This window comes from Pinus tabuliformis, chromosome X (genome assembly GCF_031772625.1).
Source record: "Pinus tabuliformis cultivar Carrire ecotype Pingquan chromosome X, CPIR1, whole genome shotgun sequence".
Classification (NCBI taxonomy): domain Eukaryota; kingdom Viridiplantae; phylum Streptophyta; class Pinopsida; order Pinales; family Pinaceae; genus Pinus; species Pinus tabuliformis.
The window spans coordinates 1,220,454,000-1,220,526,088 of NC_142308.1; the positions used below are offsets into that span (position 1 = coordinate 1,220,454,000).

General features: G+C 39.3%; 1 pseudogene; it reads left to right on the plus strand.

The window, feature by feature from the left end:
- The first annotated feature begins 19,343 nt into the window (after nt 1–19,343).
- On the plus strand, nt 19,344–48,564 carry LOC149144356 (GDSL esterase/lipase ACHE pseudogene; annotated as a pseudogene).
- Nucleotides 48,565–72,089: the final 23,525 nt, after the last annotated feature.

The following is a 72,089-nucleotide window of genomic DNA, read 5'->3' on the forward strand; positions in this document are numbered from 1 at the left end:
CAATTGGTGCACAATTGTGGCACTGCGATGACGTCCCGTGTTGAATCACCTGGCTCCCTTCCCCGTGCATTCTTGCAAATGCTTCGAGGTTGATCCATCAGGAAAACCTGGCAGGTGGGTCCTTCTTGCAATAATCTTATTACCTCCGAGGTTACATGGAGGCTAACCTGTCCTGACCTCATGTCATCTCGTGCTCCTCTACAATTCCCCTTTTTAAAACTTACGGGCTCTTTGGCCTATGTGATGAGCTGTATGGTGGGCTTTGCTTCGACCAATGGTAATTCTCCTCACCTCTGAGTTGTAGCCCAGCTAGCCCAGTGGCCATTCATCCCTGCCGATCCCCTTGTGACGTAAAATAAACTTACGGGATAGAAGCTCCGGGCCATGTCACCTTGCCTTCGTCCAATAGTGATGAGGGAAATTCGAACGTGCCAATTAGGAGCTTCCATAACTAGGATTTCCTCAGATTCAAGGATAAAGGTTTATTCGTTTAAGCTATATGTTTAAGGCTCTGCCCACCCTCATTGCAACACTACTCACATTTGATCTTTGCCATGGATCGATTAGGGAGAACTTATCAGACCTTGAGCGACCCGTATGATCTTGATCCGAGTGGTTATCACCAAAGATCATTCCATTCCTGTGCCTATCACCTTTCATTGGTCACTTCGACCATGGATCGACCACAATGGTTTTACAAGCATCAAGATCTATGCCAACACTCATTTATGGACATTATGGCTCATTAGAGCACCTACCAGCGCTACCCCTCCTGAGCTTAGGACAAAACAACTCCTCCCAAGTTTGCAGGAGTTGTAAAATACCAAAAAGGCCACATGGAGATTTGTACTTCACAAATATCTGCATACCAGGGTGCACCCTCATGCTTGTAGTGTCTTGACCAACAACACTGTGGTGCTTGTTGAAGACCTCCAAGACTGCTGAAAATGCAAGGCTGAGAAGCCTCTAATGTAGAGTCACAACATATTGTAGTTAAAAAAGGAAGCAATTCCCCAGTGATAGTGCAATGCCACAAAAACTGATTATATATATATATATATATATATATATATATATATATATATATATATATATATATATAGGCCCTGCCAAATAGGCAGTCTCCAATGCAATCATTCTACATTAATACAAGAGATCTTTGTGTCAAGTGTTGCCATGTTTTAGTTTAGACCCTCATGTATCCTTTAAATGTTTTTATATCTTACACATTATGTGATTTATTGTTTATCATTAATATCATAGTCAAGCAATTCAGACAATTCAACATTTTAGTCTAGAAACGCAACATAATACTTGTTATCAGGTAAGGGCATTGCACAATATACCATTCATTCTCATAATTTCTGAATGTAGTCATAAATCTTGCTCTAAATCACCATTTCAATTTTAGAAATGTCACATACATGAATTATCAGTTTAGCAAATGAAAAAAGAGCACTTATCTTGTAATTTTCAGGGAAAATGAGTATGGGACAAGGACTCTCCACTTAACCATAGATAGTTGTAGCCAACCTCACTTGCAGTTGTCACCCTCGATCCAGATTCCAGAAACTGAGGGGCTTTCTCAAAGGATTGAAACACCAACTTCCAGTTGAACCAGGGACTCTAGAGAACCTCCTTCCTTCACCCACTAGCTACTCAACAGTCAAATAATATTCAGGGAATCCAGAAGCCAACTTCCTCCACCCTCGAGCTACCCAATGTTAACTAATCAATACACACAATGTATTAAAGGCTTACTGTCTCCACCCAAAACACACAGGGAATCGAGAGGCCAATTACATCCACCTATGAGTGTCAAGAGATTCTATAAAAGCAAGTCTCCACCCTAAACATAGTCGTTCCACCTACTCTAGGGAATCCAAAGCCCAATGCAAAATCACAGCAATAAAGAATTCATTGGTCCTCCCTCAAAGAATCCAAGGACATAATCCTGCATCCACACCATCAAGGGAATCTAGAGAAAACCATCCCCACTCTCTGGATTTAAAGGGACTTGAGAGGAATTGTTCCTCACTAAGGAGAGACCATCTTCATTCCAGTCATGCCAATCGAATTGTTGTCACTGTCTTCCCTTCTCCTCTTCTGTGTTTCTCTTTGTTGAATCATTCTCGAACAGACGATCTACCTTGAATGAATGAGTGAGTGAATAATTCTCTCCTTGAGGTCGAACCCCCTCTTTTCATCTGCTGCTTTCTCCTTTCTGCTATCATTTACTTTCCTGTCCTTGCTGCCTTGCAATGTCTTCCAAGACAACATGGTCCTCGTCCTTCTTCTTCAATCCCATTAAATTCATAATAAATCCATTTAAAACATATACCAACTGACCTTTAGTAGTTCTTAAAAATAATTCATATTTCTTGCACAAGGAAACCTCATAAACCCCAAGCAAGAAACCTCCTTAGCTTTGGAATCGATGTCCCTATTGACTCAACCATTTTTAATATACTTTGTAAAATATTTACATTGCATTTTCATGAGGAAACCCGGGTTGGGGATATCACAAACCTATCCGTCTTGAGGGAACACCGCCCTCGGTGTTCTTCTGCTCATATGAAATACAGGAACAAAATTAGACACATACTGTTTCATGGAGCTTTATATGTAAACCTCTATATAGTATTTACAACAGTACATACATTCACTTCAACCAACAAACAAAAAAGGATATGTCGCTCTCATGAAGATAACCATTTCCCAAGTGGATTCCTCTGGCCCAAAGTAACTTCACTACACTTTGAATTGCTCCATGGCTCGCTCCTAGAGCATTGGATCCAGTCTATAATGCACAATGGCTCTGACTCGAACTCTCTCTCTGGTTCCACCTGTAACAAAGATTAACCAATCACATGATTATAATCCTGCACATATCTTTTAAGTAAAGAGACATGGAAAACATCATGAACTTTAATTGATGGAGGTAAAGCCAACCTATATGCCACTGGTACAATCCTCTCAAGGATCTCAAAAGGCCCACAATACCGTGGTGCCAACTTGTCACATGACCCAATCTTTAACGAACTATTCTTGGGTTTTATTCTCAAATAAACATGTTCCCCAACTTGGAACTCTTTATGCACTCTATGTTGGTTTGCATAGCCTTTTTGCCTATATTGTGCCGCTTTGAAATTTTACTTGATGATCTAAATTTGCTGCTCCATTTCCTTGAGCATATCAGGCCCAATGAAGACCCTATTCACTGGATCATTCTAGCTGTTAGGAGTATTACGACTCCTCTCATACAATGCCTCAAATGGAATCATTTTTATGGATTCTTGATATCAATTGTTGTATGAAAACTCTACAAGTGGCAGGTACTCCTCCCACTTATTAGGATGATGCATCACATACATCCTCAACATGTCCTCTAAGATCCTATTTTTCCTCTTTGTTTTCCCATATGTTTGTGGATGATATGCCGTACTAAATGCCAACTCAGTCCACAAACCTACAAACACTTCCTTCCAAACCCTTTAAGTGAACTTAGCATCTCGATCTGAAATTATTTCCTTGGGGATAACATGTAGTCTCACAATCTCCTTTTTGAAGATTTATGCCACCTCACTAGAAAAATTCGCAGATTTGACTACCACAAAATGAACCACTTTGCTCAACTTGTTAATTACCACCATGATTGCATCATGTTGCCTAGATGTTCTAGGAAAACCTGTAATGAAATCCATAGAAATTACCTCCCACTTCCATTCTGGAATGGTAATGGGCTATAATAGCCTTACTGGATGCTTGCATTCAACCTGCACTTGCTGGAATTCTATGCATTTAGCCATGAAATCAACCACCTCTTTCTTCAAAATTGACCAATAATAAAACTTTCTAATGGCCATGAGGGTCTTCTGGTACCTTGGATGGCCTAAATATGACTTGACATGGAACTCTTTCATTATGAGCTTCTTTAATTCATGACTGTTTGGAACATAAATTCTGTTTTTGAACCTAATTAGGCCGTCATCAGTGAGATGATATTCCTCATCCTCACCACTTTGTAGCAACTCTTCTTTCATTTGTTGATATTTTTAATCATGTTGTTCTGCATTCTTGAGCCTGTCTGCTAGGTCCATTTTGCAAGAGTTTGTAGCTACCAAGTGATTCACTTGAATCCTCCTACTAAGTGCATCGACAACCCTATTTTCCTTTCCTTCGATGTACTTGATTTCAAATTCAAAATCGCTGAGTATGGCCAACCATCTAGCCCATCTTGCATTTATCTTGGGTTGCTCAAACAAATACTTGAGCCCACTATGATTTGCCATTAGGGTAAATTTTATACCAAGGAGGTAATGCCACCACATCTTCAAAGCATGAATTATGACATCCAACTCTAAATCATAAGTCAAATAATTTATCTCATGCTCATTTAATTTCCTCAACTCATAGCACACTACTTGCCCTTCTTGCATCAAGGCTCCATCGAGTCCTTCTTTGCAAGCATCTGTGCACACCACAAAATCCTTGTCAGGATTTGCAATCCTCAACACTGGTGCATTTGTGAGCAATTGTTTCAATTGGTCAAAGATTGCTGCACACTAAGTTGTCCACTCAAATCTCTTTCCTTTCTTTGCAAGGGTGTGATAGGGTGGCCTATTTTGGAGAAATTTTTGATAAATATACTATAATAACCCGCCAATCCCATGAATGATCTGACCTCATTCAGATTATTTGGCCTTCGCCACTCCATTATGGCTTTGATCTTTTTAAGATCAACATATATCCCTTCTTTAGAGATAATATGCTCGAAATAATGTATTTGTGATTGGAAAAAGTCACACTTACTGAGCTTTTCATAGAGCTTGTGCTCCCTCAACAATTGTAGTATTGCAACCAAATGTGTTTCATCCTCTTCCTTAGTGCTTGAGTACACTAATATATTATCAACAAAAATAATGAAAAACTTTTCAAATAAGGACGCAACACACTATCATTAAGCACATGAACATGGCATGGACATTAGTAAGCCCAAAAGGAACCACTAAAAATTCATTGTGTCCATACCTTGTCCTAAAAGTAGTTTTATGAATGTACTCCTCCTTGATCCTTGCTTAATGATATCCTTACCTCGCGTCTATCTTGGAGAACATTGTTGCTTTTCTCAACTGATGAAAGAGATAATCAATTCTTGGAAATGGGTATCTGTTATTTATGGTCACCTTGTTTAATTTCCGGTAGTCAATGCATAATTTGAGGGTTTCATCTTTCTTCTTTACAAACAATGCAAGTGCTCCCCATGGAGACACACTCGGCCTTATGTATCCCCTGTCCAACATTTCCTTTAGCTGCGATTTTAGCTCAACCAACTCAGGGGTACTCATCTTCTATGGTGCCTTGGATGCTGGTGTTGCTCCAGGTACCAACTAAATAGAGAAATCTACCTCTTTGTGTGGAGGTAATCCAGGAACCTCCACAAGAAACACATTTGCATACTACTGCAAGACCAGGTACCTTTTCAGTAGTTCACTTTCTTCTTTCTCAGCATCACTGCCAGCTCTCTCATCACTGGAGATTTGTACTGCAAACAACATGCATCCCTTTTGTTATCGCGCTTGGCCTGAATGGCCATGATCAACTTCACTTAAGTAGGATTTTTCCTGCCCTACAAAACTCTTATTTTTCCTTGCTCATCTAAGCATTCAATCTCCTTTTGAAAACATTCCACTTTGCTCCTATGTAAATACAACCAATTCATTCTCAATAATACGTTGTATGCACCCAATGGAAATATATTAGGATTGGATCTAGTAGGCATGCCACTAAGATCAAACGTACATGATCTCACCTAATGATTAACTTTTCTTTGGTTTACAGTTTCCAATTGAACCAACCATGGTTCTTCATGAAACTCCTTGACCAATTTTCATTTTTCAACAAGATCTCAGCTAATATAACTATAATTAGAACCTGGATCAATTAGAATAGAAGAAATTTGATTATTCAACTTACCTTCCATCTCAATGATGGATTATTGGTTTTCTACCTGGCGGTTGTCTACGACTTCTTAAATTTGGGTAAATCTTGAGCTACCTCACCCATAATGCGAGCTTATTGGGAACTGTGAATATTTGGTCCAACATTTTGATGATGTGGACAATCTCTTTTCCTATGGTTTTCACCGCATGTCCAATACTTTAGTGTCTCTCGATCTTCAAGCTTAAACTGCGCTACTGCTGGTTGCTACAAATTTCTTTTAACAATAATATTGGCCTTCTGATGAAATTGCTTTACAAGGGTTGGATGCTTACCTTCCCTATTTTCTAACCTTTTCTTTGGCCAATTATTCTTAGTTTCAATACTATTCTTTTCCTGCCAATTACCCTTAATTTTTGGCCTTCGTTTTTCTTTCCCATAACACTACTTCAACTTCTTAATAACATCCTTGGTTCCAACAACTCAATTTTATCTCTAAATTCCATAGGTAGCCCATTAATAAATGTTTGAATCTTGGCTTTATCATCTTTGAGATAGGGGACATACCTCAATAATTCCAAGAACTTGGTAACATATTCATCATCTATCATTGGTCCCATCTTGAGTTCATAGAACTCCTTTTCCTTCCAATCATAGTAGCACTCAAAATAAATATTTCTCTTTGAAAGGTTTTTCAAATTCATCCCAGGCCAGTTCCTTATCAGCAATGCCTCTGACATTTTTCAAGTATTCCCACCATATGTATACTTTTCCCTTCAAGTTATAGGTGGAAATCCTAGCTTTCATATTTTCAGAATAATCATGAATTCTGAAAAATTTCATCATGCCCAAAAAACAAGCTTCTTCCTCTTCTAATTTATTCATATCCCCATCAAATGTGGGTGGCTTGGATTTCTTGAATTCCTCAAGCATGAAATCCTTTTCCATTCCTTCTAGATGATGGTGGTGGTGATCATGAGAGTGATGGTGGTGCCTCCTGCTAGCAGAATTAGATGGTCTTCTAGAGTGATGCACATGTGTATTGGTTCCTCCTCTTGGGATGCTCAATGGTACATTTATTGGCACAATGTCTTCACTTTCATGCCTATGCTTCTTTCTAGACCTACTATCATCTGCCCCATTGGTATTCTCCTCTGACTCCAAAGGGCTCCTCTTGTCTCTATGACTAGCCGTCATCTCAGGTTACCTCTATCTTTGTAAACATGAAGGACTTTGCAGAATCACTGCATTTATCTCAACTTTCCTTTCTTGAGCTCTTACTAACCTCATTATCTTCCTTGAAGCTTGTAAATCTAGCCCTTAGGCTTCTCAAGGTATCCATCAAATATGGAGAGTGATTTCCTCCCCCCTGATCTTTTCTTCTTCATTGGTCCTGACCTCATCACTTCCATGTTGTGTTTAATCATAGTTGTACTGCACCATGCCAGTCCTCATTGATGAGTTATATCTATTTCAGGATGCTTGTGATGTGTTGTGAATCACATATACTATTATATATTTCATGTGATAAATAAATGATTATGAGCCTTGCATTAATGGAGCTACCATTACTATCTTTACTATGAATACATACGGTTGTGTCAACACTGATTCACTAATATTATAGCCATTGGAAAAGTTCATAAGTTGGATAAGATAAATCTGTTGTGTCATCACTGATTCATCACAGATTCCGTCTTTTTCTTTCCATAAATGTTGTTACTTTCATAAAACCTGGCGTATGCTCAAATATGTATTAATTTTATTAAAATACATATGGTCAAACATATGATAGGTTGAGTTATTTTCGATGTTTATTAATAAAAAATATTATAATTCTTTGACTACCGAAAGCGCACTAAACACTTTTACAATAGTCCCGTAAAGTATGGACTTTTCTATTTATATATAATTTCAAAGGGATTACTTTTTATTTTTCAAAAACAAATAAAATTGACGATCAAATGTCCGTTCAAGATTTTATGTGAGAGAAAAGGATACACGGCTATCATGATAATGATGATAAGGCAAAGTGATGCAAAATGATTAACGCACAGGGTGGAAAAGGGAGACAAAGGGTGATAAAGAAATAGGTTAATTCGATGAAGTATTCAATTGAAATTGAGATGGGAAGACATTGTAAAAATGATGGTTAAGGCATAATGTGATTGGGGATATCAAAACTAGTGTTGTAATTGATACCACATTTTACTAAATTTTTATTTTGTATCTTCAAGGTTGTTTTTTTTGTTTTTTGTTTTTGTTTTGTCTTATAAGTTTTTATGGTCATTTTAGTTGTATTTTTTAGACAAATCCTTGAAAATGTAGTAATTATTGTTAAGTGCACCACGAGGTTTTGTTTACCCAGTTATGAGCATTATCATTTAACGCTTCGTCTTGTACACAACTCATGGTTGCGATTATTAGATGCATTGATACAACCCACCAATCTAATCCTCAATAAATCATTGTCATGCTAGGAATAGTCCATTTTCACTTTCAAACTTACCCATGTTCTTGCAAGTCTAAGTTTTGTTGAGGTTGCAATCAATTTCAAAGCAAACGCTCCCTACCATACTAACTTGATTGGCTTAGGTTTTCGTTTTCGATTTGAATGAAATATCTCACATTTCTTATTACAGATCCATAGAATGGATGTCGATGGTTGTGCTATGGGAAACATTGGGTCTTCCCTACAATCATCAAATGTGCAGGATGATGAAGTTTTGAGTAGCATTTGCGAGTTGTTCTTGGTCTTACGCTTGGCGATTCATCTATGAAAGTCCTAGTTGCAATCATGTATAATTTGCTTAGTGAATGAAGATGAGGGAATGGTGAAGGAATTAGCACAGTTGTCGGATCTACATAAACTCTAAGAAAAGATTGTTGAGAATAGTGCTGATGTTGATGCAAATGATCCTTCCCCAAGACGAGGAACAACAATCGATTGATGGCTTACAATGACCTTGAGATCATCATGATTGGGAAATATATTTATGAGAGAAAATTCATTCTTGAATTGATTATGCAAGCTTGCAATTTTTTTATTTTTTTTTTTGATTTTTAATTTTTAATTTTAATTTATTTATTTTTATTATTTATTTATTTATATTTATATTTGTATTTTTTATTTATATTTTTTTATATTTTTATATTTTTATTTATTTATTTTTATTTTTATTTTTATTTTTTTCTTTTCAGAATGTAATATTTCGTAACTTACATTCTATTCTGTTGGTTTTGGGGTTTTACTTCTTAATGTCCCATTTGGAAACATTGTTCATGTTTTTATAGCAAATGATTGTGAGTTCCTAACAATATTCAACTTCATTGATTCAAATTCGAACATTGGTGGGCTCTCTGCAACTTTTGGCCTAACTTCTGCTCCTAATGGAGAGTCTTTCTTTCACAAGATGACAAGTTGATATTGTGTTGGCAGAATGGTCGTAGACATCATTGCTAAGAGATCGGGTTTGCCATTTTAAGCCCCTATTTTCACTCTATAGCTTCAAACTTAAGCCACAAAGCAAACTTTGTAACTGTTGGATCCACCATTTGCCTAACAGAGCACTTCTGTAACGAACTGCCCCACCTACCCTAGTGGGATGGCTTCTACTTGATAATCCAATTCCTCTTGTCATCTGTTAGAAGAATGGGATAATTTGTTTTTGTTATACATTCCTCCTTATCTATTCTCCCTTGGGGACTTTAATTCATTAACTTAGGAATTATGGCATTTCCCCACCTTTCTTACACAGCACATGGCTCGAATCCCTAATTTACTTCAACTTATTTAGTTATGCATAAGTTTGTCGCTTATATATATATATATATATATATATATATATATATATATATATATATATATATAATCAGCCAATCCCATGCTTTGCTGCCCATATGCTATGGACCCCATGCCTTTATGCCCTGGCGTAAATAACAATTCGCCACACCAATTTATTTGATGGTCGTCGCCAATGTCACATAATAAATGTGTAGATCTCGGGCGGATCCTCGCACATTTAAACATTGGGGCCATTGCACACTTATTCTGATAGGGTAACAGGCGTCAGGTTTATGAGAGAGGGGTCAACACTCAGATTGGGTGGTAAAGGAATACCACCGATTGCAGGATTGACGACCCACAATAATTATGACAGGGTTAAGACTATTCCCAAATCCACCGTAGGCACCCCCTTGAAGTGAGTTTGGGTTCCGGTGAAACCTTTAGTAGGTGCATAATGATAAAATGGGGCCCATTCTTTCGACCTCCTATATCGGGCCAATATTAACCAATGATGACTCCTGCACTTGGGGTTCCACTAGTGCCCATCCACCATGTCACCCTGATCCCATTGTCCTGATGTTCTCTCAATTGCTCTTCTGCACAACTTCAAGATGGAACCTCTGGGCCACGTGGAGACTGTGGCCATTCCCCCACATATTATTACTTCTGATTAGCCCAAGTGGTTATGGTACCACATCATCCTGACGCTTATTGTATTGATGCCTTCCTTCATTCTTTCCTTTATACCTCCGAGATAAGGCCTCCAAGGCACATCATCCTGAACCTGGCCTCCCAATGACTACTTGTGGCTGCTTCCTTTTATTCAATCAGGGTGGGTCCCTTTGGGACACGTCCTCCTGATGATATCACCCTGACACTTCGCAACAACCTCCTTTTCGAACTTACAGGGTAATGGATTTTGGGATGAGTTGTCACGTGGCGTGGGCTCCATTCCCAACCAATGGGAATGCCATCCGCTTCCGAGCTGTAGGCTTGGCTAGCCTGATGCCCTGTTGACCTTACTGCCACATGGCTAGTGGGCCATACCTCCACATGGCTCATTCTCCAAATTGGTGCACAATCGTGGCACTGCGATGACGTCCTGTGTTGAATCACCTGGCTCCCTTCCTCGTGCGTTCTTGCGAATGCTTCGAGGTTGATCCATCGGGAAAATTTGGCAGGTGGGTCCTTCTTGCAATAATCTTATTACCTCCGAGATTACATGGAGGTTGACCTGTCCCGACCTCATGTCATCTCGTGCTCCTCTACAATTCCCCTTTTTAAAACTTACGGGCTCTTTGGCCTATGGGATGAGCTTTATGGTGGGCTCCACTCCGACCAATGGGAATTCTCCTCACCTCTGAGTTGTAGCCCAGCTATCCCAGTGGCCATTCATCCTTGCCGATCCCCTTGTGATGTAAAATAAAATTACGGGATAGAAGCTCCGAGCCATGTCACCTTTTCTTCATCTAATAGTGATGAGGGAAATTCGAACGTGCCAATTAGGAGCTTCCATGACTAGGATTTCCTCAGATTGAAGGATAAAGGTTTATTCGTTTAAGCTATATGTTTAAGGCTCTGCCCACCCTCATTGCAACACTGCGCACATTTGATCTTTGCCATGGATTAATCAGGGGGAACTTATCAGACCTTGAGTGACCCGTATGATCTTGGTCTGAGTGGTTATCACCAAAGATCATTCCATTCTTGTGCCTATCACCTTTCATTGGTCACTTCGACCATAGATCGGCCACAATGGTTCTAAAAGCATCAAGATCTATGCCAACGCTCATTTATGGACATTATGGCTCATTAGAGCACCTACTAGCGCTACCCCTCCTGAACTTAGGACAAAACAACTCCTCCCAAGTTCGCAGGAGTTGTAAAATACCAAAAAAGCCACATGGAGATTTGTAATGCGCAAATATCTGCATACTAGGGTGCACCCTCATGCTTGTAGTGTCTTGACCGACAACACTATGGTGCTTGTTGAAGACCTCCAAGACTGCTGAAAATGCAAGGCTGAGAAGCCTCTAATGTAGAGTCACAACATATTGTAGTTAAAAAAGGAAGCAATTCCCCAGTGATAGTGCAATGCCACAAAAACTGATTATATATATATATATATATATATAGGCCCTGCCAAATAGGCAGTCTCCAATGTAATCATTCTACATTAATACAAGAGATCTTTGTGTCAAGTGTTGCCATGTTTTAGTTTAGACCCTCATGTATCCTTTAAATGTTTTTATATCTTACACATTATGTTATTTATTATTTACCATTAACATCATAGTAAAGCAATTCAGACAATTCAACATTTTAGTCCAGAAACACAACATAATACTTGTTATCAGGTAAGGGCATTGCACAATATACCATTCATTCTCATAATTTCTGAATGTAGTCATAAATCTTGCTCTAAATCACCATTTCAATTTTAGAAATGTCACATACATGCATTATCAGTTTAGCAAATGAAAAAAGAGCACTTATCTTGTAATTTTTAGGGAAAATGAGTCTGGGACAAGGACTCTCCAGCTAACCATAGATAGTTGTAGGCAAGCTCACTTGCAGTTGTCACCCTCGATCCAGATTCCAGAAACTGAGGGGATTTCTCAAAGGATTGAAACACCAACTTCCAGTTGAAACAAGGACTCTAGAGGACCTCCTTCCTTCACCCACTAGCTACTCAACAGGCAAATAATATTTAGGGAATCCAGAAGCCAACTTCCTCCACCCTCGAGCTACCCAATGTTAACTAATCAATACACACAATGTATCAAAGGCTTACTTCCTCCACCCAAAACACACAGGGAATCAGAGGCCAATTACATCCACCTAAGAGTGTCAAGAGATTCTATAAAAGCAAGTCTCCACCCTAAACATAGTCGTTCCACCTACTCTAGAGAATCCAAAGCCCAATGCAAAATCACAGCAATAAAGGCTTCATAGGTCCTCCCTCAAAGAATCCAAGGACATAATCCTGCATCCACACCATCAAGGGAATCTAGAGAAAACCATCTCCACCCTCTGGATTTAAAGGGACTTGAGAGGAATTGTTCCTCACTAAGGAGAGACCATCTTCATTCCAGTCATGCCAATAGAATTGTTGTCACTGTCTTCTCTTCTCTTCTCTTTTGTGTTTCTCTTCGTTGAATCCTTCTCGAATAGAAGATCTACCTTGAATGAATGAGTGAGTGAATAATTATCTCCTTGAGGTTGAACCCCCTCTTTTCATCTGCTGCTTTCTCCTTTCTGCTATCATTTAATTTCTTGTCCTTGCTGCCTTGCAATTTCTTCCAAGACAACATGGTACTCGTCCTTCTTCTTCAGTCCCATTAAATTTAGAATAAATCCATTTAAAACATATACCAACTAACCTTTAGTAGTTCTTAAAAAAAATTCATATTTCTTGCACAAGGAAACCTCATAAATCCCAAGCGAGAAACCTCCTTAGCTTTGGAATCGATGTCCCTTTTGACTCAGCCATTTTTAATATACTTTGTAAAATATTTACATTGCATTTTCATGAGGAAACCCGGGTTGGGATATCACAAACCTATCTTCCTTGAGGGAACACTGCCCTCGATGTTCTTCTGATCATATGAAATATAGGAACAAAATAAGACACATACTGTTTCATGGAGCTTCAGATGTAAACCTCTATATAATATTTACAACAGTACATACATTCACTTCAACCAACAAACAAGAAAGGATATGCTGCTCTCATGAAGTTAACCATTTCCCAAGTTGATTCCTCTGGCCCAAAGTAACTTCACTACACTTTGACTTGCTCTATGGCTCGCTCCTAGAGCATTGGACTCCTCCAGTCTATATTTCAGAATGGCTCTGACTCGAACTCTCTCTCTGGTTCCACCAGTAACAAAGATTAATCAATCACAAGATTATAATCCTGCACATATATTTTAAGTAAAGAGACATGGAAAAAATCATGAACTTTAACTGATGGAGGTAAAGCCAACCTATAGGCCACTGGTACAATCCTCTCAAGGATCTCAAAAGGCCCACAATACCGTGGTGCCAACTTGGCACATGACCCAATCTTTAAAGAACTATTCTTGGGTTTTATTCTCAAATAAACATGTTCCCCAACTTGGAACTCTTTATGCACTCTATGTTGGTTTGCATAGCTTTTTTGCCTATATTGTGCCACTTTGAAATTTTACATGATGATCTAAATTTGCTGCTCCATTTCCTTGAGCATATCAGGCCCAATGAGGACCCTATTCACTGGATCATTCTAGCTGTTAGGAGTATTATGACTCCTCTCATACAATGCCTCAAATGGAATCATTTTTATGGATTCTTGATATCCATCGTTGTATGAAAACTCTACAAGTGGCAGGTACTCCTCCCACTTATTAGGATGATGCATCACATACATCCTCAACATGTCCTCTAAGATCCTATTTTTCCTCTTTGTTTTCCCATATGTTTGTGGATGATATGTCGTACTAAATGCCAACTCAGTCCACAAACTACAAACACTTCCTTCCAAACCCTTTAAGTGAACTTAGCATCTCGTTCTGAAATGATTTCCTTGGGGATAACATGTAGTCTCACAATCCCCTTTCTGAAGATTTATGCCACGTCACTAGAAAAATTAGCAGATTTGACTGCCACAAAATGAACCACTTTGCTCAACCTGTCAATTACCACCATGATTGCATCATGTTGCCTAGAGGTTCTAGGAAAACCTATAATGAAATCCATAGAAATTACCTCCCACTTCCATTCTGGAATGGTAATGGGCTGTAATAGCCTTACTGGATGCTTGCATTCAACCTTCACTTGCTGGAATTCTATGCATTTAGCCATGAAATCAACCACCTCTTTCTTCAAAATTGACCAATAATAAAACTTTTTAATGGCCATGAGGGTCTTCTGGTACCTTGGATGGCCTAAATATGACTTGACATGGAACTCTTTCATTATGAGATTTTTTAATTCATGACAGTTTGGAACATAAATTCTGTTTTTGAACCTAATTAAGTTGTCATCAGTGAGATGATATTCCTCATCCTCACCACTTTGTAGCAAATCTTCTTTCATTTGTTGATATTTTTAATCATGTTGTTCTGCATTCTTGACCCTCTCTACCAGGTCCATTTTGCAAGAGTTTGTAGCTACCAAGTGATTCACCTGAATCCTCCTACTAAGTGCATCGACAACCCTATTTTCCTTTCCTTCGATGTACTTGATTTCAAATTCAAAATCTTTGAGTATGGCCAACCATCTAGCCTATCTTGCATTTATCTTGGGTTGCTCAAACAAATACTTGAGCCCACTATGATTTGCCATTTGGGTAAATTTTCTACCAAGGAGGTAATGCCTCCACGTCTTCAAATCATGAATTATGACATCCAACTCTAAATCATAAGTCAAATAATTTATCTCATGCTCATTTAATTTCCTCAACTCATAGCACACTACTTGCCCTTCTTGCATCAAGGCTCCTTCGAGTCCTTCCTTGCAGGCATCTGTGCACACCACAAAATCCTTGTCAGGATTTGAAATCCTCAACACTGGTGCATTTGTGAGCAATTGTTTCAATTGGTCAAAGATTGCTGCACATTAAGCTGTCCACTCAAATCTCTTTCCTTTCTTTGCAAGGGTGTGATAGGGTGGCCTATCTTGGAGAAATTTTTGATAAATATACTATAATAACCCGCCAATCCCATGAATGATCTGACTTCATTCATATTCTTTGGCCTTGGCCACTCCATTATGGCTTTGATCTTTTCAAGATCAACATCTATCCCTTCTTTAGAGATAATATGCCCGAAATAATGTATTTGTGATTGGAAAAAGTCACACTTACTGAGCTTTTCATAGAGCTTGTGCTCCCTTAACATTTGTAGTATTGCAACCAAATGTGTTTCATGCTCTTCCTCAATCCTTGAGTACACTAATATATTATCAACAATAACAATGAAAAACTTTTCAAATAAGGACACAACACACTATCATTAAGCACATGAACATGGCATGGACATTAGTAAGCCCAAAAGGAACCACTAAAAATTCGTTGTGTCCATACCTTGTCCTAAAAGTAGTCTTATGAATGTACTCCTCCTTGATCCTTGCTTAATGATATCCTTACCTCGAGTCTATCTTGGAGAACATTGTTGCTTTTCTCAAATGATGAAAGAGATAATCAATTCTGGAAATGGGTATTTGTTATTTATGGTCACCTTGTTTAATTTCTGGTAGTCAATGCATAATTTGAGGGTTTCATCTTTCTTCTTTACAAACAATACAAGTGCTCCCCATGGAGACACACTTGGCCTTATGTATCCATTGTCCAACATTTCCTTTAGCTGCAATTTTAGCTCAACCAACTCAAGGGTACTCATCTTGTATGGTGCCTTGGATGTTGGTGCTGCTCCAGGTACCAACTAAATAGAGAAATCTACCTCTATGTGTGGAGGTAATCTAGGAATCTCCACAGGAAACACATTTTCATATTGCTGCAGGACCAGGTACCTTTTCAACAGTTCACTTTATTTCTTCTCAGCATCACTTCCAGCTCTCTCATCACTGGAGATTTGTACTGCAAACAACATGCATCTATTTTTATTATTGCGCTTGGCCTGCATGGCCATGATCAACTTCACTTAAGTAGGCTTTTTCCTGCCCTACAAAACTCTTATTTTTCCTTGCTCAACTATGAATTCAATCTCCTTTTGAAAACATTCCACTTTGTTCCTATGTAAACATAACCAATTCATTCCCAATAATATGTTGTATGCACCCAACGGAAATATATTAGGATGGGATCTAGTAGGCATGCCACTAAGATCAAACGTACATGACCTCACCTAATGATTAAATTTTCTTTTGTTTACAGTTTCCAATTGAACCAACCATGGTTCTTCATGAAACTCCTTGACCAATTTTCATTTTTCAACAAGATCTCGGCTAATATAACTGTAATTAGAACCTGGATCAATTAGAATAGAAGAAATTTGATTATTCAACTTACCTTCCATCTCAATGATGGATTATTGGTTTTCTACCTGGCGGTTGTCTACGACTTCTTAAATTTTGGGTAAATCTTGAGCTACCTCACCCATAATGCGAGCTTATTGGGAACTGTAAATATTTGGTCCAACATTTTGATGATGCGGACAATCTATTTTCCTATGGTTTTCACCACATGTCCAATACTTTAGCGTCTCTCGACCTTCAAGCTTAAACTGCCCTACTGCTAGTTGCTACACATTTCTTTTAACAACAATATTGGCCTTCTGATGAAATTGCTTTACAAGGGTTGGATGCTTACGTTCCCTCTTTTCTGACCTTTTCTTGGGCCAATTATTCTTAGTTTCAATACTGTTCTTTTCCTGCCAATTACCCTAATTTTTGGCCTTCGTTTTTCTTTCCCATAACACTACTTCAACTTCTTAATAACATCCTTCAGAGTTGGTGGTTCCAACAACTCAATTTTATCTCTAAATTCCATAAGTAGCCCATTAATAAATCTTTGAATCTTGGCTTTATCATCTTTGAGATAGGGGACATACCTCAATAATTCCAAGAACTTGGTAACATATTCATTATCTATCATTGGTCCCATCTTGAGTTCGTAGAACTCCTTTTCCTTCCAATCATAGTAGCACTCAAAATAAATATTTCACTTTGAAGGGTTTTTCAAATTCATCCTAGGCCAATTCCTTCTTAGCAATGCCTATAACGTTTTTCAAGTATTCCCACCATATGTATACTTTTCCCTTCAAGTTATAGGTGGAAATCCTAGCTTTCATATTTTCAGAATAATCATGAATTCTGAAAAATTTCATCATGCCCAAAAAACAAGCTTCTTCCTCTTCTAATTTCTTCATATCCCCATCAAATGTGGGTGGCTTGGATTTCTTGAATTCCTCAGGCATGAAATCCTTTTCCATTCCTTCCAGATGATGATGATGGTGATCATGAGAATGATGGTGGTGCCTCCTGCTAGAAGAACTAGATGGTCTTCTAGAATGATGCACATGTGTACTGGTTCCTCCTCTTGGGGTGCTCAATGGTACATTTATTGGCACAATGTATTCACTTTCATGCCTATGCTTCTTTCTGGACCTACTATCATTTGCCCCATTGGTATTCTCCTCTAACTCCCGAGGGCTCCTCTTGTCTCTATGACTAGTCGTCATCTGAGGTTACCTCTATCTTTGTAAACATCAGGGACTTTGCAGAATCACCACATTTATCTCACCTTTCCTTTCTTGAGCTCTTACTAACCTCCCATTATCTTCCTTGAAGCTTGTAAATCTAGCCCTTAGGCTTCTCAAGGTATCCATCAAATGTGGAGAGTGATTTCCTCCCCCTTGGTCAACTGATCTTTCTTCTTCATTGGTCCTGACCTCATCACTTCCATGTTGTGTTTAATCAGAGTTGTACTGCACCATGCCAGTCCTCATTGCTGAGTTATCTCTATTTCAGGATGCTTGTGATGTTTTGTCAATCACATATACTGTTATATATTTCATGTGATAAATAAATGATTATGAGCCTTACATTAATGGAGCTACCATTACTATCTCTACTATGAAAAAACAACCTTTTCCATATGCCAATAATTTGCATCAATCATACAACAAGAAATTCCATTATTAGTGCATAATTAATAAATAAAAAACAAAATTATGCCCATAATATTTCTCTTATAGAGATGATGTGATGGGCTATCTACAACAAACATCCACATTAGTGCATGATTATAGAAAAACAACAAATCACTAACTGTAATATACAGACCTGCAAATTTCACAAATTATTACAGTTGTTGATTTGTTCAACCATGCCAACCGTTTAGTCTTTTTCCATTTTAAATAGACCATAGAGTGAATATTCCAATTAGGTTTGCAATTAATTTGTTTAGAATGAATTTTAACATCTAGATAATTGTTTTAGTTAATTTCTAAAATTCATTGCTTGCTCATGATAGATCCCATCCAGTCCAAGTGTTGAACATGGATGCTTTGATACCACCTATAACGAACCACCCCACTTGCCCAGTGGGATGGATGATACTTGATAATCCAATTCCTCTTGTCATATATATATATATATATATATATATATATATATATTTCTACATTCTTCCTTATCGATTCTTCCCTCGGGGACTTTAATTCATTAAGTTAGGAATTATGGAATTTCCCCACCTTTCTTAGATCGGTAATTTGCTTCAACTTATTTAGTTATGCATAAATCATCTGCTTCCATATATATATATATATATATATATACCACCTATAACGAACCACCCCACTTGCCCAGTGGGATGGATGATACTTGATAATCCAATTCCTCTTGTCATATATATATATATATATATATATATATATATATATATATATATATATATATATATTTATACATTCTTCCTTATCGATTCTTCCCTCGGGGACTTTAATTCATTAAGTTAGGAATTATGGAATTTCCCCACCTTTCTTAGATCGGTAATTTGCTTTAACTTATTTAGTTATGCATAAATCATCTGCTTCCATATATATATATATATATATATATATATATATATATATATATATAGGTGGCTAAGGGATTCTTTCAACAGGAGGGCATGGACTACACCAAGACCTTTGCTTCCGTGGCTTGTATGGTCTCCATCAGCATAGTGCTTGCTCTGGCTTCTCGTCGTGGACAGGAGGTGCATCAAATTGATGTGTTGAGTGCATTTATCAATGGAGACTTGTAGGAGGACACACACACACACATAAACAACCAATCCCATGCTTCATCTCCCATATTCTATGGACCCCATGCCTTTACACCCTAGCACCAATAACAATCCACCATGCCAATTTCTTTTGATGGTTCTCGACAATGTCACATAATAGATGTGCAAATCTCGAGCAGAACCCCACACATTTAAACCACGGATCCACCACACGCTTATTCCAACAGGGTAATGTGTGCGAGTTTTATGAGGGGGGTCACCCTTGGATTTGGCGATAAAGGAATACCAATGATCATAGGACCGAAAACCCATAATAATTACGATAGGTTCATTCCTATTCCCAAATCCGCCATAGGAACCCCGTGGAATCGGGTTTCGGTTCCGACGAAACCTTTAGTGGGCGTATAATGACAAAATGGGGCCAATTATTCCAACCTCCTCCCTCAAGCCAATATTAACTAGCCATGACTCCTGCACTTGGGGTTCCACTAGCTCCCATCCACCACGTCACACCGATCCCATTATCCTGATGTTCTCTCAGTTTCTCTTCCGCGAACCTCCAGGATGGAACCTTTGGGCAACGTGGAGACTGTGGCCATTCCCCCGACATATCATTACTTCTGATTGGACCAAGTGGTTATGTCACCACGTGATCTTGATGCTTATTATCCCAACACCCTCCTTCATGCCTTCCCTTACACCTCCGGGATAAGGCCTCAGGGACACGCCATCCCGCTTCTGGCGACTCCTTGCGGCTACTTCTTTTTATTCAACTGAGGTGGGTCTCTCTAGGACATGTCATCTTGAAACTATCACCATGGAACTTCTCAACAACCTCCCCTTCAAAAATACAGGGTAATGGCCTAAGGGATGAGCTATCTTGTGGGCTCCATTCCCAGCCAATGGGGATGCCCTGCACCTTTGATTTGTAGGTTTAGATGGCCCGACACTCCGTCAACTATGCTACTCATTTATGTCGCTAATTAATACTCCCAAGGTATGTCCTCTGGGCCATGTGGCCAATGGGCCATACCTCCACACCACTCATGCTCTCGATTACTGCACAACCATGACACTGCCACGACATCCCGTGATGAATCACCCATCTCCCTTCCTTGTGTGCTCTTGGTGTTCCAAGGATGATCCATCAGGCAGACTTGACAGGTGGGTCCTTCCTACACCAATCTTATTGCCTCCAGGTTTACGTGGAGGCCAACCTATCTCAACCTCACATCATCCCATGCTCCTTTATAGTTCCCCTTTTAAAAATTACAGGCTCTTTGGCCTACAGGATGAGCTATATGGTGGGATCTACTCTGACCAATGGGAACACTCCCCACCTATGAGATGTAGCCCAACTAGCCCAATGGCCAGTGATCCCTGCCGATGATTTGTATTATCTAATCTTGAAGGTTTATGGAAAATTTGTAAGTAATTTTTTATGTCTTTTAGGCAAATATGCCATACACAACAACACAAGACAAAAAAATGATAAAGGAGTTCACCCCTACTGGTCTACATCCCCTAGTCCAACTTCCAGTGTTGGGCCTCTTTCATTAAGTGCTCAAATATGTGATTTCATAGATTTACAATGCTTAGGTTATAAAAACAATGTCTCCAATGACTCTAGAATAGTAAAAAACCCCAAGTTGGGCTCTTGTTGGGCTTAATTTGGCCAAAAACTGAAGAAGTTGTGCTTTATAGAAGTTTTATTGCTAATTGCTCTACAAAATGGACTTCCCTGCTAACTGGTCTATGAATTCTACCTTTTCCAGAACCCCTAAGCGACATTTTTGCTCAGTGCCGACAAGATTTGCGCTGTTTTCGGTGCAATTTCTCGCTACCTTTAAATTCACAATGACCCCTTCAAGCAGAAAAATAGGGCCACATAGGCCATATGCCCATGGGTTGGGGCTAACACTCACCCCTGCCGACGTAGGCCCCATGTACCTCATGCCATGGTTTTATCGGTTCGACATAACTTAGGGCTCCCCCCCCGAAATCCACACCTATCCGTTTAATCCGCGCCCATGGTTTTTTCTGCGCCATATGACCTGGCCTAAGACCTTATCCCACACCCTCTCTTGTGAGTGCTCAATTCTGCTAGGGTTTGGTCCCATGGCACAACATAAGACCATGACTTGGGTTGTTACTATCCCCCTTTCTAAACACTCCAAATCTCCAAGGCGAACTATGGTTATATGGGAATTCTGGAACCTTGGGCTGGGGCTAAGCCCGAGCCATCGACTCCCCTCCTCCTGTGGTCTCGTGGATGTAAGGTGAATGAGGGCTAAGGCTTATCCCCGACCCCATCCCCCATATACCATTCAATGAAACTTTAAATAGGACTTTTTGCCTATATGGCTTAAGTCACACCGATAGCATAACAATAGAGTGTTGCAATGATATGCTTGAGGTTTTGTGTTTGACCCCCACGAAGGCCAATTTGGGTCATAAAGAAATTTTGCACAACCCTAGGGTGCCATGTGGCAGCTTGTGATTGGGCCACATTGCGCCCTTTCATTGGTCCATGAAAACATTCCATCAACTAGTCATGAACCTTCCAATTCAAGCCAATCCGATGAGGCCACTTGGCAACCTACCATTGACCCAAGAAACATAGTCAACTTGCCAGTCAGCGTACGGACTACCCAGTCAGTAGTCCTGCATCCAACCTTCAAATTTTTTACTTATTTAGGAAAATGATCAGAACACGATATCAAGAGCATACAATATCGGTTTGGAGTGATTCAAGTTGCATTGGATTCAAAGCGATGAGATCACCAGTTTTGAGCACTTTTGAGCACTTTGAATTTTGAGTACTTTACTGGTCTCCTAGATCATTCCTCCCCACTAGAAGCTTTTGGACCTCCAAAAGATCATTTTCAGTCAACAAACAGGTGAGGTTACAGTTCCCTCACCCTTCTAATCTCAATCCATTTGGATTTGCTTCAATTTTTACCTTTGAGCCCCACACGAAGGTCCTTCACGTTCCCTCTTTTTGAAGTTCTTGTTTTTCTATCAAGGGTAGTATCTTGTTGCAATTCTTAAAGAAATTTAGGAGAGAAATATTCTATTGAAGGAATCTGAACATTATCTCCTTGATCTTCAATCAAAGGAGGCTCATATAATCTCAATTTCTCAATATTAACAACTGCATAAACATGCATATATGGAGACAAATCCAACTAGAGGGAATTATTACCATTCTGTTCTAAAATCTTAAAAGGTCCATATATGATTGGTTTCTATTTTTTACCTACTCCTTGATGCCTCTCCTTTCTATGTAAAGCCAAACTTCATCTCCAACCTGAAAATTGTGATCAACACAATGCTTACCATATCTTGTCTTTATAACACCCTCCTCCCACATCTACCCAAGCAATCGGCCAATCGAGGTAAACATGTGGCGACAGGCCACTATGATGTGATTCGACCTCCTAAGTCATGTTAAGGAAGTGGAACCAAAGAAAACACACCATATAGACATTCAACATCAACATTAGAACCCTTAGGAGCCAATCCAACCTTTCAGGCAACCAACCCTTGGGTCCCACTAAGCTTTTGGACAATTTGACCTCTGGATGCTCTCATGCTATGGGCATGCTAACATCCAGGGACCTCTGGACACTCTCACAAGCCTGCAAGCCAGTGTTTAGTGACTCTTTTTGTCAGTTCTATGCTAGCGTTCCCGGGAATTAAGTCACATTTTCAGGTCCAGAGCCTAGGTCACTAGCCAAAATTGCATGATACCTTCAAAACAACAAGATAACATGAAAACAACAGTGCTCATGCAATTACCTGAATAAGACATTGACTGGACCCCTACTAGCCATGATAGACATTTCGTCAAACATATCACAAATATGTAATCTACAGGTGTAAATAACAGATCTAAGCATAAGGGTCTCATACTTAGTTGAGAATCTCTAAGAAACATTGATGCCTCAACACATCAACCGTTGTTTGATCCATTAGGTCACAAATACATTGATCATTCATTTACAAGTAAAAACATGATGAGAGCCATACATATCTACTGTCATAAAACATATAAATAACTAACATAATAGCAACATAAATTCCAAGGATACAAGAGCCATAGAATCCACATATAAACTCGTATAATACTCATAGAAATACAAGGAGAAATAACCTCATATTAATGATGCAAAATCCAACCCGGTATGGGAGTACCACGTTCCACCTGACCATATAATGGCAGAGTCAAATATCCCTTTAGGCATTCACCCCCATGCCATATTCCAAGCATCAATGTGGGATCTCATAGAACACATCAATCAAAACTGATCCAGGGATTCTAGAGGTCATCCACCTCAACCCATCAAACAGTGATTCCACCTCATGGTCGGAGATCACAAAACCATCATCAGATCAGTCTCTATCCCAACCATCTATGGCTCTAGAGAATTTGTTACAACCAAGGCTCTAGGACTAGTAACTCAACCCACAACTGTCACCGAGATCCAGAGCGTTTGTCCAACCAAGGCCCCAGGACTAGTAACTCAATCCACCAAGGGCTCCAAAGTGTTTTTCCAACCAAGAATACGGGATGAGTAACTCAACCCAAGTTGTTACAGGGATCCAGAGCGTTTTTCCAACAAAGGCTCCAAGAACTAGTAACTCAACCCAAGCTAAGAAAACATGAGAACCAACCAAAAACAAAACAAGGAAATAAACCCACATTCTCCATGGCTATCTAGGAAATGGAAAGGCTAGGAGATCCACTGTCAATCTAGGCAATCCTCCATGCCATTGATATATCATGACCAAAAATGAACATGCATATGCCATGCATGCCAAAACTAGTGAGGAAAACATACATGCAACTCAGTACCTACAAGAAAATTCCGCTGTAGTTATTGATCCCGATGTCCTCTTGCACCTTCCTTCTCTTCCTTTGCCTTCTTGCTCCAAAAATCCAAGTATGCCACACCCTCCAAGAGTGCTCCAAGAAAACTCTAAGTCTCCAAGAATATGAGAGAGAGAGAATAATGAGAGAGCTCCAAAACTAAACTGACAAAAGGTTACCAACTATCCTCAAAAGCCTTTTTATGAATTTGGCCTCTATTTCTTCATTTTCCATTACTTTCTTTCATTTTCCTCCTCACATGCAATGTGTGACATTTCACCTCCCTTTTCTCATAATTTCCATTATTTTCATAAATAAATGTGCCAAAAATTCTATTTTTCCTTTCTAAAGCCTTAGCCATTTCCTTTGCCAATTCCCTAGCCATTAAACAATCACAAGTGATCCCCATCACTAGGATTTTTCCCAACATTCAGCTTGGAATAAGTGTCCCATCAATCTTGGTTATTATTTTCCCTTTATTAACTTTTATTACATGGAATTTTCACTAGGGCTGTTACAAAACCCTCCCCCTTGGGGGAACACCGTCCTCGGTGTTCAACAAAACCTATAACCACAAGACTATTGTAAGCAAAACATACTGCCGAGGGAGCTTTATAACTTAGGTCGTTGTAGTATTTACAATGATCACCTCGTTGAAAAGAAAACCAACATGAAAACATAACAACATAACATCATAATGACATGACACCCATACCGCTTATTGCAGATTTATAAAATAGCTCATGGCGGTATTTACATCCATATACTTATGTACATATAACAACATTACCAAAACATATACCAAACATATACCAAGACATATAGCAAAACAACATAGAAAAACACCATGCCAAAATTGCTTTGTCTCAATCGGAAAACAAGGAAGGATACATAGCCTGCATCTGATCTTCCATCCCCCATGTAGCTTCATCAGGCCCAAAGTTCTTCCATTTCACTTTAACTTGCTCGATTTCTTGGTTCTGAAGCATGAGCACCTTTTTCTGCAATATACATTGAGGCTCCGGTTGGAATTCTCCATCTAGTTTGATCCAAATGGATCCGAGAATGCTGTCTAAGTCTTCATAAATTCTTTAAAAATCATGCCAAAGATCAAAATTATCGCAAGAGGAACACCCTTAGCATGGCGGGGAAACACTATCGGGAAGCCCAAAACCTGTGAAAATAGAGAAAATGGAGCTATCAGAGATGGAACAGTGAAATACATAGTAGCCGTTGGATCTAGCCGATCAATGGTCCAGATCCGATCGGCGAATCGTTATCGGCAGTGGCTATCGATGCTTATCGACAGAACCCACATAAGAGTTGTGGCAACGATCGGTGGAGATCTCATGGGCAATGCAATAGCGATTGGCAGGGTCAACGAGGACCGTCGATTAAGCGTGCAGATCGACGGCCCACTTTGCGGCGCCAAATCGCAGTCAGCAAATACAAAGGAGCGAGGGTTATATGCATATATGTGATCTGATGGACCGGACTCGATAATATTATAGGCCATATTGTATGGATCTTGAGATCCGATAAACACCATTTTTTAATGTATTGTCACAGTTTCATTTGTTAAACGAAATGCGAAGGGGAAAATGTCGATGCGATAAGCCAGACCCGAAAGGGTGCCTTAAGGCTATTCTATATAATTTCAAGTCCGAAGGAAAGCCATTTTAATGCATTTTCACAGTTGTAATATATTTCTGAAATGCAAAGGGACGGGCCCTTCTGATATGCGATAGCGACTTGTGGGCGGACTCGATAGAGGAATGAATCATATTTAAGGACTTTTAAAGTTCGATATATTGAGTTTTGGCAGAATTTCTCTGTGAAAATACATTTTCCCTGTGTTTAACAGAGCACAGCTATTTCAGGAGTTGTAGAGGCCCGAGGCACTCTGGCGTTACAGAATGGGTGGCCACCTCCTCTCTATGCGTTAAGAAATGATTGTGTAATGCTGGTAGAGGGATTCAAAGCGTGCAGAGGCCGGGGAGACCGAGAGACAGGAACCTGAAATGAACAAGCAGCATTGGCTTTAAAGCCACAGACAGAGAGCGAAGCAAAGGGGGAAATATTGCAGGAAAATGTCAAGACAGAGTTAGCATAGAGATAAAGAGCATTGAGGGAGTCTGTGTACTCATAGAGAAATTGAGAGGTTCAAGTAAAGCTCTTGTTATTGTATTCTGTTGTGTGTGAGGCTCAAATAGAGCTCACTGTTGTAAAAATAACTCTTCTTGAAGACATAATAGAGAGGCCACCACTGAAGTCTGGACCAGGAGATGTATCCTAGGAGTATTGGGTGAACTCCTCATTAAATTTGTTGTGTTATGTGTTGTCTATTATGTTTTGTTTACTACTTCATTCCCTGTGCATTTCGCAATCTTATCGATCCATTGCATAAAATGACATAGACTAATCCATGCACATAAGTCTGTAATACCTTATTATTTGTATTAGATCTCATTATCAGATCAAGTGGTATCAGAGATTTAGGTTGCTAAGGTTAGACAAGCTTGTGCTGGACTGTATGTGAATGCTAACTAGGTCAAAGCTTAAATTAGGAGAAGGAGAGCTGGTTGAAACTAACCCAGAAATTGGTAGAGTCTATCCTAGGAGGAAAATGGCAGAAGAAAATCCCTTGGCATCAGACCCTCAGTTCATGGACAATTTCATGACCATGAGAGCCATGGTAGAAGAAATGTATAGATAATTTAAGAAAGGTCGAAGTGAAGATTCTTCAACTTCAAAACAAGACAAGGGAACAAAAGAATCTCTTATAGATGGCCATTCTGAAGGCAAAGGGAAAGGAAAAGAGGCTCCTCTATCCACACCTCCTGATAGCCCTGAAAATAAAAAGAAGAAGACATCTTTGATTAAATTAGATGTTAAATTTGATTTGCCAATATATGATGAAGAGTTAAATGTAGAGAAGCTAGATAACTGGATTAGACAGATTGATGTTTATTGCAGGGTGTAGACCATTGATTCAGACAGGAGTAAAATTCAGTTGGCCAGCCTATGCCTTGGAGGAACTACCTTGGTATGGTGGGAAGGCAGGACACAAGCTGACTTGAAGAAGCATGGTAAAATTCTTTCTGTCTGGAGTGAATTTGTTTCTGCAATTAAAAAAAATTCTATCCACTAGCTTATATGTAGCAAGCTATGATGAGTTGGAAAACTCTTCGCCAATTAAAATGGCAGAGTGTATAAAGCTACACCCAAGAATTTAGAAAAAGAGCTTTGATTCTAGGCATTTCTTTAGACTCACCTGAAACTTTGCTGAAGTATATAGGTGGTCTACATAGTTATTTGAGCACACCATTCTCATGTTTAACCCTACTAGCATAGATGAGGTATTTGTTCAGGCTACCCATCTAGAGGCTAGAGGCAAGAATGTGAACCCAGAGATTGGGGGATCATCAAAACCCACTGCAAGCAAGAACAAGGAAAAGAGGAAGCAGAAATGGAAAGAGAGGAAGGCAAATGTTGTACAAAAGGCCAAACCTTCATGCACTCACTGCAAGAAGGATGGACATGATGATGAACATTGCTGGTCTTTGCATCCGGAGCTGAAACCCAAGAAGTTTGATGGCAAGAAGAAGAAGGTTGCTGCTGCTGTTCAGAAAGATTTGGGGTCAGACTCAGGTGATGAAACAACCATCACAGCCATAGGTATAAAAGGTAAAAATTCTAAAGCATCTACTAGTAATTCTGCCCAAACTATTGATAGTGAAGAAAATGAGAGAAGAAGACATGAGCTTTTTCATATTAGAGTTATTTCCAAGCATCAAAAGATTGATACTTTATTTGATAGTGGCTCACAAGTAAACTTAATTTCTGAAGCAATTGTAAAGAAGCTGGGATTACTAACCACACCTCACAAGAAGCCATATCCATTGGGTTGGTTATGTGATAAAGCAAAGCTACAAGTGACTAGACAATGTAAACTTAGTTTTTCCATCGGTTAAACATTTGTAGATGAGGTTGAGTTAGATGTAATTACCTTGGATATATGTGGGATTGTTTTAGGAAGTCCTTACTTGTATGATAGAAAAGCCATTTTCTATAGAGCTGAAAATAAGTATCAACTTGTTAAAGATGGAATAGAATATACTGTAAGAGCTCACAAACTCAAAAATAATTATACTCTCATTAACTCAGGGCATATGAAAAGGATTGTAAATTCATGCAAACAATTTTTACTGATGGTTGTAAAGGAAAAGAAACCTGGAAAAACCAATGTATTTGAGGGCTGTGATGTTAAACAAAAATATGATTTAGAAAGGGTTGTTTCAGAATATGATATCTTATTTCAAGAACCTAAAGGTCTACCACCAAAAAGGGAAATTGTACATGATATTAATTTGCAACAAGTTGCTCCATTGCCTGACATCGAAATGTACAGGTTATCCACTTTAGAGAATGTAGAAATCAAGAAGCAGGTACAGGAGCTACTTGAGAAAGGGTTCATAAGACCAAGCACATCGCCATGCGGATCTCCAATAGTATTGGTGAGAAAGAAGGATGGCTCGTGGAGGATGTGCATTGATTACCGAGCACTGAATAAAATAACGATCAAGAATCATTACCCCCTTCCTCGCATTAATGATCTATTGGATTAGCTTAAAGAGGCTGTTTACTTTTCCAAGTTGGACCTACGTAGTGGTTACCATTAGGTCAGAGTAGCAGAGCAAGATGCATGGAAGACTGCTTTCAAAACAAAGCAAGGGCTGTATGAATGGCTAGTTATGCCTTTTGGCTTAACTAATGCTCCTGCCACTTTCATGAGGGTTATGAATGATGTACTCAGGCCTTTTATTGATGATTTTGTAATTGTATATCTAGATGACATTCTTGTATTCAATAAAACATGGGAAGAACATTTGAAGCATGTAAAGCAGACTCTAGATGTTTTGAAAAAAGAAAATCTCTATGTTAAATTATCAAAATGTGAATTTGGTAAAACATCTTTGAATTATTTGGGTCATATTGTAGGGGGTGGTGAATTGAAGATAGATCCCTCTAAGGTTGCAGTCATTGTAAACTGGCCTAAACCCAAGTCTGCTACAGAAGTTAGAATCTTCCTAGGGGTAGCACAATATTGGAGAAAGTTTATTGCTAACTTTTCCTTAATTGCAGCTCCCTTACATGCTTTGACAGGATTGAACAAGGTGTTTCAGTGGGGAGGAAAACAACAGAAAGCCTTCGACACCTTGAAAGAAAAAATTAGTACAACACCAATACTAGCATTTCCAAATCTTCAACAACCATTTGAGATATAAACAGATGCTAGTGATTATGCCATGGAAGCAGTGTTGATAGAACATGGTAAACCCATATGCTATCATTCCGAGACTTTTAATTCTGTAGTAGTTAATTATCCTACATATGATAAAGAATTGTATGCATTAGTTCAGAGTGTGAAGAAGTGGAAACTTTACTTAATGGGCAAAGAAGCAATAATATACACTGATCATCAGCCACTTCAGTACTTGCACTCACAAACTAAATTACAGCAATCAAGACACTATAGGTGGATGGGTTTCCTACGATAGTTTCATTTAGTCATCAGATATAAAAAGGGCATACACAATAAAGTTACAGATATGTTGTCCAGACCAATCATAAATGCATCTACTATACTTAAGCATAACTCAGTAATGCATGAAAGCTACATTGAACAATATGCTCAACATATAGACTTTAAAGATGTATATGCAGCTTTAAGTAATGGAAAAAAGGTAGAAGAATTGGATTACTATGTTAAGGACTGACTCTTGTATCATTTGGGAAAGCTATGCATTCCAAAAGCAGAGAGAATTAACATAATTAGGGAGGCACATACTTCTATGATATCAGGTCATTTTGGTGTAAGTAAAATAGTTGCACAACTGCAAAGATACTACTATTGGCCAAAAATCCATGAAACAGTTTCTATATATGTAAGAGGGTGTACCATGTGTGCTAAAAGCAAGCCCAACAATAGAAAACTAGGATTGTACACTCCACTACCAGTTCCTTCCCATCCTTGGGAAAGTGTTTCCATGGACTTTGTTGGGGGATTGCCAAAATCTAGAAGGGTACATGACTACTTATATGTTATTGTGGACAGGTTCAGCAAAATGTGTATTTTAATACCTTGTAATAAGAAGATTACAGTTGAACAAACAACGAAATTGTTCTTTCAGCATGTCTGGGTGCATTTTGGGTTACCCACTTCCATAGTATCTGATCAAGACTCCCGATTTGTTGGGAAGTTTTGGTCAAGTTTGTGGGAATTAATGGACACCAGACTGAAGAAAAGGACAACCTTTCATCCACAGACAGATGGCCAAATAGAGGTAGTCAACAGGACAGTGATCCAGTTGCTCAGGGGTTATTGCAGCAAGCATCCAAAGCTTTGGGATGAGCACTTATGTTATGCGCAACATGCTTACAACCGTGCTAAACATTCTTATAAACAAAAATCTCCTTTTGAGACTTATTTTGGTTTGATACCAAGGTCTCCCTTGTATTTTGTCTTTGAAAAAGACATAGCAGTTGCTGGACACAGTGATGTGGACAAAGCAACTAGATTCATTGAACAGATCCAAGAAATTCACCAGGAAGTGCAGGAATAGCTGGAAAAGAGCCAAGCCAAATACAAGGCAAGGCATGATAAACACTGGGTGGAGCACAACTTCCAAGTTGGCGATCAAGTCTGGTTGTATATCAGCAAGGACCGAATGCAAGGTGAAGGAAATAAGCTGAAGCCAATAAGGTATGGGCCTTTTAAGGTACTTGAGACAATTGGTGAGAATTCTTTCCACCTTGATCTGCCAGCATACATGCAAATCTATTCAGTAGTAAATGTAGAAAATTTAAGACTGTTTGAACCTTCTTTAATTGAAGATCCTGAACAACAAAGTAAATTTCCTTCCATTGATGATCTGTTGCCTGAATACCTCAATGAGCTGCAGGAAGATACATTTCTGGACAGAAAGGTGAGGACTACGTGTAGAGGGGACATGGAGTACCTTAGAATTGGACTCAAAGGTTCAAAACCCAGTAGTGCCAAATGGATAGAGATTCAGCAAGTGACGCAGCTGTATCCTCACTTAAGCGATGCTTGAAAACCAACTTTTGGTGGTCCAAAAGCCTTTTTCAGTGGGAAGGCGTGATCCAAATGGATCTGAGAATGCTCTCTAAGTCTTCATAAATTCTTTAAAAATTGTGCCAAAGATCAAAATATTTTAAAAAGATCAAAGTTATCGCAAGAGGAACACCCTTAGCATGCTGGGGAAACACTATCCGGAGGCCCAAAACCTATGAAAACAAAGAAAATGGAGCTATCGAAGGCGAAATAGTGAAATACACAGTAGCCGTTGGATCTGGCTGATCAATGGTCCAGATCCGATCGGCGGATCGCTATCGGTGGTGGCTATCGGGCTTATCAACAGAACCCACATAAGAGTTGCGACGACGATCGGTGGAGATCTCATGGGTGATGTGATAGCGACTGGCGGGGTCAACGAGGACCGTCGATCAAGCGCACAGATCGACGGCCCACGTTGCAGCGCCAAATCGCAGTCAGAAAATACAAAGGAGCGGGGGTTATATGCATATATGTGATCCGATGGACCAGACCCGATAATATTATAGGCCATATTGTATGGATCTTGAGATCTGATAAACACCATTTTTAATGTATTGTCGCAGTTTCGTTTGTTAAACGAAATGCGAAGGGGAAAGCATCGATGCGATAAGCTGGACTCGAAAGGGTGCCTTAAGGCTATTCTATATAATTTCAAGTCTGGAGGAAAGCCATTTTAATGCATTTTCATAGTTGTAATATATTTCCGAAATGCAAAGGGACGGGCCCTTCCGATATGCGATAGCGACTTGTGGGCGGACCCGATAGAGGAATGAATCATATTTAAGGACTTTTAAAGTCCGATATATTGAGTTTTGGCGGAATCTCTGTGAAAATACATTTTCCTTATGTTTAACAGAGCGCAACTATTTCAGGAGTTGCAGAGGCCCGAGGCACTTTGGCGTTACAGAATGGGTGGCCACCTCTTCTCTATGCGTTAAGAAATGATTGTGTAACACTGGTAGAGGGATTCAAAGAGTGCAGAGGCTGGGGAGACCGAGAGACAGGAACCTGAAATAAATAGGCAACGTTTTCTTTAAAGCGACAGACAAAGAGCGAAGCAAAGGGGGCAATATTACAGGCAAATGCCGAGACAAAGTTAGCACAAAGACATAGAGAATTGAGGGAGTCTGTGTACTCATAGAGAACTTGAGAGGTTCAAGTAAAGCGCTTGTTATTGTATTTTGTTGTGTGTGAGGCTCAAATAGAGCTCACTATTGTAAAAATAACTCTGCTTGAAGACATAATAGAGAGGCCACCACTGAAGTCTGGACCAGGAGATGTAGCCCAGGAGTATTGGGTGAACTCCTCATTAAATTTGCTGTGTTATGTGTTGTCTATTATGTTTTGTTTACTGCTTCATTGTCTATGCATTTCACAATCTTATTGATCCATTGCATAAAATGATAGACTAATCCATGCACATAAGTCTGTAATACCTTATTATTTGTCTTAGATCTCATTATCAGATCATGGTTCCACCTACAATAGAGACCAGTCAATCACATGATCAACATCTTTAACATACGTCTTAAGCAATGACACATGGAAAATGTCATGGACTTTCACTATCGGAGGTAGTGCAAGTCGATAGGCTACTAGCCCAATCCTCTCAATGATACTGAAGGGTCCAAAAAACTGAGGTGCTATATTGGCACATGATCCAATCCATAAGGATCTCTTCTTCGGTTTGATGCGCAAGTACACTTGTTCCCCAACCTGGAACTCCTTGAATAACCTATTCTGATCTACATAGATCATCTGCCTATTCCATTGCCTTTAGATTTTTCTTGGTCACCTGCATTTCCTATTCCATGTCTTCCAAAATGTCTAGTCCAATCAACACTTTGTTAACTGGATCACTCCAACTGATAGGAGTATTGCAACTTCGCCCATACAATCCCTCAAATAGACTCATCCTCAAAGATTCCTAATACCCGTTGTTATAAGTGAACTCTACCAGTGGAAGTTACTCTTCCCACTTTCGCTGCTGATGCATCACATACATCCTCAACATGTCCTCCAATATCTTGTAGACCCTCTCTATCTATCCATCTATTTGCGGATGATAAGATATATTGAAGGCCAACTCTATGCCCAAAGCTGCAAATAACTCCTTCCAAAACTTGGAAGTGAACTTTGCGTCCCTGTCTAACACAATCTTCTTTGGAACTCCACACAATCTGACCACATCTCTAATGAATACCTATGCTACATCGCTAGCTGAGAATGTAGACTTCATTAGAATGAAGTGCACAACCTTTGTCAACCTGTCGACAATAACCATGATGGAATCATTTTGTTTCACTCTCCTCAACAAACCTGTGATGAAGTCCATGGAAATGAAATCCCATTTTCTCTCTGGAATCGTAATCAACTGTAGCTGTCCACCTGGACGTTTACACTTTGCCTTCATACACTGAGAATCAAAACACCTAGTTGCAAACTCTGCTAAATCCCTCTTTAGGCTCGGCCAATAATAAAACTTCTTCATTGTTGTGAGTGTCTTCTAATAACCTGTGTGACCTGAATAAGCTTTCACATGAAAATCCCTCAAGATCACCTTCTTGAGCTCACTACTATCTGGCACATATATCCTATCTTTGAATCTAACCAATCCATTTGCTGTAAGGCAATAGTCCACATCTCGTGAACCTGAACCTATACCTATACCACTACTTGTACCTATACCTGTACTATCATCTATACCTACACCTGTACCAGTACTCTGCTGCAACCTGTGCATAATCTCCATATATCTGACATCTTGTTGACCTGCCTGCAAGATCCTATCCTGGAAGATTGTCCCATAGGAGCTCATAGCTACTAAGTGATTTACCTGTACCTGCCTACTAAGAGAATTTGCCACTTGTTCTGTTTACCTTTGATATATTTGATCTCGAAATCAAACTCACTAATTGTAGCAAACCACCGATCCTGCCTACCATTTAGATTCGATTGGTTAAATAGATGCCACAAACCATTGTGATCGCTCATCAATGTAAACCTCCTACCCACAAGATAGTGCCTCCACATCTTCAATGCATGTATAATCACTACTAACTCAAGATCATGTGTCGGGTAGTTCTGATCATCTCATTTAGTTTCTGTGGCTCATAGCATACCACCTGTCCATCCTGTAGAAGGACACCACCAAGTCCTCTCTTGCAAGCATCTGTGCACACTAAAAACTCTTTGTCTGGATCTGCAATATGTAGCACTGGTGCATGTGTCAACGACTGCTTAAGTTGCTCAAAACTAGCCTCACACTCCTCTGTCCATTCAAATTTCTTACCTTTCCTCTGCAATGATGTGATAGATAAGAAATATGTGAGAATTTCTTGATGAACCTCCTATAATAGCCTACCAACCCCATGAAAAATCTCACCTCATCTACATTATTAAGAGCTACCCACTCCATAATGGCCCTTATCTTTTCTGGATCTACTGCAATGCCCTCCTTAGAGATAACATGCCCCAAGTAGTGTACCTTAGTCTGAAAGAAACTACACTTGTTGAGCTTAGCATACAATTGATGCTCTCTCAATAACCTCAACACTACTACTAAATGCTTGACATGCTATTCCTCATTTTTAAAATATACCAATGTGTCATCAATGAACACAATAACAAATTTATCCAAATACAGACACAACACACTATTCATCAAGCACATAAATGTAGCTGGAGCATTAGTTAAGCCAAATGGAACTACAAAAAACTCATAATGCCCATACCTGGTCCGGAAAGCTGTCTTGTAAATGTCCTCCTCTTTGATGCATACTTGATGATATCCAAATATCAAATTAATCTTCGATAACACAACTTGTCCCTTCAACTGATCGAATAAGTCATCAATCATCGGTAACAAATACCTGTTCTTGATGGTCTCTTTATTCAACTACCTGTAGTCAATTCATAATCTGAGAGTACCATCTTTCTTCTTCACAAACAATATTGGTGCACCCCATGGTAATACACTTGGCCTAATGTACCCCTTGTCCAACATTTCCTTCAACTTTAGCTTGAACTACACCAACTAAGGTGTGCTCATGTGTGCTCATCTTGTAAGGCACTTTTGATGCTAAGGATTCCCTTGGAACCAAATCAATAGAAAATTCTACCAACCTGTGAGGTGGTAACTCTATAATGTCCTCAGGAAATACATCCTTGAACTGCTGTAAAATTGGGTACTTGTTCAAAACATCTGCATCCTTAACTTCCTTACCCTTCTCACTAGAAATGTGTACTGCAAATAACTCACACCCTTTTCTGTGGATGTAATTTTCTTGCATAGATATCACCATCCTAACTGATGTGGCTTTCTTCTTTCCCTACAAGACTCTTGGTTCTCCATTACCATCAACACACGCAATAGCTTTGTCATAAAATCCCACCTTGGTTCTATGAAGATAAAACCAATCCATGCCCAACAACATACTGTATGATCCCAAGAGTAATACATTCAAATGTGCTATGGTAGGTATACCATTCAAATCAAATGCACAAGCTCTTACCCAATGATGAATTCACTTCTTCATACATGTAGCCAACTGCACTAACCAAGATTCTACATGAAATTCCTTACTCAAACCACACTTATCCACCAAGTTAGGACTAACATAGCTATAATTAGATCCAGGGTCAATCAAGATAGAAATAACTTGATCACAAAGCTTACCGTCCATCTCAATGATAGATGCCTAATGGTCTTCCTATTTTTTATCTAATGCTGCATAAATGCGAGGAAAACTATAACTAACATCCCTAACAGTCTGTGCCTCCTATGCACTATATATCTGAGGCCTACTACCTTGATTCTGTAGACAATCTCTCTTGCGATGATATTTGCCACAAGTCCAACACTCTATAGGCTTCCCGCCTATCTCCTTGTTTTGTTCTTCTGATCGGAACCCTTGTCCTCTATCTGATGCATTGAATTTTTTAGATGGTGTAACATTCTATTTATTATCTGTACCCTAAGGTCTTGTTCGATTTCTATCCCATTTTCCTTTTTTCTTTGCATTACCCTTCCAATCTGGTTTAGTCTCAAACTTGCGCTTCAATTGTTCATAACAATTCTTTATATTTCGAATAGCCTCCTCCAATGATCTAGGCTCGTCGAACTCAATCCTGTCCTTGAATGATACTAATAATCCACTAATGAACTTATGAATCTTAGCCTTCTCCTCCGTGAGATAAGGCACATACCTCAGTAACTCTAAGAACCTGCTAATGTACTCATCATCTATCATCGATCCCATCTTTAGCTCATAAAATTATTTTTCCCTGTCATCAAAGTATCTCTTTGATAGGCACTTCTTGAATAGCTTCTCAAACTCACTCCAAGTCAAGTCTTCCTCATGAATACATCTGACATTCTTTACATCTTCGCACCAAATGTCTAATTTACCATTGAGACTGAATGTAGCTACTCTAACTTTCATGTTCTCTGAATAGTCATGCAACCTGAAGAACTTCCTCATGCCAAGCAACCATGCCTCTACATCCTACGGTATCTTCATCCCTACATCAAAAGTAGGTGGATTTTCTTTCTTAAACTCATCTGGAAAGTATCCCCTATCAGTCCTCCTATAAGGATGATAATGATGACAATCATAGTACCTATCTAAATCAGAATTAGAATAATACCTGTGTCTATCCCATCTCCTATCTGGAGTGTCTAACAATGTTCCATCTCTAACCGTCTCATCTCTATCTGACCTGTGACTGCCATGCAATCTACTCCCATATGCCCCATTAGTTCTAGCCTCCCGCTCATAGCTGATCTGATGTTTTCCTTGTCACTGCAAATCTGAAAAACTCTAAAGTATCATTGCATTTACTTCTGCTTGTTTCTCCTGAGCCTGCATGATTATGTCATTATCTGCCTTACAACTCCTTACTTCTTCCTTTAAGTTTCTCAGTGTAGATGCAAAATCACAAGAGTTCCCAACATCACACTTCTCTTCTGATTCATAGGGAGAGTCTTTATAGTCTACCATCTTGCTAGCCATTTGATATTTATTCCTGCAAGTATACAATGTCAGCTAAACCAAATCACAATAAACCAACATACATTAGGATAGCTTGGGGAGGATACCTTGTCTGCAAGATCAAAAAATCAGTGTGATACATGTATAATATAATCATGACAACATATATAAACATAACACATAAGCATATAACCATGAAACCATCATCATCTAGCTAGGGTCCAGTCATCAATGCATGACCTTAACAACAACTCATACCACAACCTCATGCTTGACAACAATCACTACATTACTGTACACTTGACCACATGCAAACATTAACATTCATAAGCAATGCATAACCAACCACACACATGCATAAACACATGTAATCAAGCATAAACAAACAACACTTGTAACCAAACATACAAGAATGATACATGTAACTAAACATACAAGAATGCAACCCAACATACAAGTATGTAACCAAGCGACATATAACAACATGTAATGAGTCATACACTCATGACGATGCACTCCACAATAAAAACATCAAGTTCCCCATGATGACATCACTACGACCATGATAAACATTATACAAATGAAACAAGCACATGGAATGCAAGTGTAAGAGACACACGTGCATGTGACATGCATGCATGACCAACACACATTCGATCTAGTCCGAGGGGTGAACCATGCTCTGATACTAGTTTGTAACACCCTCCTCCCACATCTACCCAAGCAACCAGCCAACCGAGGTAAAGATGTGATGAGAGGCCACTATGATGTGTTTAGATCTCCTAAGTCATGTTATGGAAGTGAAACTAACAAAAACACACCATACAAACATTCAACATCAATATTAAAACCCTTAGGAATAAATCCAACCTTTCAGGGAACCAACCCCTAGGTCCCACTAAGCTTTTGGACAACTTGACCTCTGGACACTCTCATGCTATGGGCATGCCAGCATCAGGGACTTTGTTTGTCAGTTTTGTGCTAGCATCCCCGAGAATTAAGCCACATTTTTAGGCCCAGAGCCCAAGTCATTGCACAAAATTGCATGATACCTTCATAATAGTAAGATAACATTAAAAAACAATCCTCATGCAATTACTTGAATAAGACATTGACTGGACCCCTACTAGCCATGACAGGCATTTCTTCAAAAATATCACGAATATGTAATCTACATGTGTAAATAACAAATCTCAGCATAGGGGTCTCATACTTAGCTGATAATCACTAAGAAACATTAATACCTCAACACATCAACTTCTGTTTCATCCATTAGGGCACATATACATTGATCATTCATTTAAAATTAAAAACATGACGATAGCCATACATAGCTACTATCATAAAACATATAGATAACCAACATAATAGCAGCAAAAATAACAAGAATACAATAGCCATAGAATCGACATATAAAACAGTATAATACTCATAGAAATACAAGGATAAATAACATCATATTAAGATGCAAAATACAACCTGGTATGGGACTACCATGTTCCACCTGACCGTAGAATGGCTAAGCCAAATCTCTCTTCATACATTCACCCCTGTGCCATATTCTAAGCATGAATGTGGGATCTCATAGAACACATCAATCAAAACTCATCCAGGGCTTCCAAAGGTCATCCACCTCAACCCATCAAACAATGATTCCACCTCACGGTCAGATATCACAAAACCATCATCAGATCGGTCTCTATCCCAACCATTTAGGGCTTAAGAGGGTTTGTTCCAACCAAGGCTCTAGGGCCAGTAACGCAACCCACAACTACCATCGGGCTCCAGAGTGTTTGTCCAACTAAGGCTCCAGGACTAGTAACTCAACCCACCAAGGGCACCAGAGCGTTTGTCCAACCAAGGCTACAGGATGAGTAACTCAACCCAAGATGTTACAGGGCTCTAGAGCATTTGTCCAACCAAGGCTCCAAGAACTAGTAACTCAACCCAAGCTAAGGAAACATGAGAACCAACAGAAAAACAAGGAAATAAACCCACAATCTCCATGGATATCTAGGAAATGGAAAGGCTAGGTAATCCACTATCAATCCAGGCAATCCTCCATGCTAGTGACAAATCATGACCAAAAATCTACATGCATATGCCATGCATGCCAAAACTAGTGAGATGCAACTCGGTACCTGCAAGAAAATCCTGCTGCAGATGTTGATCCTAATGTCCTCTTGCACTTTCCTGCTCTTCCTTTGCCTCCTTGCTCCAAAAATCCAAGTATGCCATACCCTCCAAGAGTGATCCAAGAAAAATATAAGTCTCCAAGAATATGAGAGAGAGAGAATAATGAGAGAGCTCCAAAACTGAACTAACAAAAGGTTACCAACTAATCCTCATACGAACTTTTATGAATGAGGCCTCTATTTTCTTAATTTTCCATTATTTTCCTTCTTTTTCCTCCTCACATGCAACTTGTGACCTTTCACCTCCCTTTTCTCCTAATTTCCATTATTTTCATAAATAAGTGTGCCAAAAATGCCATTTTGCCTTTCCAAAGCCTTAGCCATTGGCTTTGCCAATTCCTTAGCCATTAAACATTCTGAAGTAATCCCCATGACTAGGATTTTTCCCAACATTCAGCTTGGAATAAGTGTCCCATCAACTGTGGTTATTATTTTTCCTTTATTAACTTTTATTACATGGAATTTTCACCAGGGTTGTTACAACCTTTACTTGGCTTGAATCTTTTCCAATTGTTCTTGAAGCATTTGATGCACCAATTGAACTTGTTCAATGAATCACTTGGCCTTATCTATGTCACTATGTCCATTAATAGAAACATATTCCCAAATATAAAATCTAAAGGAGATTTTGGTAAGTATCCCAAGCATGCCTCAAATGGACATGTTTGAGTTGATGAATGCTTGACCCGATTGTAAGCATGCTGAATGTAGTGTAAGTGTTCATCCCAAAGCTTAGGATGTTTGTTGCAATAACCATGAAGAATATGTACTACTATTTTATTCACCACTTTTGTCTTACCAATGGTTTGTGGATGGAATGATGTGCTCTTCTTCAACGCGGTGTCCATGAGTCCCCATAAACTTGACTAAAATTTACCAACAAATCGAGAATCTTGATTAGAAATAATAGATGTGGGAAGCCCAAAATGCACCCATACATTTTGAAATAACATTTGTGTAGTCTATTCAGTTGTAACCTTCTTCTTACAAGGCATCAAAATACACATTTTTCTGAAACGATCCACCACAACATAAATATAATCATGTTTTTTCCTAGATATAGGTATCCCTCCTACAAAGTCCATAGAAACACTTTCCCAAGGAAGGAAGGAAGTGGAAGTGGTGTATACAATCCTAACTTTCTATTTCTAGGCTTACTGATAGCACACAAAGAACATCTTCTTACATATCGTGACACACTTTCATTCATACGAGGCAATAAAAATACCTCTGTAATTGTGCCACCATCTTGCCTACACCAAAATGGCTAGCAATAAGAGAATTATGTGCTTCCCTTATGATGTTGACTCCTTCACCTTATGGAATGCATAACTTTCCAAGAAGATACAACAATTTATCATGAACATGGTAATCTAATTCCTCTACTTGGTTGCCTTGACACAAAGTTGCATATACATCCTTAAAATATTCATCTAAAGCATATTTCTCAACATAGCTCTCATGCATGATAGAATTATGCTTAGGAATAACAGATGCGCTTACAATTGGTCTAGATAACATATCAACACTTTGTTATATATACCTTTCTTATACCTTATCACCAAGTGGAATTGTTGCAAGGAACCCATCCATTTGAAATGCCTCGCTTGTTGTAGATTGGTTTTTGATTTCAAGTATTGTAATGTTTGATGATTAGTGTGAATGATAGTTTCCTTTCCCATCAAATAATGTTTCCATTTTTTCACACTTTGGACCAAAGCATACAATTCTTTGTCATAGGTTGGATAGTTAACTACTACACCGCTAAAAGTTTCAGAATGGTAACAAATAGGCTTACAATGTTGCATCAAGACTACCCCCATAACATAGTCACTTGCATCGATTTGTATCTCAAATGGATATCTTAAATAAGGAAGTGCAAGAACTGGTGTTGTACTGATTCTCTCTTTCAATGCATCGAAGGCTTTTTGCTACTTTCCTCCCCACTGAAAAACTGATTTCACACTTGTTAAAGCATGTAATGGAGCTGCAATTGATGAGAAGTTAGAAATGAACTTTCTCCAATAATGGGGTACTCCCAAAAATATTCTAACCTCTGTTACGTTATTGGGCTTTGGCCAATTCACAATGACTTCGACCTTTGAGGGATCAATCTTCAATTCAACCCCTCCAACAATATAACCCAAATATACTAATGAGGTGTTTCAAATTCACAGTTAGACATCTTTAAAAACGATGTTTCTTTATTTAAGACATCTAGAAATTTGCTAACATACTTGACATGCTCTTCGCGAGTCTTGTTGAAAATCAGTATGTCATATAAATAGACTATCACAAAATCATCATGAAAAGGTCTTAAAACATCATTCATAACTCTCATGAATGTTGCAGGAGCATTACAAAGCCCAAATGACATAACCAATCATTCAAACAAACCTTGATTTGTTTTGAAGTCCGTCTTCCATATTTATCCTTCAGCGATCCTAATTTGATGATAGCCACTTCTCAAGTCCAACTTAGTGAAATAAACAACATCTTTCAACTAATCAAGTAAATCATCAATTTGAGGAAGAGGGTAATGATTCTCTACCCTGATCTTGTTCAAGGCTCTAAAATCCATACACGTGCCATGTACCATCTTTCTTTGGTACTAAAACAATTGGAGACCCGCATGGCGATGTGCTTGGTTTGATGACCCCTTTATCAAGAAACTCTTGGATTTGTTTCTTGATTTCTGCATTCTCCATGACTGACATCCTGTACATGCCAATGTTTGGAAGAGGACAATCTTGCTGCAATTGGATCTCATGTTGGATTCCTCTTTTAGGAGGCAATCCTTTAGGTTCCTGAAACATCTTATCATAGGTGTTAACAACCTCAATCAAATCAGATTTTAATCTTGCATCACATCCTTGGAAGGCTTCATTTTCAACATTCTCTTTGGGTTTGATCATCAAGAGTACAAAATTCTTACTAGCATTAACAAGCCTCTTCATTTGTCCAACATTCATAAGAGATAAATTCAACTTGTTTCTATGACCTCTAACAACATACTCAATCCCATTTTTAAAAAAATGATATTTTTTCTCATGGCGATGAAAGATGGCTCGCCTATCAAGATGGCTCTTTCATATAAATATGGGTTTCCCAAAACAATCCCACATATGTCAAGTGGTACTATGTCAAGTTCTATCTCATCAATAAAATTCACAGTGATGGCGAATTGAAGTATGCATTTTATTGTCACTTGCAATTTGTCATTGTCACATACCCGACCCAAAGGATAAGGTTTAGGATGAGGAATGGTTTCGAAATTTAGTTTCTTGACAACGTATTCTGAAATAAGGTTTTCTTGTGATCCACTATCAAACAAAGTATCTACTTTGTTATGTTTTGTGATGACTCTAATGTGGAAAATATCTATTCTTTCTTTTTCATTTTGAGTTTCAATGGGATTGCTAGAAGAACTAGTCCTTGCAATAGAATCCTTACCTTTCAATCCCATGGTTGTGATTTTTGTTTCATCTCCGAAAACAAATCCTAGATCTTGTTGAGTTGTTGCAACAATCTTTTCTTTCTCCTTATTAAACTTTTGGGTCTCATCTCACGATGAAGTTTCCAAGAACGATCTTCATCATGGCCTTCTTTTGAACAATGTTTACATGTGAGTTTTTCTCCCTCCTTCTTGACTAAAGCATTCTTTTTATGCTTTCCTTTGAACTTCCCCTCTCCTTTGTCTCCAGACTTAAATGTCTTCTCACTAGTCTCTTTAGAAACATTCTTCTCTCTTGCTTCTAAATGAGTAGCCTGTACACTTACTTCATCTAACTTTGTAGGGTTAAACATGAGAATTGTGTGTCTCAAATAAATATGTAAACCTCCAATGTATTTCAATAGAGTGTCTTGAGAGGATAAATTTATACCCAAAATCAAAGCTGTTTTCCTAAATTCTTAAGTATAGCTTTTCACAGTCTGACCCTTAGCTTGCCTAAATTTTTCCCCATCCGATATAGCTTTTTTCATGTATGCTAATGGATAAAATTGTCTTCTTAGCGCAACAACAAAATCATTCCAAGAGGATAAAACCTTACCAGTTTTCTTCACATCCTCTTGAGTTTTGGCCTCCCACCAAATGAGTGCTGCATTTTGGTTGCATCATCCTTGATTCTTTGTATCCTGCAATACACTTCAATCTGAAAAACCCAATTAGCTAATTTATCATCATTTACCTCTCCATTATACATAGGAAATTCAAACTTTATGTCAAGATTTAACAAAGGAGTTTTACCATGTCCCTTTGGAGAATGTGGAGGTGTTTGTGAAGGGATTGACGTAGAAGAAGATGAGGGTGAGGATGGAGGTGAAGGTGGTGGCTTTTCACCATTCCCTCTATTCCCCTTTGGAGGTTTTGAGCTTCCTCCTTGCAACCTTGATTTCCTCTCCTTATAAAGAACTTTCATCATTTTAGACATTTCAAAGAAAGCTTTTCTGAAATTTCTTTCATCCTCAGACATCCCTTCATGACCTTCTTCATGTGCCATGACTGGTGAAGCTTGAGATATGTGTGGCTTCCTTGAACCCACTTGAGGATTTGGCTCTACAAACACTCCTTCTCCTCTTTTCAGCTTCAACCTCTTAAGCATCAGAAAACACTTGCAAACAAAATCACTCTGATACCAAACTGATATGTATTATGCAAACTTGAAGGTTTATGGAAAATTTGGAAGTAAATTTTTATGTCTTTTAGGGAATGGATCAATTTGAAAAAGTACATAAATTAATGGTTTTTTAACTCAGTTTGCAGCATAAAAACATAGAAAAATATACCATACACAACAACACAAGATAGTAAAACGATAAAGAGTTCACCCCTCCTGGGCTACATCTCCTGGTCTAGCTTCCAGTGTTGGGCCTCTTTCAGTAAGTGGTCAAATATTTGATTTCATGGATTTACAATGCTCAAAATTTAAAAACAATGTCTCCAATGGATCCAAAACAGTAAAAATCCCCAAGCTGGGCTCTTGTTGGGCTCAATTTGGCCAAAAAATGAAGAATTTATGCTCTAGAGAGGTTTCGCTGCTAACTACTCTACAAACTGGACTTACCTGCTAAATGTTCTATGAATTCCGCCCTTTCCAAAACCGCCAAGAAACATTTTTTCCCTGCATCGACAAGATTCACGCCATTTCAGGTGCAATTTTTCACTTCCTTTAAATGCCCAATGACCCCTTGGGCTAGAAAAATAAGGCCAAATGGGCCATATGTGTGGGGGCTGGGGATAACCACCCACCCCCATCGACATAGGCCCCATGGTTCTATCGGTTCCACATAACCTGGGGCTGCCCCCCCGAACTCCACACCTATCAGTTTAAGTTTGAACCCACGGTTTTTTCTGCGACATATGACCTGGCTTAAGACCTTATCCTGCACCCTCTTTTGTGAGCGCTTAGTTCCACCAGGGTTTGGTCCCATGGCAGGTCATAAGACCATGACCTGGGCTATACCTAACCCCCTTGCCGAACACTCCAAATATACACACTGAATTGTGGTTATATGGGAATTCTGGAACCTTGGACCGGGGCTAAGCCCAAGCCCTCGGCTCCCCTCCTCCTACAGTCTCGTGGGTGTAAGGTGACTGGGGGCCAAGGCTTAGCCCTGACCCCATCTCCCATATACCATTCAATGAAACTTTAAATAGGACTCTCCGCCTATATGGGTAAGTCCCACTGACAATGTAATGGTAGAGCGTTGCACTAATATGCTTGAGGTTCTGTGTTCGACCCCCATGGAGGCTAGTTCTGGCCATATTTTTTTTTTTCACAACCCCAAGGTGCCACATAGTAGGTTGTGATTAGGCCATGTGGTGCCCATTCATTGGTCAATGAAAACATTCCATTAACTAATCATAAACGTGCCAATTTGAGCCAATCCGGTGAGGCCACTTGGAAGCCTTCCATTGGCCCGATAAACATAGTCAGCTTGCCCAGTCAACTACCTAGTCAGCGTACAGACTGCCCAGTCAGTAGTCCTTCATCCAACCTGCAAAAAATTTAGTTGTTTAGGAAAACGATCAAAACGCGATATCGGGAGCATACGATATCGATTTTGAGTGATTTAAGTTGCATTGGATTCAGGGCAACGATATATACACTTTGGAACTGGTTTCGAGCACTTTTGAACACTTTGAATTTTGAGCACTTTACTGATCCCCCAGATTAGCTCATCCCCTTGTGATGCAAAATAAAATTACAGGATAGAAGCTTTGGGCCGCATCACCTTTATTTCATCCAATAGCGATGAGGGAAATTTGAGCATGCCAATGAGGAGCTTCCATGACTAGGTTTCCCTCATATTGGAGGATAGGTTTTTTCTATTTAAGCTATAAGTTTAAGGCTCCAACCATCCATGTTGCAACACTTTTGACATTTGATATCTGCCATGGCCCAAATAAGGAGAAATTATCAAACCTTGAGCAACCCATTTGATCTTGGTCCCAGTAGTTATCACCAGAGCTCATTCACTTTTTGTGCCTATCACTTTTCGTTATTCACTTCAACCATGGCTCGACCACAATGGTTCTATAAGAATTAATATCTTAGGACCATTATGGCTCACTAGAGAACCTACTGGTGCTGCCCTTCTAGAGCTTAGGATAAAACTGCTCCTGTCGAGTCCACGGGAGTTATAAAATACCAAAAGGGCCACGTGGAGATTTGTACTTTGTGGAGATCCATACACTAGGGTGCATCCTCAGGCTTGTAGTGCCTTAATCAGTAGCACTGTGGTGTTTGTTGAAGACCTACAATATTGTTGAAAATTTAAGGATGAGAAGTCTCTAATGTAAAGTCACAACTTATTGTAGTTAAAAGAGGAAGCAATTCCCCAGTGATAGTGCTATGCCACATAAAATGATTAATAGGCTTATAACTAGTATATTATATATAGATGCAGGCCATGCCAAAAAGGAAAACTCCAATGTAATCATTTTACATTAATACAAGAGATATTTGTGTCAAGTGTTTCCATGTTTCAATTTAGATCCTCATGGATCCTTTCAATGCTTTTAGATCGTACACATTATGTTATTTATTGTGTACCATTAACATCATAGTCAAGCAATTCAAACAGTGCATCATTTCATTCCAAAAATGCAACATAATACTTGTTATCATGTAAAGGCATTGCACAATATACCATTCATTCTCATAATATCTGAATGTAGTCATGAATCTTTCTCTACATCACCATTTCAATTTCAAAAATGTCACATACATGCATTATCAGTTAAGCGAATGAAAAAAGAGTACTTATCTTGTAATTTTCATGGAAACTAAGTTTGGGACAAGGAATCTCCACCCAACCATAGACAACTGTAGCCAAGCTCACTTGCATCTATCACCCCCGAGCTAGATTCCATAGACTAAGGGGCTTGCTCAAAGGATTGAAACACCAACTTCTAGCTGAAATAGGGACTCCACAGGACCTCCTTCCTCCACCCACCAACCAATCAGCTGTAAAATAATATTCAGGGAATCCAGAGGCTAGTTGCCTCCACCCTCCATCTAACCATTGGAAACCAATCAATACATACAGTGAATCCAAAGGATTATTTCCTCCACCCAAAACACAGGGAATCCAGAGGTCAACTGCCTCCACCCAAGAGTGTCAAGGGAGTTCACAGAAGAAAGTATTCACCCTAAACACAATGGTTCCACCAATTCTAGGGAAACGAGAACCCATTGGAAAATCACAGCAAGAAAGGCTTCAGAGGTCCTCCCTCCAAGAATCCAAGGACAAAATACTCCACCCACACCATCAAGGGAATTTAGAGAAAACCATCTCCACCCTCTGGCTTTACAGGGACTTGAGAGGCATTGTTCCTCACCAAGGAGAGACCATCTACATGGAAATCATGCCAATTGAACAATTGTCACTATCTTCTCTTCTGTGTTGCTCTCTACTGAATCCTACTTGAATGGATGATCTACCTTGAATGAATGAGTGAGTGAATAATGCCCTCCTTGAGGTGAAACTCCCTCTTTTCCTCTACTGCTTTCTCCTCTGCACTGAAATTTACTTCCTTGTCCTTTCTGCCTTGTAATGTCTTCAAAAATAGCACGGTCTTGATCCTTATTCTTCAGTCCCATTAAATTCTGAATCATTGCATTAAAGACATATACCAATTAGCCGTTTGTAGATATTGAAAATAGTTCAGATTTCTTGCACAAGAAAACCTCACATATCCCAAGAAAGAAACCTCTTCAACTCTGGAATCCATGTCCTCTTTAACTCAACCCTTTTTAATATATTTTGTAAAATATTTATATTGCATTTTCATGAGGAAACCCAGGTTGGGGTTGTCACAACTTCATTGTTCTAGTATGGTTTCAACCAATTTTCCTTGGACGTGCAACCATGGAAGTTCAATCAATTCAAGGCCAATATTGATGCTTATAATGAAGGAGATTCTTACAAATAGGTACTACCAAAAACAAATTATTTCAACAAAGAACTCTATACTTTTGATATTGGCTAGAATGACCTCATTGTTAGCTACTTCCTCAACATGGATGTAGACCAAGTAAATACCCTTATTCTTCATATTATTAGATTTTATACCATCATCAAGAATATATATTTTGGAGGAGGAAGAACCTTCTTCATACAAGACACTAGTCTGGTAGGATGCTTGCCTTACCTTCTGGATATGATTCCCCACATCACATCTCAAATGGACAAGAATGGGTATGCCACTATGTACAATGATTTTTCTTAGGACTACAACAAATTAGTCAAGGAATTAGTCATACAAGTGAGGATAAATCTTCCAATGGTAGCAATAACCTATGTTGAAATGTATTCATTCAAATATGGTCTAATAACAAATGCCACCAAGGAACATTTTAAGTATCCTCTGAGAACATGTTGTGGATATTGTTGACACCTAATATTTGGGATTGTGTAATCCATGTAAAATAGTGTAAATAGAAAATAAGGAGAATTGGAATATGAAGAGACACTGGGAGATGAAGCCCAATAGTCTCCCCCTCCACGTATATATATATATGGTCAACCTTAATGGAAAATCACAATTCATTTGAGGAGTTACCTCCTGGCCTGACATGGTATCAGAGCCAGCTCCATATTTGGCTTACCTTTCTGCTCTTGTAACTCCTTTCGAACTCCCTTCTATCATTTTTTTCTACAATCTATCAAATCCCTGCCTAGAATTTGCAGTCTATTATTCCCTGGAGTGTGGTCCTGGATGGAGTACACTCTGCGTTTGGTAGAAGGCTGAACGACCCTACATTATGTCAACCTTTGGAGAATTTGTGTTGTTGGAGGTTGCGTTACTGTGACTTTTTTACTGGAGGTTTTTGGAGGATACAGTCAATGTTTCCTGGAAGTGCTGTGATGCGATGAGCCTCCTCAATACACGTCGAATCCTCCATTTTGCACGAATGGCATACATATATGTGGTATATTGATTTTTTTGTTATGACTGTGGCGTCAATTGTGTTATTGGTTGGTGGTATTATATTGAGTTCGGTGGTATTACATTGAGTTTGGTGGTATTACATTGTGTCTACTGTGTTATTTCATTTGTGGTATTATCGTCACTATGTATCAGTGCGGTATCACACCTATCATCAATCGGAATACCGACATCTTTTTCCCTTTTAAGGCAGCAGGCATTATAGATAGAGAACTCCTTCAAGGATGTGAAGGTCCCCATTATTTCAACAAATCTCTCCTCACTTAGACCAAGTGCTCTCTCTGTCGCCCAAACCATTGACAATTCAATCAGATTGCTTCCGCCCTGCATTTCGAGGCACCAAACCGCGGAAGAAAGCTCCTGAAACAGCAGCCCATTCACTCTCAAGTCCTTGACATAGTAATATTTTGTGGAAATTAACTCCAGAGATATGAGGCTCGGACAGTTTATATAAAGCTGGGGCCGCAGCCTGTGAACCGAAATGCATAAAGTTGTAATCTTGCAAGCGGAAATATTGATAGTCCGCGGTCCAAAGTAATTTAATATGCAAAGATTTTCGAGTTGAGGACAAAGGGAAACGAGGCGATCTAAAGAGTCACCCTTGAATTTTACATTCCTTAATTCGCAGGTGATGAGATGCTGGAATCCGTCAAAACTTGGGTGGAATACTGGAGATAATGCAGTTGGAGAGTTCGAGCCTGGTTAGAGTATTGCAACAGAAAAGGGTGGGAGGCAGTATTCTCTCTTGAGGGAAATTGCGGAGAGAGAGGTGTTGGATATTCTTTGAGGCCACCAGTTGTATCCATTTCCATACATTTTCACAGCTAAATCGCCAGAGAAGAGATTTCGAGTAAGTAGACAGATCCAAGGTTTCTAAATCAGAGGAGTGCGAAAGCAAAATGTCAGAGATTACATTCTCCACTTTTGTGATGGATAATGGATCAGGGTGTCGTTTAACCATAAACAAATCAGGGGCGATGATAAGTTTTGGAAGTTGGGTATGGAGATATCTCCATCTTTTAGAAAGAAGCTGTGAGATCGTGCATTCTTTCTAAAAGATGGAGATATCTCCATACCCAACTTCCAAAACTTATCATCGCCCCTGATTTGTTTATGGTTAAACGACACCCTGATCCATTATCCATCACAAAAGTGGAGAATGTAATCTCTGACATTTTGCTTTCACACTCCTCTGATTTAGAAACCTTGGATCTGTCTACTTACTCGAAATCTCTTCTCTGGCGATTTAGCTGTGAAAATGTATGGAAATGGATACAACTGGTGGCCTCAAAGAATATCCAACACCTCTCTCTCCGCAATTTCCCTCAAGAGAGAATACTGCCTCCCACCCTTTTCTGTTGCAATACTCTAACCAGGCTCGAACTCTCCAACTGCATTATCTCCAGTATTCCACCCAGTTTTGACGGATTCCAGCATCTCATCACCTGCGAATTACGGAATGTAAAATTCAAGGGTGACTCTTTAGATCGCCTCGTTTCCCTTTGTCCTCAACTCGAAAATCTTTGCATATTAAATTACTTTGGACCGCGGACTATCAATATTTCCGCTTGCAAGATTACAACTTTATGCATTTCGGTTCACAGGCTGCGGCCCCAGCTTTATATAAACTGTCCGAGCCTCATATCTCTGGAGTTAATTTCCACAAAATATTACTATGTCAAGGACTTGAGAGTGAATGGGCTGCTGTTTCAGGAGCTTTCTTCCGCGGTTTGGTGCCTCGAAATGCAGGGCGGAAGCAATCTGATTGAATTGTCAATGGTTTGGGCGACAGAGAGAGCACTTGGTCTAAGTGAGGAGAGATTTGTTGAAATAATGGGTTCACATCCTTGAAGGAGTTCTCTATCTATAATGCCTGCTGCCTTAAAAGGGAAAAAGATGTCGGTATTCCGATTGATCCCCATTGCTTGGTTAACACCCTTACCACCACTACCCCATTGCTTGATTAACTCCCATACCACCGCTACGCTGTTGTTTGGTTAACGCCCGAATCCCCATATCGAATCCTCCCCATACCACAGTTATATGAATGTTTTCATATGGTGTTACGTTGAACGCTGTCCCAACCTGACAGTTATAATATATCACGTTAATACCACAGCTAATACCTCTTATGTATATCATATAACTTTTCTCTCCTCATACATTACCCCCCCTCATACGTTTCCTACCCGATATAACCCTCCCCCAAATAATACCTCTGTTGCATATATATATATATATATATATATATTTTTTTTTTTTTTACAAAATTACCACTAGAAGTGCATTTCATTTTTTTTACATAGTGTGTTTGAGTAGTTCTCTCTGGAAAAGAAAACTATCCTGAATGGTCATGAAAGATAAAACATAGTCTCATTTTCAATGAGTTGTGGAGAGGATCTTGTGAAGGAGAAGGAGATAATGAACCTACAAAGCCCACTTCAGATAAGGAGATTTCGATTTGGGAAAATAAGAGCAACAAGGTGTATGCCTTGATTGTAGCATCTGTAAATGAAGAGGTGAGTCACCATATTTCACCATTTTCAAATATTTGCGAAGCCTTACATAAGTTGAAGGAATTGAATGACTCACACTTTGAACTTAAATTTTTCCAATTGATGATTAAATTGTTTAGTCTTGAATTGAAAAATGATGAACCTCTTGCTTTAGTATCAGAATTAAGATCCATTATGCATGATATAAAAACCATTGGCATTCAAATAGAAATTCCTCTTATAGATTATGTCAAGGCACTGTATGCCACTTATTCAAATTATCTCGAGTCAGTAAAATCAAGTAGAAACCTCAAGGAGATTACGTTTGACTCCCTTGAGAAGAAGTTTGCTGAGAGAGAGAAGGATTTTGGGAAGAAGACAACTCCTCAGTCTTCTAAAGAAACTGGGTGTCTTGCACATAGAGAGAAGAATCATGCACAATATTCTTCTAGAGGAAGAGGTGGCCGAAGAGGAAGAGGAAGAGGAAGAAGGAATTGTTAAGAAATTTACCGAAGAACACAAATTAATTACAGAGAATTACTGAGAGAAACAAATATAGAAATAACCAACAACAACCATAAACACATAAACACACATGTTTATCTGGGAAAACCCCAAATCCGGGGAAAAACCCGATCATAATGAAATTTAATTATCCTTGGCCAAAACCCTGGCCAATTTGCTCAAGTGAGCCTTCACCACTCACCTCCAAGCCCTTACATTACAATGAAGTCCTTCCAGCCTTTTATAGGCTCCATTACATATAATACCACGTGCAGAATACCATGGGTGCACAATACCATGTGCCCCAAAACCATCACTGTTTAACCTGGTCAACTTTTGACTCTATCCTGAGTCAAGTTTACCTAAAATTCCCCCCTTATACTTGACTTGGGGTTCCTTGACGAACTCCAGCCAAACTTGCTAGGTGAGCCAAACCCACTCACTCTAGCTCCTACCCCCCTCGGAGTTTTTACTGGGGTATTGTTAACCCGACATCCCCCCTATCACGTAGGTCTAACCTAGACTTTACTGGTGATCGCCGAGGGATACACATGCCTTACCAAGTCTTACAATAGTATGCCCATTTACATGCAATAATTTTGACTTCATTAATTTTTTTCTTTTGTTTATTGCTATTGTGATTTTGATCCATCCTCTCTCTACATGTGACAGGTTCGATTCCTGATCCCATCAGATTTCTGTTTTCATGCTCGTTGAATTCATTTCACCTCGACTACTTCGGCTTTGACAGTTTCATCAGTTCCATTGGCCTCTACCGTTTTCATCGTTCCTGCCTCGGCTTTGACGGTTTCGACCTCACCGGCTGAGGTAGAAGTCTCGTCTTTGCCAGCGGCCATTGATGAAAACAACGCGAGAAAATTCATTGGAACTCCATGATTTTAAAGATCTTACCCCTCTAGGCTTCAAAATGAAAAAAGTTGAAATTTAGGATAAAGGTCTCTGCCGACGCAACAACGGATGGAACTTGGAGAAGCTAAACGTTCAGGAGTCCAATGGCACTCACTCTCAGTATCGCCTAAGACGATCGGTACACTACTTCCAAGCTCCAAATCTTGACGATATTCACATTCAACCGGTAACCTGACCCCTGGTAAACCACCATCCTGGTGGTTTACGAGCTATCGTGACACTGCGTAGAACACCAGAATATAAAATTGTTCTCTAGTTCTCACGTTCATATGAGTTTCCACCAGATCTGGTCACAATGATCACATTTTTGAATCCTTTCACGACATTGACGTGATCGCCAATCCTACCATAATTTTGCCTTCAGGTCAACGAGTGCTACTCTCAAATCTGTGCCTCTGCAGTAGATACCCATGGCATTCACACTGGAATACTTCCATTCACCGTTTGGCATGTTGATCTACCGCTGACATGGGTGGCCAAGTGTTGTTCTCACATAGATGACTTTCCTGAACAAAGCATGGGGCAGCCTCGTACATCCTTTTCGGACTTCGCTCTCAGTGATCGTAGGGTCCATGCCACCTTGTTTTCTGGGTTTCCTCCACCCCTCCATTTCAACCGCTCACTCTTGGAGCTGACGCTTCTCGACGCTTCTCCCTTGCTCCAGCTCTGTCAGAGAATTGGCTACATACTAAACCCGAAAAATACATCTTTCGTCGCATGTTTTCGGCCGTAGAGGGATAGCCAATGGAGATTCACAAAGTTAGCTAAACAAGCAATCAAATCCTTCACTAAAGGCATACATTCGAATCCCAAACTCTCAACCATGGCTCTGATACAAATTGTTAAGAAATTTACCGAAGAACACAAATTAATTACGGAGAATTACTGAGAGAAACAAATATAGAAATAACCAGCAACAACCATAAACACATAAACACATGTTTATCTGGGAAAACCCTAAATCTGGGGAAAAACCCGATCATAATGAAATTTCATTATCCTTGGCCAAAACCCTGGCCAATCTGGCCAAGTGAGCCTTCACCACTCACCTCTAGGCCCTTACATTACAATGAAGTCCTTCCAGCCTTTTATAGGCTCCATTACATATAATACCACGGGTAGAATACCATGGGTACACAATACCATGTGGCCCAAAACCATCACTGTTTAACTTGGTCAACTTTTGACTCTATCCTGAGTCAAGTTTACCTAACAGGAATTTTAGAGGTAGGGGGGCTGACAGTTCCAAGGATAAAAGCCTGATCTTCATTGCATACATTGAAATAGAGAAGGACATGATGCATCCACATGTAAGTTTCCTTGTGACAGAATTAAGCAGGAAAGAAATGAAGCCAAAGGTAAAACCAATGAAAAATGGAAAGGTAAAGCACTTGAATCCACTCATTATGTTGTGGCACATTGCAATATTGGAGTAACTGAAGACTTATTCAATGCTTCACTTGATTCATGGAAAGACGATTGGTTGCTTGATTCAAGAGAAACTTTCCACATGAATTTTAGGAGAGATTTTTTTTTTTGGAATAATTCACTAACAATGTTGATGGAACAATATATTTTGCAGATAAGTCAAAACTTAAGCCATCAGAGCTTGGCACCATTAGGCTCAAATTTCCTTGTCTTCTAGACTTTCTTCTACATGATGTTCTATACCTCCTAGAGCTGAGGAGAAACTCGCAGTCTTTGGTCCACATCTTCTAACAAGGACACTCAATTCATATGTTTAATGAAAAGTTCAAGGTTAGAAAAGAATCAGATCACTCACTTGTCATGATGAGGATAGAAGAAGAAATACTTCTGAAGTTGCAAGGTACCTCTATTCGTGCACACAAATTTTCATATAGTTCTCACTATGATGAAGGTACATTTCCATCAAGTATTTTATGGCATGATATATTTGGACACTTGAATTATGACAACCTTCGTATGTTGAAGAAAAGTGGTCTTACTCGTTTGCCTACAATTCCTAGGAAACTTAAGCAAAGTGATGCTTGTATCTTAGGAAAGCACAACAAACAATCTTTTCATGGTTCACATTCCAGAGCACATAGAAAACTAGAACTTATTCATTCAGACTTATGTGGCCCAATGCTTGTTCCTTTTGCAAATGGAAATAAATATATGATGACACTTATTGATGACTACACCATAATGTGTTGGGTTTATTTATTGAATAACAAATCTAATGATTTTTAAATATTCAAGTAATTTCATGCATGGATTGAAAATTATACACAATCTCATATTGGCTCTATTCACTGATAATGGAAAAAACTACACTTCAAATGAATTTGAAAACTATCTTTGCCAACATGCGATCAAACATCAAACAACTGTGCCTTATAATCCCCAACATAATGGAGTAGCTAAAAGAATGAACATGACAATCTTAAATATGGTACATTACATGACGTTTTTCAAGAATGTTAAACTGATGTTTTGGGCCGGTGAAGTTCTATGTTTTGTGTATGTAAAGTGATCTGAAAAAGAGATCTAAGACAATAATAAGGTATTACAGACTTATGTGCATGGATTTGTCTATGTCATTTTATGCAATGGATCGAGAAAATTGCAAAATGCACAGACAATGAAGTAGTAAAAAAAAAACATAATAGGCAACACATGACATAACAAATTTAATGAGGAGTTCACCCAATACTCCTGGGCTACATCTCCTGTTCCAGCCTTCAGTGGTGGCCTCTCTATTATGTCTTCAAGCAGAGTTCCTTTTACAACAATGAGCTCAATTTGAGCCTCACACGCAACAGAATACAATAACAAGAGCTTTACTTGAACCTCTCAAGTTTTCTCTGAGTACACAAACTCCCTCAATGCTCTCTGTCTCTATCGTAACTCTGTCTCGGCATTTACTTGCAATAATGCCTCCCTTTCTGCGTTCTCTGTCTGTGGCTTTAAAGCCAAAGCTGCGCTGCCTGTTCATTTCAGATTCCCATCTCTAGGTCTCCCCGACCTTTGTCTGCTTCGAATCCCTCTCTCAGTGTGATACAATCATTGCTTAATGCATAGAGAGGAGGTGGCCACCTATTCTGTAACGTAAGAGTGCCTCGGGCCTCTGCAACTCCTGAAATAGCCACGCTCTATTAAACAGAGTGAAATGCATTTTAATAGATAAAATATGCCCAAAACTCAATGTATCGGACTTCAAAAGTCCTTAAATCCACCCTATTCCCCCATTAGGTCAGCCTATTGGTCGTTGTCGCTTATCGCAATGGCTCTGTCCCTTTGTGTTTCGTAAATATATTACACTGCGAAAATGCATTAGAAATGGATTTCCCCGGACTTGAAATTATATATAATAGCCTTAAGGTACCCTTTCGGGTCCAGCATATCGCATCGATGCTTTCCCCTTCGCATTTCGTTTAACAAACGGAACTGCGAAAATACATTAAAAGTGGTGTTTGACGGATCTCAAGATCCATAAAATATGGCTTATGGTATTATCGGGTCTGGTGCATTGGATCGCATATATGCATATACACATAAACCCCGCTCCTTTGCATTTGCCGATTGTGATTTGGCACTGCAACGTGGGTCGTCGATCTGCGCACTTGATCAACGGTCCTCGTTGACCCCGCCAGTCGCCATCGCATCTCCTATGAGGTCTCCACCGATCGTCGTCGCGAACCTTATGTGGATCTTGCCAATATCCGTTGATCATCGTCGCAAGTCCTATGTGGATCTCGCCGATCCCTGCCGAAGGTCACCGATGATTGCGATCCGCCGCTCAGATCTAGATCGTTGATCGGCCAGATCTGGTGGCTACTATGCATTACTTATTCCACCTCCAATACTTTGTTTTTTCCTTTGATCGATGGTCCTCGTTGACCCCGCCAGTCGCCATCGCATCTCCTATGAGGTCTCCTCCGATCACCGTCGCGAACCTTATGTGGATCCCGCCGATATCCGCTGATCACAGTCACAAGTCCTATGTGGATCCCGCCGATCCTTGCTGAAGGTCACCACCGATTGCGATCCGGCACTCAGATTTGGACCGTTTATCAGCCATATCTAACGGCTACTGTGCATTACATATTCTGCCTTCGATACTCTATTTTTTCCACTGATTTCACGGGTTTTTTCCTCCCATTAGTGTTTTGAAAGGCTTCCTTATGTGATTTTCTTTGGTTTTTGGCATAATTTATGAGTTTTTTAAGACAGAGAGAGTGTTTCTTGGATCCATTTGGATCAAACCTTCCCACTAAAAAGGATTTTGGACCACCAAAAGTTGGTTTTCAAGCATTGTTTAAGTGAGGATATAGCTGCCTCACTTTCCCAATCTCTATCCATTTTGCACTGCTGGGTTTTGAACCTTTGAGTCCAATTCTAAGGTACTACACATCCCCTCTGTGTGTAGTCCTCACCTTCCTATCCAGAACTGTATCTTCCTACAACTCATTGAGGTATTCAGGCAACAAATCATCAATGGAAGGCAATTGACTTTGCTCTTCAGGATCTTTAATTAATGAAGGTTCAAACAGTCTTAAATTTTCTGCATTTACTACTGAATAGATGTGCATGTATGCTAGCAGATCAAGATGGAAATCATTCTCACCAATTTTCTCAAGTACCTTAAAAGGCCCATACCTTATTCGCTTCAGCTTCTTCCCTTCACCTTGCATTTTGTCCTTGCTGATATACAACCAGACTTGATCACCAACTTGGAAGCTGTGCTCCACCCGGTGTTTATCATGCCTTGCCTTGTATTTGGTTTGGCTCTTTTCCAGCTGTTCCTGCACTTCCTGGTGAATTTCTTGGATCTGTTCAATGAATTTGGTTGCTTTGTCCACATCACTGTGTCCAGCAAATGCTATGTCTTTTTCAAAGACAAAATCCAAGGGAGACCTTGGTATGAAACCAAAACAGGTCTCAAAAGGAGATCTATATGTAGAATAATGTTTAGCACGGTTGTAAGCATGTTGCACATAACATAAGTGTTAATCCCAAAGCTTGGGATGCTTGCTGCAATAGCCCCTGAGCAACTGGATCACTGACCTGTTGACTACCTCTGTTTGGCCATCTATCTATGGATGAAAGGTTGTGTTTTTCTTCAGTCTGGTGTCCATCAATTCCCATAGACTTGACCAAAACTTCCCAACAAATCGGGAGTTTTGATCAAATACTATGGAAGTGGGTAACCCAAAATGCACCCAGAGATGTTGAAAGAATAATTTCGCTGTTTGTTCAGCTGTAATCTCCTTATTACAGGGTATTAAAATACACAGTTTGCTGAACCTGTCCACAATAACATATAAATAGTCATGTCCCTTTCTAGATTTTGTCAATCCCCAAACAAAGTCCATGGAAAAACTTTCCCAATGACCCAAAGGAACTGGTAGTGGAGTGTACAAGCCTAGTTTTCTATTACTGGGCTTGCTTTTAGCACACATGGTACACCCTATTAGATATATAGAAACTGTTTCATGCATTTTTGGCCAATAGCAGTATCTTTGCAGCTGTGCAACTGTTTTACTTACACCAAAATGACCTGATATCAGAGAAGTATGTGCCTCCCTAACTATGTTAATTCTCTCTGTTTGTGGAATGCATAGCTTTCCCAAATGATACAAGAGTCGGTCCTTAACATAGTAATCCAATTCTTCTACCTTTTTTCCATTACTTAAAGTTGCATCTTTAAAGTCTATATCTTGAGCATATTGTTCAATGTAGCTTTCATGCATTACTGAATTATGTTTAAGTATAGTTGATGCATTTATGATTGGCCTGGACAACATATCTGCAACTTTATTGTGTATGCCCTTTTTATATCTGATTACTAAATGAAATTGTTGTAGGAAACCCATCCACCTATAGTGTATTGATTGCTGTAATTTAGTTTGTGAGTGCAAGTACTGAAGTGGCTGATGATCAGTATGTATTATTGTTTCTTTGCCCATTAAATAATGTTTCCACTTTTTCACACTCTGGACTAATGCATACAATTGTTTATCATATGTAGGATAATTAACTACTACAGAATTAAAAGTCTTAGAATGGTAGCATATGGGTTTACCATGTTGCATCAACACTGCCCCCATGGCATAATCACTGGCATCTATTTCGATCTCAGATGGTTGTTGAAGATTTGACAATGCTAGTACTGATGCTATACTAATTCTTTCTTTCAAGGTGTCAAAGGATTTCTACTTTTTTCCTCCCCACTGAAACACCTTGTTCAATCTTGTCAAAGCATGTAAGGGAGCTGCAATTAAGGAGAAGTTAGCAATAAACTTTCTCCAATATTGTGTTGCCCCTAGGAAGCTTCTAGCTTTTGTAGCAAACTTGGGTTTAGGTCAGTTTACAATGACTGCAACCTTAGAGGGATCTATCTTCAGTTCACCACCCCCTACAATATGACCCAATAATTCAAATATGTTTTACCAAATTCACACTTGGATAATTTAACATAGATATTTTCTTTTTTCAAAACATCTAGAGTCTACTTTACATGCTTCAAATGTTCTTCCCATGTTTTACTAAATACAAGAATGTGATCTAGATATACAATTACAAAAGCATCAAGAAAAGGCTTGAGTACATCATTCATAACCCTCATGAAAGTGGCAGGAGCATTAGTTAAGCCAAAAGGCATAACTAGCCATTCATACAGCCCTTGCTTTGTTTTGAAAGCAGTCTTCCATGCATCTTGCTCTGCTACTCTGACCTAATGGTAACCACTACATAGGTCCAACTTGGAAAAGTAAACAACCTCTTTCAGCTGATCCAATAGATCATCAATGCGAGGAAGGGGATAACGATTCTTGATTGTTATTTTATTCAGTGCTCGGTAATCAATGCACATCCTCCACGAACCATCTTTCTTCCTCACCAACACGATTGGAGATCCGCATGGTGATGTGCTTGGTCTTATGAACCCTTTCTCGAGCAGCTCCTGTACCTGCTTCTTGATTTCTGCATTCTCTAAAGCGGATAACCTGTACATTCCGATGTTAGGCAATGGAGCATCTTGCTGCAAATTAATATCATGTACAATTTCCCTTTTTGGTGGCAGACCTTTAGGTTCTTGAAATAAGATATCATATTCTGAAACAACTCTTTCTAAATCAGCTTTTTGTTTAGCATCACAACCCTCAAATACATTGGTTTTTTTAGGTTTCTTTTCCTTTACAACCATCAGTAAAAATTGTTTGCATGAATTTACAATCCTTTTCATCTGCCCTAAGTTTATGAGAGTATAATTATTTTTGAGTTTGTGAGCTCTTACAATATATTCTATTCCATCTTTAACAAGTTGATACTTATTTTCAGCTCTATAGAAAATGGATTTTCTATCATACAAGTAAGGACTTCCTAAAACAATTCCACATATATCCAAGGGAATTACATCTAACTCAACCTCATCTACAAATGCTGAACCAATGGCAAACCTAAGTTTACATTAGCTAGTCACTTGTAGCTTTGCTTTATCATATAACCAACCCAATGGATATGGCTTCTTGTGAGGTGTAGTTAGTAATCCCAACTTCTTTACAATTGCTTCAGAAATTAAGTTTACTTGTGAGCCACTATCAAACAAAGTATCAATCTTTTGATGCTTGGAAATAACTCTAATATGAAAAAGCTCATGTCTTCTCCTCTCATTTTCTTCACTATCAATAGTTTGGGCAGAATTACTAGTAGATGCTTCAAAATTTTTACCTTGTATACCTGTGGCTGTGATGGTTGTTTCATCACCTGAGTCTGACCCCAAATCTTTCTGAATAGCAGCAGCAACCTTCTTCTTCTTGCCATCAAACTTCTTGGGTTTTAGCTCCAGATGCAAAGACCAACAATGTTCATCATCATGTCCATCCTTCTTGCAATGAGTGCATGAAGGTTTGGTCTTCTGTATAGAATTTTCCTTCCTCTCTTTCCATTTCTGCTTCCTCTTTTCCTTGTTCTTGCTTGTAGTGGGTTTGATGATCCCCCAATCTCTGGGTTCACATTCTTTCCTCTAGCCTCTAGATGGGTAGCCTGAACAGATACCTCATCTATGCTAGTAGGGTTAAACATGAGAATGGTGTGCCTCAAATAACTATGCAAACCACCTATATACTTCAGCAAAGTTTCAGGTGAGTCTAAAGAAATTCCTAGAATCAAATCTCGTTTTCTAAATCCTTGGGTGTAGCTTTGTACACTTTGCCCTTTTAATTGGCGAAGAGTTTGCCAACTCATCATAGCTTGATGCATATAAGATAGTGGATAGAATTATTTTTTAATTGCAAAAACAAATTCATTCTAGACAGAAAGAATTTTACCATGCTTCTTCAAGTCAACTTGTGTCCTTCCTTCCCACCACACCAAGGCAGTTCCTCCAAGGTGTAGGCTGACCAGCTGAATTTTACTCCTGTCTGAATCAATGCTCTGCACCCTGCAATGCACATCAATCTATCTAATCTAGTTATCTAGCTTCTCTGCATTTAACTCTCCATCATATATTGGAAAATCAAATTTAACATCTAATTTAATCAAAGATGTTTTCTTCTTTGTATTTTCAGGGCTATCAGGAGGTGTGGATAGAGGAGCCTCTTTTCCCTTCCCTTTGCCTTCAGAATGGCCATCTGGAAGAGATTCTTCTATTCCCTTGTCTTGTTTGGAAGTTGAAGAATCTTCACTTTGACCTTTCTTAAATTCTCTATACATTTCTTCTACCATGGCTCTCATGGTCATGAAACTGTCCATGAACTGAGAGTCTGATTCCAAGGGATTTTCTTCTGCCATTTTCCTCCTAGGATAGACTCTACCAATTTCTGGGTTAGTTTCAACCAATTCTCCTTCTCCTAATTTAAGCTTTGACCTAGTTATCATTCACAAACAGTCCAGCACAAGCTTGTCTAACCTTAGCAACCTAAAGCTCTGATACCACTTGATCTGAAAAAGAGATCTAAGACAATAATAAGGTATTACAGACTTATGTGCATGGATTTGTCTATGTCATTTTATGAAATGGATCGATAAGATTGCGAAATGCATAGACAATGAAGCAGTAAAAAAAAACATAATAGGCAACACATGACACAACAAATTTAATGAGGAGTTCACCCAATACTCCTGGGCTACATCTCCTGGTCCAGCCTTCAGTGGTGGCCTCTCTATTATGTCTTCAAGCAGAGTTCTTTTTACAACAGTGAGCTCAATTTGAGCCTCACACACAATAGAATACAATAACAAGAGCTTTACTTGAACCTCTCAAGTTTTCTTTGAGTACACAGACTCCCTCAATCTCTGTCTCTGTCCTAACTCTGTCTCGACATTTTCCTGCAATACTGCCTCCCTTTCTGCACTCTTTGTCCGTGGCTTTAAAGCCAAAGCTACGCTGCCTGTTCATTTCAGATTCCCGTCTCTCGGTCTCCCCGACCTCTTTTTGCTTCAAATCCCTCTCTCAGCGTGATACAATAATTGCTTAACACATAGAGAAGAGGTGGCCACCTATTCTGTAACGTAAGAGTGCCTCGGGCCTCTGCAACTCCTGAAATAGCCGCACTTTATTAAACATAGTGAAATGTATTTTAACAGAGAAAATCTGCCCAAACTCAATGTATTGGACTTCAAAAGTCCTTAAATCCACCCTATTCCCCCATCGGGTCTGCCTATTGGTCACTGTCGCTTATCGCAATGGCTTTGTCCCTTTGTGTTTCGTAAATATATTACACTACGAAAATGAATTAGAAATGGCTTTCCCCTGACTTGAAATTATATATAATAGCCTTAAGGTACCCTTTTGGGTCCGGCATATCACATCGATGCTTTCCCCTTCGCATTTCGTTTAACAAACGAAACTGCGAAAATACATTAAAAGTGGTGTTTGACAGATCTCAAGATCCATACAATATGGATTATAGTATTATCGGGTCTGGTTCATCGGGTCGCATGTATGCATATACACATAAAGCCCGCTCCTTTGCATTTGCCGATTGCGATTTGGCGCTGCAACGTGGGTCATCGATCTGCGCACTTGATCAATGGTGCTCATTGACCCCGCCAGTCGCCATCACATCTCCTATGAAGTCTCCGCCGATCACCGTCGCGAACCTTATGTGGATCCTGCCAATATCCGTTGATCGCCGTCTCAAGTCCTATGTGGATCCTGCCGATCCTTGCCGAAGGTCACCGCCGATTGCGATCCGCCGCTCAGATCTGGACCGTTGATCGACCAGATCTGGCGGCTACTGTGCATTACTTATTTCGCCTCTAATACTCTGTTTTTTCCACTGATTTCACGAATTTTTGCCTCTTGATAGTGTTTTTAAAGGCTTCCTTATGCAATTTTCTTTGGTTTTTGGCATGATTTCTGAGTTTTTGAAGACAGAGAGAGTATTTCTTGGATCCATTTGGATCATAAAGAATAGGTGTCCATCTAATGCTATTAGAAACAAAACTCCATATGAAATATGGTATGGCAACATTCCTTTCGTAAAGCATCTCAAGGTCTTTGGTTCCACTTGTTATGCCTTGATACCTAAGGAACAAAGAAACGAACTTGGTGCAAGGAGTTGTAAGTGTATCTTCTTTGGGTATTCAAATAACTCCAAAGCATACCGTTTCTATGATGAATTTAATAATATGTTTGTAGTATATAGTGATGTGATCTTTCTTGAATCTTCCAGGGCTGACAATGTTGTTGAGCAGAAGCTTGATCGCTTGGATAGATTCATACATGCAAAGTCTTTTCAAGAATTTGATAATGAGATTCCACATCTTGGAGGGGGGATTCCTATACTGGATCAATTTGTGGAATCTTCTTCTGAAGCACTTTCTTCCTTGCATGAAGCTTCAACCACTGATCCAAATGACACTTTGAGTGACATGATTGACATAATTGAAGAATAAATCTTGATTCAGCCCCAACTCAGTCAAATAAGCATCTAGGGCCATCTCAAAAAGGTCCTCCAAATTGGTTGACAAAGACACTTGAAAGTGTTCATCCTAATGAGGTTGGAAAGACAGGAACAATGAGCTCTACTAGAAGAATGGAGATGATGTAGATGATTCTAATTCACCTATTGATATGGATATTTCTTATGATTGTGAACTAAATTTTTCCATATATTTTGAACCAACTTCCTTCAAAGAAGCCACTTCTCATGATGAATGGAAATAAATGATGCAAAAAGAGCATGATGCCTTGATAAAGAATGGCACTTGGAATTTGGTTGATCCTCCATTGAGAACCAAACCAATAGGCTACAAGTGGGTCTACAAGAACACGTATAAAGTTCATGGCTCACTTGAAAAGCACAAAGCCAAGCTTGTGGAAAAATGTTTTTCACAGAAGGAAGGGGTCGACTATGAGGATTCTTTCCCCCCCACAACAAAATGGGCTACCATCTGGACACTCTTTGCCTTGGAAACTCAGAACAGTTGGAAATTCCATCAAATGGATGTAAAAAATACTTTCTTGAATGGAGATATGAAAGAGAATGTTTTTATGTCCCAACCAGAAGGATTTGTTGTGAAGGGTTAAGAACACAAAGTATGCAAGGTTTTAAAATCCTTGTATGGCCCCAAGAAATCACTGTGAGCTTGGTATGAGAATTTAACTCAGCATCTTCTGAAACTCAACTTCAAACATTATGATCTTGATGATGCAACTTTGTTTTTCAAGAAAGTTGGCAAAACAATTGTATATCTTATGGTGTATGTAGATGAGATTTTGATGACAGGGAACAATGAGAGCTACATTTCATCCATAAATAAGGAATTAAGGAAAGGTTTTGAAATGGATGACTTGGGCTATGTTCACTACTATCTTGGTATTGAAGTAACTCAATATCGAAAGTTTATATTCCTCTCTCAGAAGAAGTACATTGGAGAACTGTTGAACAAGTTTGACATGGTTGAGTGCAATCCTTTGAATAATCCAATGGAACAAAAATTAAAGCTCACATCCATTGAAGGAAAAGAATTTGAGGATGCAATAAAGGATAGACAACTTGCAGGAAGTCTCAACTACCTGACTACTACCAGACCAAACATTTCATTTGTTGTTGGAATCCTCTCTAGGTTTATGTAAAAGCCTTGTGAGGGACATTGGTTTGCTGCAAAAAGAGTTCTAAATTACTTGAAGGGAACTCAAGACTTTGGACTTAAGTATACACAGGTGGGAGACTTCAGCTTGATTTGATACTTTGATTCATACTTCGATGGAGATAAAGAAACTGGGGTATCTACTTCAGGTTATGCTATGAGTATTGGATTGGGAGTTGTCTCTTGGAGGTAACAAAAACAATCAGTTCGAGAAGATTCCACAACTAAGGCAAAATATGTGGGAGTAGCTGAAGAAACAAAGGAAATTGTGTGGCTCAAGAAAATTCTGGAAGATTTGTAGGAGAAACAAGTGCATTCAAATCCTCTCATGATTGAAAACAGTTATGAAATAAAGTTGGCCAAGAAACCAGAGTTCCATGATCAAACGAAGCACATCAATACACAATACCATTTGATTCAACATCATGATGAGGCCAAGACAATCCATCTACACCATTGTTCCATAAATGAGAATATTGCAGACATCCTCACCAAAGCGCTTGGAAGAGAAAAGTTTGAAAGATTCAGAATGATTCTTTGACTCACCAACATCCCTTCAGATTAAGGGGGGGAATGTTGACACCTAATCTTTGGGATTAGGTAATCCATGTGAAATAGTGTAAATAGAAAATAAGGAGAATTGGAATATGAAGAGACATTGGGAGATGAAGCCCAAGAGTTTCTCCCTCCATGTATATATCTATGATTAACCTTAATGGAAAATCAAAATTCAATTGAGGAGTTACCTCCTGGCCTAGCAGATATGGAGGTTTAAACAATTACAACAAGATAGTGGGCTATGGATCTAAGGTCACATTGAATGAAATCAAAATGGAAGGAAAATCTCACGAGAACCCATCTGTTTATGTCAATTACGATGGAGTCCATTTCACATAGGCTTCTAATCACATATTTTATGGCATATCCTAGATTTGGAATACTTTGTTACTTGTGGATACGACATTGGGAAACTTAGTAGGCTATATAACTCACCAAAAACACCACAAACATTGGGAGTATGACATTGATCAAGTTACATGGATGGGTGGGCTAGTTTATGACCATGTTTTTGTTATACCTCTTGAATTCTATTCTATCCCCAAGTACCTCTCAATACCATCAAGGTTGATTTTAGCAACCCTTCTTACCATTGATAGCATAAATCACATTTAAACAACCAAAGAAATATAGACTTAGACCTTGTAATAAATTATGACAAAGTTAAAATGATGTAAAGAAACTATGGGTGTCTCTGTGGGATGTTCTAAACTATTATTAGTCGCTTCTTACATAGATTTTATAGAAATGTATCCTTACTATCACTCCCCCATGACTTAAACACAAGTATAAGATCGTTAAGTCACTGAGACATGTGGCACCAATGAGGTTCATTGTAAAGGCTTGACCAACTTGCAACTACTTACTCACAAACTATGCCTACAAGCCTCTATACATCTTAACATGCAGTAGCCACTTAGTTCAAAATTTAACTTTTCATCTACTACACAAGTATACAACTTATTCATTTAACATTATGTGTGCAACAATTATAACAACAACATAATGAACCAAATAAAATGCGGTCATAAATAAACCAACAACAATAATCAATAACCAAAAGAGTGCAACAAGGTTTCTTCATAAAATACTTCATTATATTATATTACGTAAATATGTTATAATGAGAGGGCTAGGACGAGTTCCCTAGCAACCTCTTGGTTGTAGCCTCCAAAACTTCAAAAAATTCAATAAATATCCAACTAGGGCAACACCAAGGTTTTTCCTGTTTACAAGAAAATAGAAACACTAGAAAATGAACGATTGTCTGCCTTTCCCGCCAATGCTTGTTTTTCCTCTAAGCCAACATGTCACTCATTTGAACGCCCTCATTGGTCCTCTTCTAGTGCACGACATACTTATCCCATAGGCAAGTTGCCAGGTGCCTCTAAAAATGAGTTGATATGCTTGGTATTCCCATCTGTTTGTAGATGGTAGTTCAAACTATGTAGCAACTCTGTCCCGACTAACTTGAACAATTCGGTCCCAAACTTCCTTGTGAACCTCATGTCTTTGTTCGGTACTATACTCAATGACATTCCCCAATACTTCACAACATGCTTGAACAATAACTCTACTGTCCTATTTTCTCCATAAGGTATCTTCATTAGTATGAAGACATCATACTTGGAAAAATGATCAACAATGACCATGATTCTATTATACCCTTGCACCTGTGGTAACTCAGTGAAGAATTCCATTGAAAAAATTGCTCATGGTCTCTCTAGAATTGGTAAAGGGTGCAACAAACCTCCTTTTCGTCTGGTATCCAATTTGTCCTGTTGACAAAGGATGCAAGCCTGCACATACTCCTCTACATCATCTTTCATCATCTCCTCGAAGTAGCCTCTCTCCAATAATGCCAAAGTTTGAAAATTCCCTGGGTGGCTAGAGCAAGGAGAATCATGGAATTCCTTTAAGAGTTGTCTCCTAAGTCTTGATGACTTCAAAATGTAGGGTCAGTCACCATAGAACAAGAGTATTTCTCATGCAAATAACTTTATGCTTTCCTTCCTTTACCTGCTTCATTATTATGTTTGCCTACTTATCGGTTTCTAATCTTGCACGAAGTCTATTCTGCATATCTTCATCCATTCAAACTTGAATTTCACTTGGTTCAGTAGGATATTCTTCTTCCTCAATCACATCCAACTATTCCTTCCTGTTGAGGGCATATGCTATAAAATTGAGTCTACCTAGCATGTACTCAATCGTCATATAGAACTCTTCCATGAAATCCTGCCAACAAGATTTAATCACTGGAAATCTTGTTTGTGATGCAAAATAACTTAGTCCAATTTTGCAAGTCTTGACAACAAACGATTTTCTAATCAAATAGTGTCTCCACAAATGAAGGCAATGTATGATTTCTATCATTTCCTTCTCGTGAATAAGATACTATCACCCCGTTTCTTGCAACTTTCTACTCTCATATGCCACTATATGTCCATCTTGCATGAACACACCCTCAATCGCAAAATTAGAAGCATCCTTGTGCTCCTAAAATGTTTTCTCAAATTCAGGTAGCTTTAGTATTGACACGATCACCATTCTTCATTTTAACTCTTCAAATGATTCACGACATCTTTTGCCCATCTCCACGGCTTGTCTTTGTTCAACAAGTTAGTCATCAATGCAGTGATGTTGGAATATCCCTTCATAAGCTTTCACTGATAATTAACCATCCCTAAGAATACTCTCACATCATGGGCACCCTTCAATTCCTCCCAATCCTTAATTTCCTAGACCTTCTTTGGAGCCATCTGAATGCATCCTTGGCTTATCCAATATCCAAAGAACAAAGTTTCTGATTGAGTGAACATGCACATTGACATCTTCAAGTATATCTAATTATTTCTTAGCACCTCGAATACCATCGAAAAATGATTCTTATGGTCCTATATGTTATCACTATACATCATGATTTCGTTTAGGTATGCCACCATAAATGAATCCAAAAATCGATGGACGAGATCGTTCATTAAGGTGTAAAATGTAGCAGGGGCATTGCACAACCCAAATGGAACGAAAAGGAACTCATAACTTCCATACCTCATTAATATTTTTGTCTTCTTCTTGTCAACCTATGTAACTTGCATTTGATAAGTTCAATGCCTCAAATCGAGTTTAAAAAACGCACTAGCCTTTGCTAGCTTGTCAAAACAATATGCTACAAGTGGAAGGGGATACGTATTATTCATTGTTTTCCTGTTCAAATCTTAGTAGTTGTAGCACATCCACAACTCAATCATATCATTATTCTTTTGAAAACTTATTGGGGCAACATAAGGGGACCATGAAGGATGTATGAAGTCTTGTATCTATCAATTCCTTCAAGTGATTCTTCAACTTCTCCTATTACGACTCAAAAAACCTATAAGGAGGTGTTGACGATGCTGGATCCGCTAACATGTCAAGGGGATCTCCGGGGTAATAAGTCCCAATTAGACCTTAGACCGTTTGGTGTAGGAGTGCCAACAGTGGGTCCTAAGGTAATTCCTTGACCGTGATGTCGCACAGAGGCAAGTAGAATAACTCTATTAGTATCAAGGGTGTGATTGATGTAGTGAGTCAAGGAAGGTGTATGAGAGGTTCCAAAACTTTGAAGGGGGAAGGAGGTGAAGGTGAGTTCCAGGTTGAGTGGGATTAGTCCCAACTCAGCTAGGAACACACAACACAAAGGACATGCACAGCTTATGGCGGAGCAGTCCACTCGGCTGCGGCAATCACATCATATAAGGTAAGATAAAACGTATAACACTCACAGATCAATCCAAGACGAGTGCAACAGTTGTTATGGCAAGGTTCAAGTGAAAGGTCTGTCTGATGTCTAGCAGAGAAGTCGACACAGACGGTGACAACATTAAAAACATATGCAACACATTAAAAACAACAAGTACGTAAGTTAAACAACATATATCATTAAAGCAACCGAAACAATCCAACTACAATAACAACATATGCATGAAAATGTGCTGGCTCTTATTATATAAAGAAGTGTAAGTCACAATCATACAATACATCCATGTAAAACTGCTAGCCCCAACAGTGGAACGTTACAACCACATCTGCCTGCTCCTCCAAAGAGATGTACTAGCTTCGTGCAGTGGAGAAGCCAAGGCGCGTTATAATACTCTCCAAGCCTTCTTCAAGATAGTCTTAGTAGAAGCTTGGCTAACCAAAAGCTTGTATAATGAGTTATGAGGGACTATTTATAGCAAAGGGTGGGGTGACCCTTGACATTCCCCTTCAGTTCAACTACCCTCATGACTCTTCACCTACTCTATGAATGTTACATCTAACCATTGACATTTGACTTATACTTGACATGACTCAACATTACAATGCACATGTATTCATGTGAGACAACATGGCTTGAGCAACCATTGCAAGAAATCATTGACACTCAGTCCGCTGTGATGAGACCAACTATTTGAGATGCTTGTGATGGTGAAGGTGATGAGCTGATGCCAAGCTTGGTCATACGTGATGGTGTGCATGCACCTCATGGTGACATCTTATTGAAGCGAATTCTTACCTCCGTTGCAACCGATGCATTGGTTCGGCCCCTTCATCGAAATCATCTGCTAACATGCACATGGTCTTCTTGGGTATGGTTGAACTGGAAACACACTGATGCATAGTGTCCATGCTGATCTTCAAGTGTGTGTTGGTGGTCATGCACATCAACTTGCCAAAGTACATGTTCAGCCCCAGTTGGACTTGCTTCTTGTCTTCGCCTTGGTGAGTGTGTTGAATGGGTTGGATTGCATGCATGTGCTCAACGACATGCATGCTGCTGAATCCCTTGCATGCGATCAACAACACTGCTCACCATGTCTTCTCTGTGTCAGCTGCTGGGATGGATCCTTAACTTGTACGGGCGCAGTTTCATCCGTGAGTGCATGTTGCGCCCACTGTTGTTCCTGTTCTTGTTGCAACTCATTCGTCTATCTGTGCAGCTTCATGTTCTTCCTGAGTTGCTGCTTCAGCACATGAAACTCCTTCTTTGTTCCATCTTCTGCCTTCGTGTGATCTTCATGTCACGCCATCACTTCATAGTCGGAGTATCCAAAGTTGCTTTCATCGTCAATGGACCTGCTTGAGCTTGCAACCTTGTTCCACCTCCGTGTTGTCAACAATCCTCCTCTTGCATTCGTTGCATTTGGTATGCTGTCTTCAACTGTTGTTCATGATGCTACTCGTTGAGATGCTGTTACTGACATATCTTGATGTCCTTGTCTATGAACAACTTGATGTCTTCATGGGTAGGAAAGTCCATGGACACTTGATCAACTGCATCCTTAAGTGTGCTCTGAATGGTGTCTTCGTCTCTACTCTCTTGGAAATCATTGTACCTGTATTGCTGAGAGGCAGATGAACACCTAGGATACTTGGAGACATGGAAACATTCATGGAAAGCAATCTGTCAGTCGAAAACCAAAATGAACATGAGAAATGACTTGCAACATACCTGGGTGCATGATCATGAAGGTTGCGCAATTCGGCCAGGAGGTCAGGAGACCGACTGCCAAGACTGCACAAGGCATAGTCTGGGATGCTAAGAGACTGATTGACTGCTGGAACTGCACAATGCACAGTCCAGTCTAGCTGCCATCTCATGGGATTGCGCAATGCACAATTCTAGCAGGGAAGGATTGCTAGCCTAGGGACAAATTTGCACAATTTCTTGGGCCAAGCAGCCACTATCCTCCATAAATGCGCAAAACAGTCCTGGAGGTGAATGCTGGGTAGGAATGCGCAAATCTAGAGAGGAAGGCGAGCCTTCCTTTCTCAGATTGTGAAATTCAGCCTTGGTGAAGGCAGAGCTCGGGCCAAGGTTGGCTCGACTCGCTGACGGGCAACTGAAAGCAAGTAAGTTAGTGAATGCATCACAATGCTAAGTGATAGCAGAAGTGATTAACAGTGCATGCAAAAGATGATGAAAGATTCATCAAACAGATCAACATGCATGTGGGTGAGGAAGTTTGTCGTTTGGGCGAAAGTCCATGCAAAATAGTTTCATGCATGCGATAGTAGTGAGATAGAAATAAAAAATGAAACAAAGATACGACAAGCTAGTATATATGTAAACAACAGAAATAATTCAAAGAAATCAAGCGAACAATACTCCCACAAGAGAAAACACAAAAAGCGATAGAAATGCAGCACAAGGCATGGGAAGCGGGCTTACCCCAAAACGACTGAGATGAATGTGTCAACTGCTCCTAGATGTGATGTGGGATGCTAGAGATGTAAGGTTGATGTGAGGAATGAGCTCTGCGGTGTCCGATTGATGATTTTTGATAACTTCGAGGTTGTGACGCACATGCCACGAATCTAGGGGAAGCGACACTTGGTGGGAGGTTTCAGAATTGCTCCTTGCATGTAACCTCCAACTGCTAAACATAGATCCTTGAA